Source organism: Lolium perenne, chromosome 2 (assembly GCF_019359855.2).
Source record: "Lolium perenne isolate Kyuss_39 chromosome 2, Kyuss_2.0, whole genome shotgun sequence".
In the NCBI taxonomy this organism is placed as follows: domain Eukaryota; kingdom Viridiplantae; phylum Streptophyta; class Magnoliopsida; order Poales; family Poaceae; genus Lolium; species Lolium perenne.
In genome coordinates, this window is record NC_067245.2 from 73,447,230 (window position 1) to 73,519,318 (window position 72,089).

The 72,089-nt window shown below is 44.1% G+C and overlaps 2 protein-coding genes and 1 long non-coding RNA gene across 6 annotated transcripts; 2 read left to right on the top strand and 1 right to left on the bottom strand.

Moving 5' to 3' along the window:
- Nucleotides 1-7,680: 7,680 nt before the first annotated feature.
- On the top strand, nucleotides 7,681-25,294 carry LOC139835515 (uncharacterized). Its single transcript, XM_071825372.1, has 7 exons — nucleotides 7,681-7,839; nucleotides 7,934-8,080; nucleotides 8,162-8,374; nucleotides 8,453-8,604; nucleotides 24,611-24,951; nucleotides 25,037-25,233; nucleotides 25,289-25,294. Exons 1-7 carry the CDS (start codon nucleotides 7,681-7,683, stop codon nucleotides 25,292-25,294), a joined length of 1,215 nt encoding a protein of 404 aa, XP_071681473.1.
- A 2,304-nt stretch (nucleotides 25,295-27,598) lies between these two features.
- On the bottom strand, nucleotides 27,599-28,170 carry LOC127330071 (uncharacterized). Its single transcript, XM_051356420.1, has one exon. The coding sequence runs from the start codon at nucleotides 28,138-28,140 to the stop codon at nucleotides 27,814-27,816; it is 327 nt and encodes a 108-aa protein (XP_051212380.1). The 5' UTR covers nucleotides 28,141-28,170; the 3' UTR covers nucleotides 27,599-27,813.
- A 2,514-nt stretch (nucleotides 28,171-30,684) lies between these two features.
- Nucleotides 30,685-35,386, top strand: LOC127332947 (uncharacterized). Of its 4 annotated transcripts, none has more exons than XR_007870784.1 (7): nucleotides 30,685-30,789; nucleotides 30,965-31,248; nucleotides 31,325-31,859; nucleotides 32,260-32,367; nucleotides 32,494-32,562; nucleotides 34,496-34,539; nucleotides 34,972-35,386. It is a non-coding gene; the product is annotated as an uncharacterized lncRNA (long non-coding RNA). The 4 variants fall into 4 exon arrangements; XR_011751655.1 differs by having other exon boundaries at nucleotides 35,022-35,386; XR_011751656.1 differs by having other exon boundaries at nucleotides 30,965-31,198.
- The last annotated feature ends 36,703 nt before the right edge of the window (nucleotides 35,387-72,089 follow it).

The following is a 72,089-nucleotide window of genomic DNA, read 5'->3' on the forward strand; positions in this document are numbered from 1 at the left end:
TTTCTGAACTGCCTCAAGATGAACCGGATCCTCATCATCATCCTCATCCTCATCCTCTTGCTCTTCCTCTTCCTCTTCCTCACTTCCACCGTCATCCACGTCCTTACTGACATCCTCATCCTCTTCCGAACTCTCAACCTCAACATCTTCGTCAATTGTACCACTTCCACTTTGTCCTTCATCACCAATAACCGGACGCTTGCGGGGTCGACCTCTTTCTTCACTATCCGAGCTGTCACCACGACGAGTATCTACATTTCAACAAAAGTCTAAATGTAAGGCAGTAAATATGATACATCATATAGTATAGTTCATAGTAAAAGAGTTAAGTTTGTTTGTCCGGCCAAGGCGCCGGACAGGCCGCAAGAGCCGCCCGGACAGGCCGGCCATGGTAGATTTAATCCCCTGGAAAAGGCCGGACATGTCGCCGGACTGGCCGGCAATCGAGCTTGTTTGTCCGGCCAAGGCGCCGGACAAGCCGCAAGAGCCGGCCGGACAGGCTAGCCATGGTAGATTTAAGCCCCTGGAACAGGCCGGACATGTCGCCGGACTGGCCGGCAATTGAGCTTGTTTGTCCGGCCAAGGCGCCGGACAGGCCACAATAATCGCCCGGCTAGGCCGGTCGGATGGTTTTAAGTTATATGCGCTACTCTATGTAACCTAACAAGTGATGAATAATGTCGGCCAAATTAGAAATGTACCCTAACAAGTGATGAATAATTTTTCAAGCTAACAACGAGGCCTTGATGCAAATGACATTGACGGTGGGATAGATGATGATCTTTGGTACCAAGTAAACTAAGCTAGGCCGAGTGTTAATTTTCAAGTTATTGACTATCAATTTTTGAAGTTACTTAGTGGGCATGACATGGCAAGGACGAAAAAAGTACCCAACAAGGTGTTCCATCACAAAAATATGCTGCAATATGTTCCGATAACTAGAAACAGCGGTGGTGAATGGAATGGGTGGGAGGAGGTTGGAGGATGGGAGGAGACCACGTGCAAATGAGTAGTAAGGAGATGAAAAACTCAGGCACCATACCTCTGGGGCCAACATTCTTCGTCCTCGCCATGTCCTACTCCCCGCGCCGCCGGCCTTGACTCGGGCAGGATGCAAAATGATTGGTGGAGGAGTAGATCGGGGGTGGATCTTCGATTTCGGCGGAGAGAAACGGCCGGGGGTGAATGGAATGGGTGGTAGGAGGTCGGGGGATGGGAGGAGACCGGCGGTTGTTAGGGTTCGGCGGAGGCGCCTCTTCGTGGAATATGGAGACGACAGATGGGGAAGATGGAGTTGGCGTTGATGTAGTGGGCCGGCCCGTCATACAGGGACCGGACAGGCCGACACAGTGGGACATCAAGTCCGGCCCCCGCGACGGTGTCTGGACTGGGCCGCAAACCAATAGTTCGAGCGGGCCAGCCCGTTTTACCAGCCCGGACATACCGGCACATACTCAGCCGGACAGTCCGACGCATTATTTTATGTAACAAATTATAAATATTGGTTTCACTCTACTCACCCAATGGTATTTAGTCCTTAAGTATATATGGCTTGGTTTATACTTGTGATCAATGATACACAAGTTAGGAAACAATATTTTATGTGAATTGGATCCTATGTGAAAGGGTTTAGGAATTTGATGATGCTTCACTAATTGAAGTATAAAATAGGCATGAGGCATGGCAGGGTTCTACTTATGATCCAAAGTAATACTTAGATTGGAATTCAAATGTGGCCTAGGTTTTAGTAGTGATCACCAAGGTGATACACCACTAGGTCCTAGGTTAGGACTATATTTAATTGGCTAGGGTTCCTCCTCCTCACTTAGGTAGAATTATTGTATCAAGGCAAAGCTAGGTTTATCTCAAGTTTTTGGATAGGCAAGGTTTGAATACCATAGCAGTACTACTCTACACAAGACATGAGGATTGGTTTGGTTAGCTACTAGTGATTTACTTATTATTTCCTGAGAAGAATGAGATCTATGGATCACATATATAGGATTAACTTATCATCTCAATTTATAAGGCAAGATCATGCATTAGACATGATCCACTTATTCCTCACTAATCTCTCTTCTTTAATACTTCTCTCATCACACTCACTTAGATTCTTAGGGTTTATGATCATCACCCAATTTGTAATGATCAAAGTATTGGCCTTAGAATAATTCATTAGTGAATCATGGTTCTCTCTCCAAGATCAAGTATTAGTCCATACACTTGGGTACACCTCATAACTTGAGCTCTCTTGGATAGATAGAGTTTCTCTAGGGTTTATGATCATTACCAAACATTTGTGTCTCTTTAATCTCTAGTCAAATAGGTACTTACTTACCATCAAGTGTGAGCTAGGTCAAGTAAGTTTTATTTGAAACAGACAACCAACCTAGAAACCCCTGGTTAGAAAGGGTGGGCCACCCCACCATGCACAAGTGTGCCAAATATTTGCCCCATCCATGGTGGTTACATCTACATCAGGGCATGTTGGACCCATGTTGACCCTAAAACCCTTGTTTCGGCGTCTCCCCACCATGGGATCACCATGAAACAGACAACCAACCTAGAAAACCATGGTTAGAAATGGTGGGCCACCCCACCATGCACAAGTGTGCCAAATATTTGCCCCATCCATGGTGGTTATATCTACATCAGGGCATGTTGGACCCATGTTGACCCTAAAACCCTTGTTTCGGCGTCTCCCCACCATGGGATCACCATGAAACAGACAACCAACCTAGAAAACCATGGTTAGAAATGGTGGGCCACCCCACCATGCACAAGTGTGCCAAATATTTGCCCCATCCATGGTGGTTACATCTACCCCGCAAGTTGGACCCATGTTGACCCTAAAACCCTTGTTTCGGCGTCTCCCCACCATGGGATCACCATGAAACAGACAACCAACCTAGAAAACCATGGTTAGAAATGGTGGGCCACCCCACCATGCACAAGTGTGCCAAATATTTGCCCCATCCATGGTGGTTACATCTACATCAGGGCATGTTGGACCCATGTTGACCCTAAAACCCTTGTTTCGGCGTCTCCCCACCATGGGATCACCATGAAACAGACAACCAACCTAGAAACCCCTGGTTAGAAAGGGTGGGCCACCCCACCATGCACAAGTGTGCCAAAATATTTGCCCCATCCATGGTGGTTACATCTACATCAGGGCATGTTGGACCCATGTTGACCCTAAAACCCTTGTTTCGGCGTCTCCCCACCATGGGATCACCATGAAACAGATAACCAATCTAGAAAACCATGGTTAGAAATGGTGGGCCACCCCACCATGCACAAGTGTGCTAAATATTTGCCCCATCCATGGTGGTTACATCAACATCAGGGCATGTTGGACCCATGTTGACCCTAAAACCCTTGTTTCGCGTCTCCCCACCATGGGATCACCATGAAACAGACAACAAACCTAGAAAACCATGGTTAGAAATGGTGGGCCACCCCACCATGCACAAGTGTGCCAAATATTTGCCCCATCTATGGTGGTTACATCTACATCAGGGCATGTTGGACCCATGTTGACCCTAAAACCCTTGTTTCGCGTCTCCCCACCATGGGATCACCATGAAACAGACAACAAACCTAGAAAACCATGGTTAGAAATGGTGGGCCACCCCACCATGCACAAGTGTGCCAAATATTTGCCCCATCCATGGTGGTTACATCTACATCAGGGCATGTTGGACCCATGTTGACCCTAAAACCCTTGTTTAGAGTCTCCCCACCATGGGATCACCATGAAACAGACAACAAACCTAGAAACCCCTGGTTAGAAAGGGTGGGCCACCCCACCATGCACAAGTGTGCCAAATATTTGCCCCATCCATGGTGGTTACATCAACATCAGGGCATGTTGGACCCATGTTGACCCTAAAACCCTTGTTTCGGCGTCTCCCCACCATGGGATCACCATGAAACAGACAACAAACCTAGAAACCCCTGGTTAGAAATGGTGGGCCACCCCACCATGCACAAGTGTGACAAATATTTGCCCCATCCATGGTGGTTACATCTACATCAGGGCATGTTGGACCCATGTTGACCCTAAAACCCTTGTTTCGGCGTCTCCCCACCATGGGATCACCATGAAACAGACAACCAATCTAGAAACCCCTGGTTAGAAAGGGTGGGCCACCCCACCATGCACAAGTGTGCCAAATATTTGCCCCATCCATGGTGGTTACATCTACATCAGGGCATGTTGGACCCATGTTGACCCTAAAACCCTTGTTTCGCGTCTCCCCACCATGGGATCACCATGAAACAGACAACCAACCTAGAAAACCATGGTTAGAAATGGTGGGCCACCCCACCATGCACAAGTGTGCCAAATATTTGCCCCATCCATGGTGGTTACATCTACATCAGGGCATGTTGGACCCATGTTGAACCTAAAACCCTTATTTCGGCGTCTCCCCACCATGGGATCACCATGAAACAGACAACCAACCTAGAAAACCATGGTTAGAAATGGTGGGCCACCCCACCATGCACAAGTGTGCCAAATATTTGCCCCATCCATGGTGGTTACATCTACATCAGGGCATGTTGGACCCATGTTGACCCTAAAACCCTTGTTTCGGCGTCTCCCCACCATGGGATCACCATGAAACAGACAACCAACCTAGAAACCCCTGGTTAGAAAGGGTGGGCCACCCCACCATGCACAAGTGTGCCAAAATATTTGCCCCATCCATGGTGGTTACATCTACATCAGGGCATGTTGGACCCATGTTGACCCTAAAACCCTTGTTTCGGCGTCTCCCCACCATGGGATCACCATGAAACAGACAACCAACCTAGAAAACCATGGTTAGAAATGGTGGGCCACCCCACCATGCACAAGTGTGCCAAATATTTGCCCCATCCATGGTGGTTACATCTACATCAGGGCATGTTGGACCCATGTTGACCCTAAAACCCTTGTTTCGCGTCTCCCCACCATGGGATCACCTTGAAACAGACAACAAACCTAGAAAACCATGGTTAGAAATGGTGGGCCACCCCACCATGCACAAGTGTGCCAAATATTTGCCCCATCCATGGTGGTTACATCTACATCAGGGCATGTTGGACCCATGTTGACCCTAAAACCCTTGTTTCGCGTCTCCCCACCATGGGATCACCATGAAACAGACAACAAACCTAGAAACCCCTGGTTAGAAAGGGTGGGCCACCCCACCATGCACAAGTGTGCCAAATATTTGCCCCATCCATGGTGGTTACATCTACTTCAGGGCATGTTAGACCCATGTTGACCCTAAAACCCTTGTTTCGCGTCTCCCCACCATGGGATCACCATGAAACAGACAACAAACCTAGAAACCCCTGGTTAGAAAGGGTGGGCCACCCCACCATGCACAAGTGTGCCAAATATTTGCCCCATCCATGGTGGTTACATCTACTTCAGGGCATGTTAGACCCATGTTGACCCTAAAACCCTTGTTTCGCGTCTCCCCACCATGGGATCACCATGAAACAGACAACCAACCTAGAAACCCCTGGTTAGAAATGGTGGGCCACCCCACCATGCACAAGTGTGCCAAATATTTGCCCCATCCATGGTGGTTACATCTACTTCAGGGCATGTTAGACCCATGTTGACCCTAAAACCTTTGTTTCGAGCGGAGGCGGCGGCGAACTTGGATTGGAGCCATATATGGTACACTTGCATGGTGGCATGTCGCACACATGTTTCGTAGGGTCTTCCCATTTTTGTGTGCTTTCCAAGGTCACCCCATGGTGCGAAGGAGTCGAAACCAGGGTTTTTGGGGTTAAAACGGTATTGCATGAAAACCCTAGTTTGGACCACATCCTTCACGCGATCAGCACTGAATTTTGTCAACTTTATGGTATATTGACTTGTTTATTATGTTTTGGCTGATTTAAAAAAATTCGAAAAAATCATCTTTTTAGAAATGGTTCTATTAGGCCTACCTATGGGACCGATTTCTGAGAAGTTGATTTTTTTGACTTTCTTCAAATGGTCCAATCTTGTTTCTCCGAGTTAAAATAGATATATTTCACATGATTCAACAAAAAAATTATAAAATATGTTACAAATATGAATGAAAATAATTTGGTAATTTAAACTTATCCGGACAGTCTGGCTGTCTATAAGCCGGACTGTCCGGCCTCTTTTTTTTTTTGCACTCCCGGGCCGGCCCAATCGCGAATTGGTAGGGCCTTCATCGCCGGACAAGGTATGTTATTTGGCCGGACTGTCCGGCGTAAGCATCTGTTGCAACTACCCCTATTTACGTGGGACAAAACCGCTCCATCCGAGACATGCTCGCCCTATATATATACGCCCCACCTCCACGACGCAGCAAATCAACTACTCGTCACCGCGACACCGCCGCCATCGACAAAAAGTCTTCCGGTCGCCGCCTTGCTTCGAAGCGAGGTGCATGACCCGCCGTGGCGAGCCACTCCGACGAGTGCCATCGAAACCTCCCACGTCGCGTCCAAGTTCTGCACCATCTACAACTTGGAAGCATCCTACAAGGTATTACACATCAACCCTAAGGTTCATCAATGTGGCAAGTAGATTAATGGTAGGGTTCTGCAATAGTACAAGTTCTTCAATCCTTTGCGTATGTAGATCATAGTAATCTGTAAACAATGGCGAAAATAGGGTATTAGGGTTCAGACTAGGGTTCATCAATGTCATACGGATCTACCGGACAGTCCGGGTTTGCACGACCAGCCTGACAGTTGCTCACCACGACGGCCAGTCCGTTGAGCTCCCGACAGGGCTGTCCGTTCCCCTACACGCCAGCCAGTCCGTCAATCTCGCCGGCAAGTCCGGCGCGTTTGCCGGACAGTCCGGGATGTTTAAGCCGGCATGTCCGTTGCTGTTTCGGCCTGTCCGGAGCTCTGGCCGGCATGTCCGGCAATGGCGTTGTATTACCAATCCTGCCTTAGTTAATTAGTCTAAGATATTATTCTATTGAGACAGTATTACTTATATTTCCATGTCTTCAGTACTTAAAATTCATGAATCACTTGGGATGCTTATATTTAATTATACACCGCTCCCGCATCAGCTTGTTCTAGTCCCATAATTTTTTTCCTGTTACACCCGTAGTATCACCACCGAAAAGTACAAATTTTTTTGTTAAATCGACACCTTAAACAATTGCCAATTTCTAATTGCTAAATAATCATGTATGTTATCTACAGGATGGAAGAAGTTGACGAAGTTCCTTGCTCGGTTGAAAAATGGTGCAGCTTTGTTGATATGTTGTCAAACGAACAACGAGGTGCACTTTTTGGATCCGGTGTACATTGTATGCTCGAAATGCCAAGGATAAGGATGCGGCAGTGCTGAAGTTTCTAGTGCAAGCTTTTGATCTTAAAACAAGTACATTTGGGTTAAATGAGGGAAAGGACCATATTTCCCTAGGAGGCAAAGAAATCTACGCATTATTTGGTTTAGAAGACAAAGGTTTAAACGTTGTGGCCATAATTGCTCAAGAAGGCAAAGAAGCGCAGGGACGGATACCACCTGAGTGGCTCGATCCGTCAACAGAGAATCTCTTAATTGATGATTTAATATTGGATGTTGAGCTTCGTGGTGCCTCGGATGACGATTTTGTACGCAAGGCCATGATGGTGCTTCTCGCCACAGTAATTGCACCGTACTCTAATACGGTAATGTTGAAGCCGATGTATGCATTGGTAGAAGACCTCGATCGAGCTAGGAAGATAAACTGGAACTCATTCACTCTGGAGTACACCTTGGAGGGCATAAGGCAGTGTAAAGGTGGACGCGTAATGAGGCAGTGGCCAAAAGGAAACATGGCGGCATTACAGGTAAACCGTAATATTTCTTAGTCAGGTAATATTTAACTGCAGTTTTTTGGTCACAACTATTTCTTACTCATTCTTAACATCTTTTCTTCTGCAGTACATGTATTGGGAGAAGGTGCAACCTCCTGGTGCACCAGCCTTTAACCCATTGGTATGTATGTACCCATTGATGAAGAACTGGACCGAAGTAGAAGGGAAGAAGAGAGACGCCTCCGACGCGCAATATGGCCGTGGGAAGGGAAATGTAAACAATTTTTTCTTGTTCATATTTGTTTCAGCAGCTCATATTTAACAACAATAAATAATTTGATGTTGTAACATGCAGATTGACAACGATATTACTGCGGAGCATAGACTCTCAAAAATAAACACAGCAAATAGTGTTGGGAGAAAAACATCTGTTTCAAGGAAGGCCACAAAAACTCCTGCGAAAAACCCCCCTTACATGGAGCAACTTTTGGAAAGGGTTAATCGCATGGCTGGGGAGCTTACTCTTGTCCGTAAGCAGATTGCAACTATAGCAGACTTATGCGCAGAGGTAAAAACGTGGCGAGTTTAATTATGCACGCATCATTCATTTTGGACCTGCCATGACACATTTTTTTTTCGATTGCAGAGAGTTATTGCAAAGTTAAATCAGGAGGGGATCATTTATAGACGCGAGAACAAAGGCACGTCTGAAGGGGACAAGGAAAGCGAGAGCAGCCAGAAGGGAGTTTATCCATCAAAGTACTTCACATCAGTTCAGAAGGACGAGGATGCTGTAATGTCCCAGGTTTAGAGACGATCGAGGGGTAGATTTTAGAAAGGGATGTGCATTGCATAGTAAATTCTGGGGAAATTTCGCGCTTTTAAACAAAAACTGCATCGAAGGGGGACAAGTTTCTCTCTCGACACCTTACAGGGTTAGGGTTTCGAGAGTGCGACAAACTTGTTTCTTACTTCACTAGTTTAGGGTTTTAAGAGGAGAGAGGAGGGTTTACTTGATTGAATTCCAAATGATATGACATGGTTGAATTCAAACCAAGGTTGAATTTGAATTTCAAATTTAAACAGCATATGAATATCTCATAATTCAAAATTGAGGAAATTCATTAAACAAATATTAATAATCAAGAATATAAACATTACATTTATTTAGTAAAGCTCATTAAGGAAACTTTGAGCTTTATTGATCATCACACACATTACAATGTCATTACAATATTCATAAGTGAAATAAAAGAACAATACAACACATTACAAGAATTGAAAATAGAAAATAAAAATTACAAAGATATTGTAAATGGCTAAACTAGATAAGAAAATCTTCATGATTTTCTTGGACATCACTTGATTGAACTTCTTGATCATTTCCTTAAACCTGCATAGTAAGACAACAAAGACAAGAAAATAGGGATTATGCCAAGTGGTAAAACCACTTGGCAGGTTAGCAAATATGATCAAATTGAGAGGATAACTCAAACACTGCCGGGGTGTCAAGCCAAAGGACCAAGTCCCAACCTGTGAAGCACACAGGCAGCTCACAGGGATAGCTGCATGCCTCACAGCACACACAGACCAGGGGAGAGTCACCAAAGTGACCAGGCACAAGCTGTCGACCAGGGAGAGTACAAAGCAAAGACCATATATAACATTTTCAAGGTGCTCAAACCCTAGCCATTTGCTCATCCATCGACAGCAGCAGTGGTAAGAACACCAAGAACAGCCAAGAACACCAAGAACAGATGAACAGCTAGAGCTGTTTCATCTATTCCCAATCACCAGAAAATAAACCAAGCTTCACAAGCTAGCCAGGAGGAGCAGGGCAAGTAACTCAACCAGCAGATCAACACTGAAGCAATCCTCTACTCCAACACACTATTTCTAGGAGCTGGAGTAAGGTACAAATATGAACATGAACAGACCAGATGGTTCTGTTCATAAAATTGCACAAGCATGATTTCCAGCACACCAAAAAGGGTAGATACCCTATGTTTGTGTCATCATCTGGCTGTAAAGCCATTTGGTGCAAGCAGATATGGGTAAAGACCACTAGGCAGTCATCCTATGGGAACAGTAGTTATGCAAATCAGTGCATAATTAAAGGAATCCAGCAAGGGATGATGTCACAGCTAGCTTAGCCCACACACTTAACACCTACAGCTACCTATGCCATCAGACTATAGACAATTCCTTGTCTATATCCTTTGTCAACATCAAAAGGCCACTGGAAGTCCAATACTGGATCAAGCCAGTGAGCAGTAGTTCCATTCCAGCAAGCAAACCCCAACCATAGCAAGTCACAGAGAGGCAGGAGCAACCATTCTAGCAGATCAAGCCTGCTAGGGTCACATCAGCTACCTAGCCACTTAAACAGATCACCAAAGCATCACATCATCACCCAGTAGGGTTCAGGATGAGCTAGGGTACCCAACCAGTGGTTGGCATCCCTTTAGCCTCATTATTCCATCCATGAGATCATTACTGCTAAACAGTTCACATCATTTATCCATCTAATAAAGCCAGGAAACACAGATAAATGAAACAGTCAAGTAATCCAAGCATCAGTTGATGCTTGAGCAAGCATCACCTGGCACCAGCACAAGATATGGTGTCACACAACTCAAAAACAAACACCAGAGAGGCACATACAGTAGATTAGCCAGCAACAATCAAGCAGCTGATGATCATAGGATCATCAGAGCTTGGCATGCTATGCAAGTGATTGTCAGAGACAAGCCTTGCATCCATTCATGAATTATATAAACCAAACAGTCACAGTTAAGCAACAATTGAATTACAGATAATTACATAAATCATTTTATGATTGAATCCAGAAGCATATCAACAAGAAGTTAATGTATATGGATAACAATGAAGCAAGGCAGAGCCTACCATGAGCCATCAATATTTAATCATCACACAAACAACACTGGTTCTTGCTAAACAGCAAGAATCACTCACGCGAGTGAACCAGGGAGCCAGAGCATAAGCATAGCACCAACGTGCACGCCACAGCAGTGGTTAGGGATGCTCAATTGAGCATCTAGATAGATCATACCATGCATAACCACTAGGGTGAGCAGAGTCAGTAGACAAAGGAAGCATACGCCACAGTAGGGTGAGCACACGCGTTTAGACTAGGGCAAGTAGAGTAGCAGCACAGCAGCGCAAACAGCAGCAGCACGCAAGCTTGCACAGCTAGCTAGACGGCGGCAGAGCATGGACACGGCAGGCATCTCCACGGAATGGAGCAGCCGTGGCCAGAGCTAGAGATGGAAGAAGGTCAGGCACAGGAGGGGAGCAGGAACGGAGGCGCACTTACCCGGAGTCGAGGAGAACAGCGCAGCCATGGCGGCCACGGCGGCACACGCCGGAGCGCGGCGGCGCCAGGCCAAGCCAGGCCATGGCAGCACCATAGCACCACGGCCTGGCACAGCAACACCGCAGCATCAGGGGCGCCGGCAGGCGGCGCATCACCATGAATCCATGCGGCCAGGGTTGCAGGCGAGTTGGGGCCGCATGGTAGCGTGGATGAAATCCAGATCGACGCGGACCACCGTGTCCGCCGTCGAAAGGCGGATCAGATCCATCTGATCTCGCCGGTGGCGGCGGCCTGAGTTGGCCGGAGAAATTCCGAGAAGGGGGCGGCGACGAGGAAATCGCCAGAGAGGCGAAGGGGATTAGGGTTAGGTCGAGCGGCGCGAGGAGAGGAAGTGAGCGACCGACCGCTCGGGTCGGTTGGACCCGAGCTGGTCTAACCCAACCCACTGGGCTCCACTGACATGTGGGTCCAGGGGCAAATTTGGTATTTCACAAATTCTATAAATACTGAAACTTTGAAAATTCATACTAAATGTTTAAAAGCTCCACAAAAATAATTAAAAATAAGAACATCACTCAGGATAAAAATCTCTATCATAATAAAATATGAAATAGAATTTTTGGAGTAAACAAGAATAAGTTAAAATTTGATGATTTAAATAATTATTTAAATCACATATATTATTTTCAATAATGAAAATAAGTCCATTAATGCATTTGGACTTCAAAAACACCTTGACAACATTTCAAGGTAGTATTTTACTCTTAAACAAGTATCCTCAAATCATTCTTAGTATTAACCTCTTACATGAAATAATAACGACATCGGAAGGGGGGAACAAACCCTAAAAATGGAATCATGCATAATTGCTTCTTTAACCATTGCCCTTATCGGACAATGATGCTATTTTTCAGAACAAGAGGACAAGGGTCAGTCCATACCTACCAACTGCAGAACTTTGCAGTTGTTCGTGCAAGTTCATCACTTGCTCATGTCATTTGAGTATTTCTATCAAATTACTTGCAAAGTATTATGGTTATCACTATTGCATAAAAATCAAAACCACTACTTTCATAACTATGAATATGACTATGTGGTGGGCAATGGAACCATGGATTGTGTTGATATGGTGGAGGTTCCATTGCAAGGGTTTATATCCATCTAGGATTAAATAACAAATGTCGCCAGTGATTCTTGTGCCGTAATACCCGTGTTAACCATAAGATCCGGAGTGGGACGGAGTAGTCAAAAGTGTTTCCACCTCTCGTTCATCAACGGATGCTCATTACCGGGTGCTCATGATCTTGCGAGACTTGATGCAGGGGTGGGAACCCGTAGAAGTCCCAACGGTAATGAGGTCTATGATGGGTTGCATCTGCCGGCGTAGGAATGTATGGTAGAGCCCTGCATTGACGTCGTGGTCGGAGTCCACCCTGAAATATATGGGAATAATGGGGCCGGCGTGGACCCAGGGTCGGAGTATGCAACAAAGGGTGGGTGTTCGAGGTAGCGGAGGAACATGATTGGCTAGACCTTATACCAGGCCTCACACCGAAGGAAGTGTGGACGGGAAAGCTGCCCGGTTGGCACCAAGGTTAAGATCTCTTATGGGTAAAGCAACACACCTCTGCAGAGTGTAAAGAACTGTGACCTGTCACTCCCTGTTCCGGGATTGAGGAATCGCGAACGCGGCCGGAAAGGAGCTCCATGAAGTTCTAGTAAACCGGTGAAGGTGACGGACATAGCTCTTTGAAATAAAAGCAATCTCTTGAAGAAATGTTTATCAAAACTTGCATTGGTATTAGACTTTCTGGTCTAATATCGTAGCTAGTGCATTAAACACCTCTTATCTATAATGAACTTGTTGAGTACGCTCGTACTCATACCACTCTTAAACCCCATGCTTAGATTGTCTGAACCGTCTGGAGGAGGAGGACTACGACAGCAATGATGGAGCCGAGATCATCGGCTACGAGGAACCAGACCTCTCAGGTGGAGTTGAAGGCGTAGACTATATCATAGTCTACGGATCCGGGGAGGCTTCCGGAGGAGAACAAGCCTAGAGATATCTGCTGAGTAGTAGTAGCCGAGCAGCACAGACTCTTCCTAAGGAGCTGCTTGATTAAATAAATGTTTAGTTTAATGAGACAATGGTATTGTAAGTTAAGTTGGGTTCGCCTCGAACCCAGGAGTTATCCTCTTAGGACCCAAGAGGAGCTCCGAGACGACTTGTGTATGATGATTGTAATAATATGTGAATGAGTTATGGACCTTGCTATGTTCTGTTGTACTACTCTGAGGGATGTAATATTTGCGGAATGGTACTTCGCGAATGTTATATCAACGACTGGCATACTACAACATGCAGTGGTATGCAGGGTCACCACAGTTGGTATCAGAGCAAAAGCTTTGACCTTAGGTTGGAACCTAGTAAATGGGACCAAACGTTAGGAGTCAAATAGGATTAGTAAAGAATTCTCTAAAAATATGGTGTATATTCAATTGAGAATATAACAATCATATCTTTTAGTGCGATAATTCTTTATTATCTCTATTATGATGTATTATTACTAATCTTATAATCTTTCTATTTCTACAGCCAACATGGCTAGTGCACGACCGGGAAGAAACGTGAAAGTTATGGATTCCACACTGAACGATTACCAAGGAGGACTTGCTGATATCCTACGAGCCATGTTGCTGGAATTTGGGTGTGATCCCCAGATTCCAGTAAAGAAGTACATGTTCTATGATGGACCAGTGTTAGCCAAGTGCAGAGTAGGACTGCGACTTCCCGAATCTTTGGGAATGAGCGTAGTCATGCCAGCTGGAGAAGCTAGGACAACCAACACAGCCTATCATATAGCTGTTATGAGAGCCATAACCGACATACGGGAACATAAGACAAAAGAGCTTATGGATTCCGAGTTTTCCCATATTCCCCATAATCAGGAGGAAGAAGATCCCTTGCTCAACCACTACAAATACGCCAAACGCAAACCCATAGCAGCGGCAAAATATATGGATAATAGCCGTAATTTCATATCATTACTCTTTCAGCTGAATCATCATCTGATAGGAGCTATTGATACGATGCTAGAAGAATTTACCGAACCCAAGGAGGAGAGTAGGGGGAAAGAACCTATGGAGAATGTAGTGCACACACCAGTTTATTCAGCTGGTGACTACATCAGCTTTGATCCACTTGCACGTGAACCTACACCTGCTACACCTGGGAACTACCTGAGTAGTTCCTATGGGGGATACGAAGGCGGAGCGGAATCCGGAAACAACCAGCGTTCCGAGACTCCAATCGAGAATTCTAGGGGTTGGCGTTGGGGAAATGATACTGGAACCCATAGTACTACGGAGTATTATGATGGAGAGATGAACGATGATGCAACAACCCAGAACCAGAGCTATCCTAGTAATGAAGGAGTGGATGGAGGATATCCGACACAGGTTGAGTCGGGTATGGGTTTTGGTAACCCTTATGGTGGGGCTACAGGAGAGTACACCCGATGGGTGGACTATGATGCACTCAACGATCAGTTTGTGAACACCGATTTCTCCTTAGGGTCATCATCGGATTCGGACTACAAGCCAACGGGGAGACCTTACGTTCCAGGGTCTATCAGGAGGACGACGCGTTCGACCGGATGGAAGCCTGGAATGTATCGGGAGTGAAGACCGAATAGAAGTCCACCAAGGGAGGCGTGGCTATAATACACAAGTACCACGTGTATTATAGTTTGTAATATTTGTATAAATTTGTACATATACTTTAATAAGTGAGTTTGCATACTCACATCGACTTGAGTATTGTAATAAGACCACTTATGTATGTATATACAGGGTATATGTTTTGTATGATTTGGATTTGCTTCTTGATTTCCATTGCGTGACTAGTTCTGTGCACAAAGTTGAGCTCAGAAAACTTGCGCATGGAGTAATTATGAGTATCATCTTGTGTTACAGAACTAGGGGGATATGTCGGGAACGTTAGGAAACGAGACGGAAGCACAGCGTATGGAGCGCGAAGCAAAAGAGAAGGAAGAGGCTGAGGGTGCAGCCAGAGATCAGTTTCCACCACCACCACCACCCATGACTCAGCAGAACTTTATCCAGTACATGCAACTGGCGGAAGAGAGGCAACGTGTAACACTGGAGCTGCAGAACAAATTCCTTCAGGATCTGATGCAGCAGAATAGGGTGGAGAGACCTGAGAACCAGGGAGTCACATTAGCAGACTTCCAAAACACCAAGCCGATATCTTTCGCATACGCGCCCGAGCCGATGGACGCGGAAGATTGGTTGATGGATACTGAGCGCAAGCTCAACACTGTTGGATGCAATGACCAAGAGAAGGTCCGATATGCTACCCATCTGCTATGTGGACCTGCCGCATCATGGTGGGACAACATTGTAGCCGTGTATCCGGCAGGAAAGGTATTCACCTGGGAGGAGTTTGCAAGGAAGTTCAGGGAATCCAATGTCCCTGAAAGTATTGTGGAACTGAAGCGTCGAGAGTTCGAGAGTCTCGAGCAGAAGGATAAGGCAATCCTGACTTATGTCAGGGAGTTTTCAAAGCTGTCCCGGTATGCGGTTGAGGAAGTCAATACCGAGGACAAGAAGAAGAAGAGATTTCTGAGGGGGTTAAGTCCCCAGTTTAAGGTGCAGCTACGGATGATGAGAGCAACGGAATTCCAAGAGTTGGTGGATGCAGCCATCACTCTTGAAGATGACTTCAAACAACTGCAAGAAGAGAAGAGGAAGAAGGCCAAGTATGAGCCTAAGAGGTTTGTTAGTAACAAGCCTAACACTAGCTTGAGTTTCAAGCCCAGATACAACAACAACAACAACAACAACAGCAACTACTACGGTAGTAGGAAGAACCAGGCATTCCAAACTGCAAATCAAATAGTTTGCAGAAGCTGTGGAGGTACGGGGCATTTCTCCAAGGACTGTAAGAAACCCAGAATCATATGCTTCGGGTGCCGTGAGGAAGGACACATGCTTAGGGATTGCCCTAAGAATAGGAACAAAGGAGGTCAGTCAGGAGGAGGAGGAGGTCGAGGAGGAAACACCGGAGGCAACTGGAAGAATAAGAAGCCCTTCGGCAAGCTGAACTGTACCAGTCTGGAGGAGGTGGTCAACTCTGACCAAGCGGTGATAGGTACGCTCCAGATACTCACTCATCCTGGCAAAGTACTTTTTGATACTGGTGCAACTACATCATTCATTTCTCAACAATTCATCATCAAACATGGGATTAGTTGCACTAAGTTAGATACACCCATAACCATACTTTCTGCGGGGGGAACGATATTAGTAACCCATGCCAAACAAAAACAAGTCATTATGATCAATAAGTGCGCGTTTGACGCGGACCTGTTCATTTTACCGATGAAGGACATTGATGTCATTCTTGGTATGAACTGGTTAGAAGCTAATGGAGCATTGATCGACTGTGTAAACAAGACGGTGTCATTGAAAAGTCCCGATGGAAGTAGAATGATCTACCAAGGCGACAAACACACACAGATTGAAGTTGAGCTACAGCTGAATAGCATGAAGGAAGTGAAGTTAGAAGATATACCTGTAGTAAATGAATTCCAGGATGTGTTTCCTGCGGAATTACCTGGTATGCCACCAGATAGGGAGATAGAATTCACTATCGACCTAATTCCAGGAACAGCTCCGATTGCTAAGGCACCATATAAGATGGGGCCCAAGGAGTTGAAAGAACTGAAGGAGCAATTGGATGACTTGGAACAAAAGGGATTCATTCAGGAGAGTGTTTCACCATGGGGATCACCTGTGATCTTCGTAGATAAAAGGGATGGAGGAAGAAGGATGTGCGGAGACTACAGAAATCTGAACAACGTCACAATCAAGAACAAGTATCCACTTCCAAGGATACAAGATCTATTTGATCAGGTTAGAGGAGCGGGAGTCTTTTCCAAGATTGATCTGAGATCGGGTTATCACCAGATAAAGATCAAGAAGGAGGACGTTCCGAAAACTGCCTTTGTCTCAAGGTATGGACACCATGAATACCTTGTAGTACCTTTTGGACTAACCAATGCCCCAGCAATATTCATGAATCTCATGAATAAGATTTTCATGCCATATCTTGACAAGTTTGTCATCGTATTTATCGATGATATCCTGATATATTCCAAGAACAAAGCTGAACATGCTGAACATTTGAGGTTAGTGTTGCAAACACTAAGGGAACATCAACTCTATGCCAAACTTAGTAAGTGTGAATTTTGGCTAGATCAAGTGGAATTTCTGGGTCATGTCATTAGCAAAGATGGAATTGCTGTCAACCCGAGTAAGGTAGCAGCAGTTCTAGAATGGGAAGCACCCAAGACTGTCAAGGAAATCCGAGGATTCCTAGGAATGGCAGGATACTATCGGAGATTCATTGAAGGATTCTCTAAGATAGCAGGACCTATGACAAAGTTGCTAAGGAAGAATACACCATTCGTGTGGTCAGAGGAGTGTGAGAAGAGTTTTCAAACTCTGAAAGAAAAACTCACCACAGCACCGGTGTTAGCAGTTCCGGAAGTTGGCAAGGATTACACCGTGTACTGTGACGCATCCAAACATGGATTGGGTTGCGTACTCATGCAAGATCGGAAAGTGATATCCTATGGATCGAGGCAACTTAGACCTCATGAAGTGAACTATCCAACACATGACTTGGAATTAGCAGCGGTCGTATTCGCACTTAAATCATGGAGACATTTTCTCTATGGAGCTAAGTGTGAGCTCTACACAGACCATAAAAGCCTCAAATATTTCTTCACTCAGAAAGAACTCAATATGAGGCAGAAAAGATGGCTAGAATTGATCAAGGATTATGATCTGACAATCAATTACACACCAGGGAAGGCTAATGTAGTAGCAGACGCCCTGAGTAGGAAGAGTACCGGAGGAGTGGAACAAGAAATATCACCGGAGTTGAGGAAGGAAATAAGCCAAGCCCAAATACAACTTTGGGAGAAGGAAGCCCATGAAGGATTATCGGCGTTGCAAGTAGCCGAGGAACTTAATGTTAACTTGAAGAATGAGATAATGATGGGTCAGTTGGACGATCCATTCATTGTAGAAGAGATGAGGAGAATAGATGAGGGAAGACCATCAGAATTTCACCGTGGAGAATCTGGATCTTTGTGGTTCCAGAAGAGGATTTGCGTTCCGGATATTGCTGAAATCAAGAAAGTAATACTCCGGGAAGCTCATCAAACACCATATTCAATACATCCGGGAAGTACAAAGATGTACATGGACTTAAAGGAACTATTCTGGTGGAATAACATGAAGAGGGAGATAGCACAATATGTGGCAGAATGCCATACCTGCCAGCGAGTGAAGGCTGAACATCAGAGTCCGGCAGGGAAGTTACAACCTCTACCTATTCCAGAGTGGAAATGGGAGGAAATCGGAATGGATTTCATCACCGGACTACCCATGACTAATAAAAAGAAGGACATGATATGGGTAATCGTGGACCGGTTGACGAAAAGTGCACACTTTTTAGCGGTAAACCAGCAGGATAAAGGAGAGAAACTTATCGATCTTTACATCAAAGAGATCGTAAGTAAGCATGGAGTGCCAAAGAAGATCGTATCGGATCGAGGATCTGTGTTTACATCAGCATTCTGGAAGCAACTTCACGAAGCTCTAGGATCCAAGTTGGATTATAGTACCGCGTATCATCCACAAACCGGTGGACAAACCGAGAGAACCAATCAGATCTTAGAAGATATGCTTAGGGCTTGTGCCCTAGACTTCGGAGGATCATGGGAGGAGCATCTACCTTTAGCAGAGTTTTCATACAACAATAGTTACCAAAGCAGCATCAAGATGGCACCATTTGAAGCTCTGTATGGAAGAAAGTGTAGATCACCAATCTGTTGGTATGAAGCCGGAGCAAGCAAAGAGTTCAACCCTGATTATGTCAAGGAAAAACAACAAATCATTGACATTATCAGAGACAGGCTCAAGATAGCCCAGAGTCGGCAAAAGAGTTACGCCGATCAGAAGAGAAGAACGTGGGAGCCACAAGTTGGAGACATGGTTTATCTTAAGGTAAGCCCGATGAAAGGACTCCAGAGGTTTGGAGTAAAAGGGAAACTCAGTCCTAGATATATAGGACCTTTCAAGATACTGAGTCAGAATCGAGGTTTAGCCTTTGAGTTGGATTTACCGGGAAGGTTAGCTCAAGTTCATAATGTATTCCATGTGTCACAACTTCGGAAATGTTTGAAGACCCCAGATGAACCAATATCACATGAGGAGCTGGAGTTACAACCAGACTTGACATACATCGAGAAGCCAGCCAAGATTCTCGAGGAAAGCTGGAAACAACTCAGAAATAAGGCAATCAAGTATTGCAAGATACAATGGAAGCACCACCCCGAGAGGGAAGCCACCTGGGAAAAGAGGAAGACCTGAGGAAAACATACCCCGAGCTGTTCAGGTATTACAACCACAACTTCGGGACGAAGTTTTCTTTAAGGGGGAAAGGCTGTAATGTCCCAGGTTTAGAGACGATCGAGGGGTAGATTTTAGAAAGGGATGTGCATTGCATAGTAAATTCTGGGGAAATTTCGCGCTTTTAAACAAAAACTGCATCGAAGGGGGACAAGTTTCTCTCTCGACACCTTACAGGGTTAGGGTTTCGAGAGTGCGACAAACTTGTTTCTTACTTCACTAGTTTAGGGTTTTAAGAGGAGAGAGGAGGGTTTACTTGATTGAATTCCAAATGATATGACATGGTTGAATTCAAACCAAGGTTGAATTTGAATTTCAAATTTAAACAGCATATGAATATCTCATAATTCAAAATTGAGGAAATTCATTAAACAAATATTAATAATCAAGAATATAAACATTACATTTATTTAGTAAAGCTCATTAAGGAAACTTTGAGCTTTATTGATCATCACACACATTACAATGTCATTACAATATTCATAAGTGAAATAAAAGAACAATACAACACATTACAAGAATTGAAAATAGAAAATAAAAATTACAAAGATATTGTAAATGGCTAAACTAGATAAGAAAATCTTCATGATTTTCTTGGACATCACTTGATTGAACTTCTTGATCATTTCCTTAAACCTGCATAGTAAGACAACAAAGACAAGAAAATAGGGATTATGCCAAGTGGTAAAACCACTTGGCAGGTTAGCAAATATGATCAAATTGAGAGGATAACTCAAACACTGCCGGGGTGTCAAGCCAAAGGACCAAGTCCCAACCTGTGAAGCACACAGGCAGCTCACAGGGATAGCTGCATGCCTCACAGCACACACAGAGACCAGGGAGAGTCACCAAAGTGACCAGGCACAAGCCGTCGACCGGGGAGAGTACAAGAACACCATATATAACATTTTCAGTGCTCAAACCCTAGCCATTTGCTCATCCATCGACAAAGCAGCAGTGGTAAAAACACCAAGAACAGCCAAGAACACCAAGAATGTATGAACAGCTAGAGCTGTTTCATCTATTCCCAATCACGAGAAAATAAACCAAGCTTCACAAGCTAGCCGGGAGGAGCAGGGCAAGTAACTCAACCAAAGATCAACACTGAAGCAATCCTCTACTCCAACACACTATTTCTAGGAGCTGGAGTAAGGTACAAATATGAACATGAACAGACCAGATGGTTCTGTTCATAAAATTGCACAAGCATGATTTCCAGCACACCAAAAAGGGTAGATACCCTATGTTTGTGTCATCATCTGGCTGTAAAGCCATTTGGTGCAAGCAGATATGGGTAAAGACCACTAGGCAGTCATCCTATGGGAACAGTAGTTATGCAAATCAGTGCATAATTAAAGGAATCCAGCAAGGGATGATGTCACAGCTAGCTTAGCCCACACACTTAACACCTACAGCTACCTATGCCATCAGACTATAGACAATTCCTTGTCTATATCCTTTGTCAACATCAAAAGGCCACTGGAAGTCCAATACTGGATCAAGCCAGTGAGCAGTAGTTCCATTCCAGCAAGCAAACCCCAACCATAGCAAGTCACAGAGAGGCAGGAGCAACCATTCTAGCAGATCAAGCCTGCTAGGGTCACATCAGCTACCTAGCCACTTAAACAGATCACCAAAGCATCACATCATCACCCAGTAGGGTTCAGGATGAGCTAGGGTACCCAACCAGTGGTTGGCATCCCTTTAGCCTCATTATTCCATCCATGAGATCATTACTGCTAAACAGTTCACATCATTTATCCATCTAATAAAGCCAGGAAACACAGATAAATGAAACAGTCAAGTAATCCAAGCATCAGTTGATGCTTGAGCAAGCATCACCTGGCACCAAAGACAAGATATGGTGTCACACAACTCAAAAACAAACACCAGAGAGGCACATACAGTAGATTAGCCAGCAACAATCAAGCAGCTGATGATCATAGGATCATCAGAGCTTGGCATGCTATGCAAGTGATTGTCAGAGACAAGCCTTGCATCCATTCATGAATTATATAAACCAAACAGTCACAGTTAAGCAACAATTGAATTACAGATAATTACATAAATCATTTTATGATTGAATCCAGAAGCATATCAACAAGAAGTTAATGTATATGGATAACAATGAAGCAAGGCAGAGCCTACCATGAGCCATCAATATTTAATCATCACACAAACAACACTGGTTCTTGCTAAACAGCAAGAATCACTCACAGTAGTGAACCAGGGGAGCCAGAGCATAAGCATAGCACCAACAGGCAAGCCACAGCAGTGGTTAGGGATGCTCAATTGAGCATCTAGATAGATCATACCATGCATAACCACTAGGGTGAGCAGAGTCAGGAGACACAGGAAGCATACGCCACCGTACGGTGAGCACACGCGGTTAGACTAGGGCAAGTAGAGTAGCAAAGACAAGAAAGCGCAAACAAGCAGCAGCACGCAAGCTTGCACAGCTAGCTAGACGGCGGCAGAGCATGGACACGGCGAGGCATCTCCACGGAATGGAGCAGCCGTGGCGAGCTAGAGATGGAAGAAGGTCGAGGCACGGGAGGAGCAGGAACGGAGGCGCACTTACCCGGAGTCGAGGAGAACAGCGCAGCCATGGCGGCCACGGCGGCACACGCCGGAGCGCGGCGGCGCCAGGCCAAGCCAGGCCATGGCAGCACCATAGCACCACGGCCTGGCACAGCAACACCGCAGCATCAGGGGCGCCGGCAGGCGGCGCATCACCATGAATCCATGCGGCCAGGGTTGCAGGCGAGTTGGGGCCGCATGGTAGCGTGGATGAAATCCAGATCGACGCGGACCACCGTGTCCGCCGTCGAAAGGCGGATCAGATCCATCTGATCTCGCCGGTGGCGGCGGCCTGAGTTGGCCGGAGAAATTCCGAGAAGGGGGCGGCGACGAGGAAATCGCCAGAGAGGCGAAGGGGATTAGGGTTAGGTCGAGCGGCGCGAGGAGAGGAAGTGAGCGACCGACCGCTCGGGTCGGTTGGACCCGAGCTGGTCTAACCCAACCCACTGGGCTCCACTGACATGTGGGCCCAGGGGCAAATTTGGTATTTCACAAATTCTATAAATACTGAAACTTTGAAAATTCATACTAAATGTTTAAAAGCTCCACAAAAATAATTAAAAATATGAAAATCACTCAGTATAAAAATCTCTATCATAATAAAATATGAAATAGAATTTTTGGAGTAAACAAGAATAAGTTAAAATTTGATGATTTAAATAATTATTTAAATCACATATATTATTTTCAATAATGAAAATAAGTCCATTAATGCATTTGGACTTCAAAAACACCTTGACAACATTTCAAGGTAGTATTTTACTCTTAAACAAGTATCCTCAAATCATTCTTAGTATTAACCTCTTACATGAAATAATAACGACATCGGAAGGGGGGAACAAACCCTAAAAATGGAATCATGCATAATTGCTTCTTTAACCATTGCCCTTATCGGACAATGATGCTATTTTTCAGAACAAGAGGACAAGGGTCAGTCCATACCTACCAACTGCAGAACTTTGCAGTGTTCAGGCAAGTTCATCACTTGCTCATGTCATTTGAGTATTTCTATCAAATTACTTGCAAAGTATTATGGTTATCACTATTGCATAAAAATCAAAACCACTACTTTCATAACTATGAATATGACTATGTGGTGGGCAATGGAACCATGGATTGTGTTGATATGGTGGAGGTTCCATTGCAAGGGTTTATATCCATCTAGGATTAAATAACAAATGTCGCCAGTGATTCTTGTGCCGTAATACCCGTGTTAACCATAAGATCCGGAGTGGGACGGAGTAGTCAAAAGTGTTTCCACCTCTCGTTCATCAACGGATGCTCATTACCGGGTGCTCATGATCTTGCGAGACTTGATGCAGGGGTGGGAACCCGTAGAAGTCCCAACGGTAATGAGGTCTATGATGGGTTGCATCTGCCGGCGTAGGAATGTATGGTAGAGCCCTGCATTGACGTCGTGGTCGGAGTCCACCCTGAAATATATGGGAATAATGGGGCCGGCGTGGACCCAGGGTCGGAGTATGCAACAAAGGGTGGGTGTTCGAGGTAGCGGAGGAACATGATTGGCTAGACCTTATACCAGGCCTCACACCGAAGGAAGTGTGGACGGGAAAGCTGCCCGGTTGGCACCAAGGTTAAGATCTCTTATGGGTAAAGCAACACACCTCTGCAGAGTGTAAAGAACTGTGACCTGTCACTCCCTGTTCCGGGATTGAGGAACTGCGAACGCGGCCGGAAAGGAGCTCCATGAAGTTCTAGTAAACCGGTGAAGGCTGACGGACATAGCTCTTTGAAATAAAAGCAATCTCTTGAAGAAATGTTTATCAAAACTTGCATTGGTATTAGACTTTCTGGTCTAATATCGTAGCTAGTGCATTAAACACCTCTTATCTATAATGAACTTGTTGAGTACGCTCGTACTCATACCACTCTTAAACCCCATGCTTAGATTGTCTGAACCGTCTGGAGGAGGAGGACTACGACAGCAATGATGGAGCCGAGATCATCGGCTACGAGGAACCAGACCTCTCAGGTGGAGTTGAAGGCGTAGACTATATCATAGTCTACGGATCCGGGGAGGCTTCCGGAGGAGAACAAGCCTAGAGATATCTGCTGAGTAGTAGTAGCCGAGCAGCACAGACTCTTCCTAAGGAGCTGCTTGATTAAATAAATGTTTAGTTTAATGAGATAATGGTATTGTAAGTTAAGTTGGGTTCGCCTCGAACCCAGGAGTTATCCTCTTAGGACCCAAGAGGAGCTCCGAGACGACTTGTGTATGATGATTGTAATAATATGTGAATGAGTTATGGACCTTGCTATGTTCTGTTGTACTACTCTGAGGGATGTAATATTTGCGGAATGGTACTTCGCGAATGTTATATCAACGACTGGCATACTACAACATGCAGTGGTATGCAGGGTCACCACAGATGCTGACGACGAGGATGTTGACGAGGACGAGCTAGACAATGCAAATGGCAGCACACATGCACCACCTGTTGCACGCAAATTAATGATCGATGATCCTCAACCATCTGTACTGTTTAATTGCAGCATGGGTGACAAAAAAGATCCTATCGAAATTACAAATGATGTTCCCGCTCGATCGTCATCCTCATTATCGTCTTCAGCATTTGTATCTGCAAAGCCAAATGAACCTCAGAAGCGGAAGCGCATGCCATCCGCAAAGGTCCGGTCCCCTTACTTGTCTGAAAAAATGGCAAACAAGCGTCAATTCCGAGATGACAAAAATTCTGAGGGTAAGTTTGTTCGTCTCACATGCAAATTTCTTAACGACCTTTGCATATCACTAACCGCAGTTCACCCGTTACTTGTTCGTTGCAGGTAACTTCCATTCACTAGATGCACTACTTCAGGTAAATGATTTGACTGAAGATCACGTCGAAGCTGCCGTGTCACTTGTAAAAGAACTATCAAAGTGCTCCCGACGCCGCAACAAAAAAGTTTACAGTTCTGAAGGACTCGTGCTGACTGCCCACCATGTTGCACCTATTATAACCCATGACTGGTTGATGGGCGATGTAAAAACAATTTTTTTATCCCTGTTGTATTACACAATAACTTTCTTGATTGAAGGGCTAATTAGTTGTGTGTACCAATAAATTTTGCAGGTCATCAATGCTTATGTGCGACACTTGTCTCGTCGTGTTCCAGATGATCGTGTCCTGTCCACCACATGGAGGTCGACGCATCTCATAGAAGGGAGGACGAGGGGTAGAGATGTTTTTCCACCCGGCCACCACCAGATCGAAATAGAGAAGAATCGAGCCATTCACAGATGCATGGACGAGTATTTCCATAAACCGAAGGTACGAGCACATGCAATGCAATGGTGTACACAATTCATTCAGTGTATATTGAAACATACTTACATATTTTTATTGCAGTACTATCTCGCTGTAAACGTTAATGGCAATCATTGGGTCACCGTCGTGATGCATGTACCCAAGAAGGAATTTCAAGTATTAGATTCCCTCTATGTTCTTCGCAGTTACATACATATCATTGAAGCATTGGTATGTTTTCATACTACTTTACTCTGTCATAAGTATTTTGTTAAAATATTAATCATTACTTACTTAATCTTAACTACTCGTTTTACTTCAGAGAACCGAACTTGCTTATGACATAGCAAAAGCAGATCATGGTTTTCCTGATCCTTCAAACTGGCCTATAAAACAATACAAAATGCCAAGACAAAAGGATGGGTGAGTACATGGTGCAACTAATTTTCATCTATATTATTAATATACAATGCAATGTTACTTACTGTTTTTTGCTTGTCTTGTATTATGACAGAAACTCATGTGGACTTTGGGTCCTAAAATGTATGGAAGAATGGGATGGAGATGAATTTAGAACCACTATTACACAGGTAGGTAAAACAAAATTCTACTTACATGATGAACTAGCAGCACATGTCATAACATGTTCTCTTAATTTATTTTTGCAGACACTCGTTGACTCTACCAGAGAAGTTATGGTCGGTGAAATAATTTTTTCACCTAGTAACAAGCTGGATAGGGTCAAAGATAAACTACTCAACCCCAATGGCGAGGAAGATGATGCTTAGGTCCAAGGTCTAGTGGATATGGTCGGGTTTTCGTCCCGTAGAAGGTTTCCCGGCGGTGTTCAAGACTTTGTTCATTTTATATTCTATTTGCTGTGTAATGACTTGGAAACTATACTTTACAATACCTATTTGCGTCATATGGAATACCATACTTTGTGGAATATGTATGCAATCATCAAGTGCCGGATAGTCTCACTATTGTCCGTGGACATCACTATAATCTTTATTGCGCAGAATTTGTTGTCAAACTTTTGCAAACAATCCGTTAACACCTTTGCGGATGATAATAACTTGGTATGAAAAGCTTTATCTCCAAATACTTCAGGTGCAGGAATTTACCCAAAACCAATTGTGTATTGACTTTCTGAAAAATAATACCCATAGATTAGGACTTATTAATAGCTTAGGTCAACAAATTACTGAACTGGTACAAAAGGGATAACACTAGCCTCATAAAGTGAGTTCACAAAAAGCGTTTCAACATTTGGCGCAATGGATAAAAGTTTGGTACTTGTCATCTGCATTTTTCTTGGTGGTGTTAATTCATTGCCGGACAGACCGGCTAAGGATCACGGTCAGGCCGACAGAGGCTGCTGCCGTAAGTCTTCTCCCCGGACATGCTGGTGGCTGTGGCCGGCCAGACCGGAATGCAGTGCCAAAAGCCTTCGTATATTCGTTAATTATTTTCCGGCCTGGCCGGTTCTCTACGCCGGCCTGGCCGACAAAAGCTGCGTACAAAAATTCCTTGGCCGGACAGGCTGGCCCGTCTGGCCAGACAGGCCGATAGAATTGGCAAATGCCTCTGGAAATTTGATGTTCCTCCGGAACAACATTACCGGTCTGTCTGGTGTATATGCCGGACAGTCTGACCGGTCGATCACGTAAACCGCGCCCCGGACAGTCCGTCCCCTATGAACTGGATGTCCGCCGTATCCGGACTGTCTGGCTTGGTCAGGACCGGACTGTCCGGCTAGGTCCTGACCGGACTGTCCGGTGTCTCCGATCTGCCATGGCCGGCCGGCGCCCACCACGATGGTGCACAGCCCACGATGATCCGCCAAACTCGCCGTGGGCCCACAACTGTGCCGTACTTGTATCTCGTATAATTGACTGATTGAATTGGGCTATACAAATTTTGTACGGTGCCACGTATCGGTATTTTATACTAATAACGAAGGGGTATCGAGCGATCTTAGCCGTTCTTGTGTTTGAGCCCGCTTAAGCCCAAACTGAGTTTGAGGGAGTTTGGGGGGGGGGGGGGGGGGGGTTTTACCGGAGCACACGCCCGAAACTCGAAAGTAGTTCCACATGTATGACGAAATAGATAGGACAGATAACAGATTAGCGAATCGAACTTCAAGGTTTTGAGCTGCTCACACCGGAACCTGGCCTCCTAACAACAACTAGCGCTGCATATCTAAATGCTGCTTCCACGAAGTAGATGATAGTTCTACCCATCGGACATCAACATCTAATCCCCGCATAAAAGTACTAGATAGCTAATTGCCCTAGGGGGACATGACATACATCAAGCAACGAGCGCTCCACCATCCTGGTGTTCGAAGAAATCGACCATATCCCCGTCCTCCATCTCCATCATCTCGGGGGTGCTGTCGGCGCGAAATGGGCACCCGTCGTAGAGGAAGACGCCGGTGCCGTATGTCACTTCGGGAACCTTGTGGTACCACACATCCTTGAGGACCTGGAGCTTGTCGGTGACCTTCATGGTGTGCTTGATCACGCGCTCCTGGCTCACCACCTTGAGCGTCACCAGCTGGACCACCGCGGCCTTCGAGTCCTCCTCCTCCTTCTCCACTTCCTCCTCCTCCTCCCTGGACGACGACGACATTGGCATCAGCTGCGTGCCTGCCTCGCTGCGTATGTGTTTGTGTGGACTGTGGAGTAGTACTAGTTCTTCCGGTAACGATGAGGAGGCAGCTTTTATATAAAGGGCCTGACTGGCTCATTTTGATGGCACTGCCTCTTGGATTCTACAATCGGCAATTCAATCCACGGGAGCTGAATCAATTTTCGTACCTAGCCCGATACGCGTCTGCACTGCCTCTTGGATTTCTACAATCGGCAATTCAATGCACAGGAATTGAATCAATTTCTACGTAGCCCGATACGTGTATGCACTGGCTCATGTTTGCGTGCGTGACGCGTGGCATGGAAGAGAGCAAATAAAGCCGTCTAGGTGGCGTTCCTTTATTTGTGCATTGGAAATTGGCATGAGGTTTTGGGTTTTCCCAGCCTGCTGGTTTGACCATGGTAGACTGGTAGTAGTACGATTTAAAATAATTGCCGGTTTGATCTTCTATGGACACCAATTCATTTTACAGTAGTACACTATGATACCAAAAAAATTGGTATAATTTGTAAACTATACATTCTGCTTCTATGTTTCTTCTCCGTCCACGAATAAGTATAATTCAACCTCCTATTCTAACTCAACTTTATTTTTTCAAATTTGATCGATATTATCTAATCTAAACTACTTATAAAAGCAAGAAGTTGGCAGGAACATTTAATCTCAGCCATCTATCTACTGAGATCCTGTGGCCTAGCATGCTCCAATGACATTGCGCATCCTTGCGAACGAATTGTCCGACTAATTTGGAAACCTTCCATTAAATTAGTAGTTATTTTTGAAACAAATCTCCACGCTGCCGAACGAATCGTCCGACTAATTTGGAAACCTTCCATTAAATTAGCAGTTATCTTGGAAACAAATCACCACGCTGACGAACGAATCGTCCGACTAATTTGGAAACCTTTCGTTAAATTAGCAGTTATTTTCGAAACAAATCTCCACGCTGCCGCAAGGTCCAGAATACAAAGGCTGCATCCCGCTCCACCTAATCTATCACGCATCAGTGATGAAAAATCATTAAGCTTATTATGATATATATATATATATATATGTTGCATTACAATTTACATCAACAAATCGAGACGTGCGTTGCACGTACATACTAACTAGTAGAAAAAAGTAGCAATTTATATGATGTCACAATAATATACTGAAGCTCCATTTCAAGATGAATCTAGTGATGCTAATTTATACTGAAACTCCATTTCATGCTGCTACTTTTTCACGTAAGGTTAAGTCAAATTTTCATAAGGTTGACTTATTACAAGAGCTAAAAGTACACTATTCGCACTCTGAGAGAGTATACAAGGGCAGTTCATATTTTTGCAACCCAAAATTATTTAAGTTTCATCGGATTTATAGAAAGAATACCAGTATTACAATATCAAGTTGAATACCTTACGATAGTACATTAAACCAAAAGTATACATCTTTTTGATAACTTGTACGGAGTAGCTACAAAATTTTCAATTCATGTTCTTGTCTGTCTGATCAGCTCCATCTAATGCGATCAGCTCCATCTCAAACTCACCGTGTAAAAATAAACCATATCCAGCAGATTTTTGAACGGCACAAGCTATACTCGCATGCAAAAGTTTTTAGTAAAGCCGGTACACAGATTTCCTTGTGGTTGGTGGCTGGCAAGTCCGACATCATCTAAAGGTATAAACGATGCCCCCCATCGGGGGCTTCACAGCGATCCTCGCACGTGAGCCGTTAGATCTTCCTCGCGACGAATCTCAGCCGTTGATTCCTGGCTCAGAATCTACTAGCTAACCCCATGCAACAGCCGATTGTTACCCGCGTCTGGCTGCATGTGGGCCCCACCTTTGCCGGCCCCACACGTCAACCACTGCGAGTAGGGTCTATGTCGGTGCACATTGTCATCGGGCAGTGGATCTCCACCCCGCAGGGGTATTTTCGGAATTTCATCCTGGCATGGTATAAAAGTGAGCCCCCAGGGAAAAAAACCCTAGCCTCCTTGCGCCCCTGCCCCGCGCCCGCCCTCGTCGCCCGCCGCCGCCTCCAGCCGCTGCCTCGCGGCCCGCCCTCGCCCTGCCCCGTTGTCGTCGCCGGCCGCCGCCTCGAGGCGCCTCCAGCCCTGCTCCCTCGAGCCGCCGGACAGCATCAGCGCAGGGGAGGACGCCGCCAGGCCGTCGACAAGCGCCCTAGCGCTCGCAGCACCCCCGCGACAAGCAGGAACGCATCGACGCGCGCGGGGAGGCGCCGCCAGGCCGTCGACGGGCGGCAGAAGGATGGAGGGCTCCGCCAGCCCGTCTCCATCGCTGCTGCGCTGCTCCCTCCTCCACGCCGTTGTTTCCCCTGTTGTGCTCCGCCCCGCCCTCTTCCTCTCAGCGAGTTCGCGCGGCCATGGGGGCGTGGAGGAGGCTGCCGATGGCGCTACTGCTGCTGCACGATTCGTCGGTAAATTACCCTGGCTATGGGGTCGCTGCTGCGCTGCCCCCTCCTCTTGGCCTCCTTGTCTCCTCCCCCACTCCTTGTGGCTAAATTTGTCCATGTTACTGCAGAACGTGAGTCCTCCAGCAAGCGTTGGGTGCCATTTACAGTGTTCCTCCTAGCGTGAGGAGGCAAAGGGATCAGCATAGGCCGGGTTTTCCACATCATTTGTATGTAAGCTCCAACTGAATCCCATTCTAATTCTGATTTTAGTTTGTCCATCTTATTCAGATGCAAGTTGACTCATGTTTATTTCTACTTTATTTAATCAAAAGTAGCAGTATTTTGCTCTTTACTTTTGTTTATTTGATTAAGTTGAAATAATTGATTGGAATACATGCATATGTAGTAAAATGAACAGATTTACTTTCTACTTGAAAAGATAAGCAAAGAAACTCTCACGCTCAACGATTCCCCGAGGCCTCCGATTCAGCGAGGACAGATGGTTGCAGAGCATCGGCAGTGTGGCTACATGGTGGACGAGGCATCGCTGGTTTGGTTAAAAGGAGCCGACAAGGAATTGGAGAAGAAGGCACTTAACCGAGCATAATACACATCTTATATATAGCATAATTTTATCCAGGTATGTTCCATCTTTTTTGCCACCATCATTCAGGAGAGACACAGAAAGAGGTTGGGACGCATATGCGAATTGATTGCCTCAGTTTTCAGTATGGTTCTTTGGTTAATCATTTACCTTGACATGCAGAAGGAAGATGAGCGGCCAAAGGAAAAGGAAAAAAGGGAAGCCAATGCAATAGATAATGTCATGGAGGAACTGAGGTTGGAGAAAGAGCTTCGAGAAAAGAACGTGGAAGCCGGCACGGTGACGCCTCCATGATGGGTATTCGTATATGCGACTTTCGGTTCATTCCACTAGACATCATATGAAATAAATCAGATGGCAATTTTGATTATATCGTTAGATTCAGTGTGCTATAATATTCTCTTGGTTGACTAGAATGTTAGGAAATCTATCATGGCTGGCAAACTTCTAGAAATTGTTTTAAATAGGTTTCTAGCTGACGGGATAAATTTGTGATTGCTTCCCATATTTCTTTCTCAGAATTCTTGTAGTTTGTCCTTGTATATGGTATACTGATGCTTGGAACTTTTACCTGCATCACTCTAGCCAGTTTGATGAATTAACAGATGAATCTGATTCCAGTGAGAGGTTACCAGGTTCATTTGGAGACATCGATCCTCAAACCACAAACTTATATGTTGGCACTCTCTCTCCTAAGGTTTATTTTCTGTGCTGTTCTTGTTCCGGCTAGACATAATTTTAAGTGTATATGCATCACAGTTAGCTTAACCGTGCAATATGTACCATATGGTGTTAGGTGGATTAGAATTTTCATTTGAGTACATTTGGTCGGTTTGAACCTATTGCAAGTGTCAAGATAATGTGACCTAGCTTGAACGTATGTAGAAAGCAAAAGACAGCATTGTGGGTTTATTGAATTCATGAATAGAGCAGGAGGACAGGCAGCACAGGATTAAATGAAAGTTTACTGTGCATTTCCATTCCATGTAGTGGCAATCATGATGTAGCCATAGGATAGCTTGAAATAGTATCATGTTCGTACTTTTGAAATACTACTTCTACTTTTGCTTGTAATTTACTGAAATTATTTATCTTAGGTGTTGTACGACTATGAGTTGAAGATTGGGTGGGTCAAATATGTTGCTCTTCCATCACAAGTACTGCCTGGTCCTCCTCCAGGACATATGGCAATCAGAAGCAAGGAGGTTGTGTTTTCCATTCCAAAGTTTCTATATGCATCTAACTCTTATAATTTGTCTAGAAGGTCTAAGTAAATGACATGTTTTTGGTGTTTCGAGTTGTTCTTGATTACCATTTTTTATGTTTTCCAGGAGATGAAAGAGAAAAAAAAATCAAGAAGTAAATTCCTCCATGAACTAAATAGTAGTCAGTAACCGCAGGTACCTATCTGTACACCTTGTGCCGAAATAAGAATGGTCTGAAAATGTTGTATATATATTGTTAGTTCATTCAGTAATCAGAGTGTGATATTATAAATGTTATTTTCAAAAGTTCTTGATTGGGTTCTTATTTATCTTATTTAGTCTGCTTAGTTCCGACTTGTTTTTTTTGTTGGACCAATTCTTTAGTTAACACTAATGTATATTCCTTTAATATTCGTTCAAAGAAGTGGCGTGACATATGTTGCAGATTGTAGAGGATCTTCAATTGAAATATTAGTTTTCAATCTTGATAGGTACATGGATTTTTGTAAATCATGCTGCTCGATTCATGGCCCCCTCCTAGCAAGAATTTAGAGATAGGAGCAACATTACACTGCCTCGAACCGGTTCTCCTCCTCGCGTCGCCCCCTCCTGGCGACCGGGGAGGCGAAACCCTAAAGCGCGCCGCCGCCGCCCCCCTCCCCTCCTCTCTCCCGTCTCCGCCGCTCCCAGAGGCGCTGCCGGGCTAAGCCCGCAACGCCGGTGAAGGGGGCGGTGGGGATCTGAGCTCTCGGCTCCCCCCGCGGTGGCTAGGTGGAGGATCTCCGCGGCGGGCTCGCCATGACCTTGGAGGCGGCGCGACGGGCTCTCCTCTCCAACGGCCGGCCTCTGGCTCGGCGGATGGCGCGGCAGAGCTGGTCCAGCGGCTCCCTCGGTGGGGGCTCGGGACTGCAAGGCGGCGGCCTTGCTCGGTGAGGCGCCACCGGCTTCGACGGCGAGCGGTGGGCGCGGATGCGGTCCGGTATCTCGGCCGCGTGGGCGGCGAGGTTCTGGCGGACGGCGGTCGTGGCGCGGGGCTGCTCCGGTGGCTGGGCGCCAGATCTGAAGTATCCTCTCAACTGTTCTTAGGCGCTTCCCACCACGCTGGATCTGGAACTCGTGGGCCTTGTGCCGCCGGTTTCATGGCTGGAGGTGGTGCTGGTGGCTGGAAGTAGAGTCCGGGAGAAATCCCTGTGCCGGTCTCGGCTGCGACGGCGGCGACGCCCGAGTGGCGCCGCTTTCCTCCTTGGTGGCGTCGTCGAGGTACTCCCTTCCCTTCACCCCACCCCTGTTGCGCTCCCGGGGTGAAAACCCTAACTTTGTTGGGCGGCGGCGGCGCCATGAGCGTCGTGTCCTCCTTGGAGGCGCTGCTTTGGGACCTTTGGGGTGTGCGGTTGCTGCCTTCGTGCAGTTGGGTGGTGGCGGTGCTGCTCCGCGACACTGCTCTTCTACATCAATGACCAAGTCCGCGGCTTCGGCTCTGCGTGGGTGAACCCTTGGCGGGCGGCATGGCTTCGCTAGGTGAGCTCGGGCTGCGAGTATTGGGGCTCTGTTCTTGCCCTAGGTTTAGGCTTGGTTCCTGCTTTGTGCTCTGCTCAAGGGGAGTGTCTCCATTGCCGGCGGTTCGGCGTCCTTTCGAGCCAGGACGAGGGGGTAGGGACCCTCTCCGGCAATGGAGGAGTACTGACAGACGACAGATAGATCAGGGGGCAAGCGGGTCTCCGCTGCTTCGCTTTCGATGCTTCTACCTCGCTTCACCTCCGTCACTCACGGGTGCTTCGTTCTCGCTTGAGGACATCGAGGACTTCAGCTGGGTTTCTTGTGTTTGTGTTTGCTGTAGTTTTGGATGTTGTAAGCTGTTCTCAGCATTCTTGTATCATCAGCCGTTTAGGCTTTATTAATTTAAAGCTGGGCACTTTGTGCCTTATGTTTAAAAAAGAATTTAGAGATAGGGTCAAAGTGACAATCAGGTCAGATGATGCACTTTTTATCTGCTAGGATCACACACTGATTCAATTTGTTGATGAATATTGGTTTGAAATTGACCTTTACAGTCACATGTTTTCGTTTCTCAATCAGGACACAAGAGTTTAGCAATATGAATACTAATCATTGTTTTATATACTTTTAGATTCTTTCCGTGATGCTAGAAAGAGACAAGAAAATAACAAAAAGGTACAGTTCTGAACCTGTGTTCCATTTCCTTACTATATTACCATATGGTATGTCCTTTTTACTAAACATGCTGATCATGATATTGTTATCCTAACTTTTTACACTCAAGCAGAATGTACTTCTGTTTTGTGACATGCGGTATTTTAAAACAATTCATGCATGCCATGAGTAATTAATATGTTGAATCCATATTCATCTCATCTCATCTAAGTTTCCATACAAGCAGGCATTTGCTGTCCATCTCTTTAGACTGCATATTACTTCTGCCATAGAATATGTGTACATTGGTACATGCTACTACAAGTTTATATTCAGTTTGTTTCTTTGGTGATGAGCATGTTTAATCTACATAGATGGATGGTGGAGCATTCTTTTGATATGTGCAACGATGTTTTTGAAATCTCAATGTTTCTTCTTCTTGGTTCTTTTTAGGTGCTCATGCCTAGGTTTGTCATGCTGACCTACTGCCCTGTTGCTATCAGCCGCTTGGTTTGACCCTCTCACCAGTCCAGGCAATGGTGGCAAGGTGGATGGAGGACGTGGTGCGAGTGCGACGTTCTTTGAGGCAGAAGTGGCAGGAGCCTAAGTAGTTCCCGAAGAGGGTAATGATTCTTCTCCTTTGCTTTTGGCGTCATCCTTTCCCAATACTTGTCTCTTTTGCGTCAGCACAGGGCGAAGAACCCATGGAGGCTTATTTTATATTCATTTCAATCTTGGTCTGCTAGAAGTCTGTAACTGCTTAATAAGTTCTTCCCTTTTTGCATTCTTTTTTCATGTTTGTATTACTGTTTGGTCTCTGCTAATTTACCATGTTAGTTGTTTATGGCCTGGTTTGGTTTTGCTTGAATGTTCTTGGGACTTGCAGTTATTTTCCGAAGCATGAAATTGAGTAGAAAATTGCATGTTTGACACTCTATGCAACATTGTGAGGTGCCTCTCTCACTCTTTCACAAATGATGGTTAGCTTGCACTACCTGGCCCTTGCTCCTTCTTTTGATTCAGACATTCAGTTATCTCTTGAACCTTCTCTGTCAGTAGTAAGGCAATGGGAGTAAAGTGTCATAGGAGTGCTTGCCACTTCTTTGCATTGGTTGGTCACATTGTTTCCACAGCTTTGGACTAACATACGTCAACCCAAATTGAACCATCAGATCCGAGTAATATGCATAGTCCTACGCAAAAAAAATTAGCTGAAAATAACTAAGGTTAATATGGTGATAGACTACTAGAACTAGAATGTTCAGGCATAGAAACAACTGAACTTTGCTGTATAGGGCTTTCTATCATTGTTATGGAAATTTAATACGTCTACAAATTCAATAGCTTGATATAATTTGGAATGGGTAAAAAAGGTGGAAGAGGAGGTGTCATCTGTACATTAGTTAAAGAAAATTAAGTGCTGCAATCGATACCTTTTTTCTGTACCTAACCTTTATTCATTTCCATCATTCTTCTCTCTTATTGTGTAGGTTATGCTTCCGGAAAGCGAAACTTTAGTATACATAACAGATGATGGTTATGTATGCTTGAGAGTTTCTGTTGACACAGCCTTAGTGCATATATCTATTGGTTTGGATATTCTCACATCCTTGTGTTTTTTCTTATCTTGCCTTGACACACTTAAGAGCCAAATAACTTCCCGAATGACATTTGTAGTATGAAGAAAATTCATTTTGTGCTCTTGTTCATCCAACACATATGTTGTCAGTCTAGGTTCTGTTCCCTGAATTAATTTTCCCCCGAACAAATAAAGTGATGTTATTTGCTATATGTCAGCATATTTGTTTGCCTTTGAATAGTATATATATTTTTACAATGCTACTCATTTGTTTGCGTAGCACCTGCTGCTGAATTATTAAATCACTCGATTGTTTTTTTATGTTCTCTTTTCAGGGTTATACCTAGAATTAAAGAAGAATGCATTAGACCTGGGAAGTTATGGTTGCTTATTTAGATAACAGAAGCTGTATTTGTTAACCACTTAGTTTAGGACAAACAGACTATCTAGAAGGCACACTATGTTTTATGTATCTATGTGTAATAGTGTAGGATTTTAAAGAATTTCAGAAACAATCATGACAGCCTGCGTACTATAAGCTCGGGCGGCGAGCCACGGTTTTTGTAGTTTGGTTGTATATATGAAGTAGGTTCAAGCTGCAACAGTCACCGTGTGTTGTTTCTTTACTTCCTTCTGAAACGACGCAAGTCGTGTGTGTTATTCACTTACTGCTTTCTCAAAACAAAATTTCATGCATGGTTAATATGGCATTTGTTAAATTGTTTAAGAATGCAAAAGTTGCAGAAGGCCCGTCAACATGCTCCGTGTGAGTATTCATGTTCACCAGGGAGAGCAAGCAGTTTGGGAGGAAAAAGAACATGTTCACCAGGGAGAGCAAGCAGTTGGGGAGGAAAAAGGAGACACGGCTATCCATTAGCGGTGGTAGGCGGTGCAGGGTCGAGTTGGAGGGCGAAGATCAAGAATTATACACTACAGGAATGGGAGGCTATGCCGAGGGCCAGGCTATACGCCGACGGCCAAAAGTCGGGGCCGTCGGCGTATGGCCCGGCCAGACCAGCCTGCCCTTTCAACACTCGGCGAAACATGGCCGTCGGCGTAGCGACCTCTACGCCGAGGGCAGCCCTCGGCATATCTTTGGCCCTAGGCGTAGACAGGGCTACGCCGACGGCCACCCTCGGCGTAGGCTATTTTTCAAATTTGTCTAATTTTGTAAAAATCATAACTAATTCATATGATGTCAGAAAAATGCGTATGAGGTATCAAAATGTTCAGAAAAACATCCTCTATCCGTTTATATCAAAATCATGCATATTTGAATCATGTAGAATAACATGTTAACATAGAAACAATTCAATCACTTTCTTATATGTTCTCAGGTTCCCGTTTTAGCCAGATGGCAATTTAAACGAAGTCAGAAAATCTCGCGGAGCCGCATGACATCATTTTATGTATCCTAGTAACCACTTCAAAAGATGGAATTGGGATACGACAATTATTTTGGAAAACCCTTCACGAACAGGGCTATCAAGTCCGGATTTCTATGGCTTTTAGGGCAATGAGTAGGAAACGGCCCGTGACACCGCATAGTTTGTCGGAACGAGGCCATATTTGGCATGTGTGTGGTCCCTGGGATGGGAAGCAAGGCCCCGGGAGCGGATTTCCAATCCGACCGATGGGCGATGGTTTTTTCATTTTCGGGGTGCCAAAACGGGTTTATTTTGTGAAGCAGCTACATGGGGCGCATTTTAGTATTGCGCGAGACCTCCGCGTAGTGGTAGGACACCGCCTTCGCACCACATATCACATGTCATATGTGCGCGCTAGCTATCTGGGAATCGATGCGGCTTCCTGCGGTGTCCCTTGAATCCATTTGAAGCCCGACCGGATTTGAACTAGGGGTACACTTTCCGTCGCTCAATAAATTCCGCAAAAAATGTTTTTATGTCTATAACACATCACTTTATGTGCTAATTTTTGTCCGTTTAGCGTGTTGGCGAACGGTGCACCAGCCCGCCCGATACGGCCATTTCGCATCTCGCGAGGGGGCTGTTTTGGCCACATGGCAAATTGGGCGTCATATTTGGATTCCTCTAATTTTTAGGTTCAAATGATGATATGTATGTTATATTTAGATTCCTCTCATTTTTCTGATCGATTTAGACATATTATTTGTGGAATTTTGATTTTCCGATTTAAAGATATTAATTATTCAATATTAAATAGAAAAAAGACCAAAAAATAAAATCATTTTATTTTTATTTGAATTCAATATTATTATTACTTATATATATTCATTGTTGTCTACTTAAGTAATTGTTTGGGATTCAAAAATAAAGAAGTGTGCATCACGGTTCAAGGGTTAATAGGGTTGATATGCTATTATTATCAGCAAGAGGTGTCAATTCTATAATGGAAGCTCATCCGAATGGAACCAAGAAGTTAAACGTGCTGAGGCTGGAGTAGTGTGATGATGGGTGACCGACTGGGAAGTTTAACCATGATTGTAATTTGACATAAGATTAAGTGTAGTTAGAGTTAAAAATGTATTGGGTGAAAGATAAACAAGTAAAAAAAAGAAAAAAAGGAAAAAAAGGAAAAAATTGTGTAAAAGAAATTAAAATTTTAAAAATTTTAAAAGTCTATGCCTAGGGTTTTGCCATCGGCATATAGAAAAAAATATTTTTTTTCGAATTTTGTTTTTTGAATTTTTTTGGAAACGGGAAATTTGAATTTTTTAAAAGTCTATGCCGAGGGTTTTGCCGTCGGCGTAGCGTGCTACGCCGAGGGCCGGGCTACGCCGACGGCGATAGTGCCTTTGCCGAGGGACTTACACGCCGAGGAGCTATGCCGAGGGCGGCCCTCGGCATAGCCTACGCCGAGGGCCAAAGCATGCTACGCCGAGGGTTCCCGGCCCTCGGCATATAGCCCCATTCCTGTAGTGATATAAGGTAACAGTCGCTGGAGCATACCATAGAACGGACCATTACAACAAGAGCTTGAGACCTTGAAGCAAACTAGGTAAATACTCTCTCAATAAAAGTATTAATCTGCTTATTTCTGTATTGTCTCTAAGCAAACTAGATAAATGTTCTCTAAGAGTAGTAATATGCCTGTTTCTGTATCTGATGTGTGGGTGAGAGAAAAGAGCAGATTTTTAATGGGAACGGAAAATTATTTGCCCATGTTCTATTTTCCTTGGGTATCAAAGGATCTCTTCGTTATTTCTCAGTTTTCATATATGTATGCCCGGATCTCTTCGTTATTTCTCAGTTTTCATATATGTATGCCCAGACAACGCACGGTACTCGGTCCAGTCTTGTCGCAAACATGAGAGGTTCTATTGATGTTATTTGGTGTCATGGATGTCTTCATCTCATATTTATACTTACAAGAAAACCACGAGTTTGTCAGATTTTGTGCCACCATGTAGATATCTTGGAATGGAGTTCTTAAAGAAAATAATATTTTTCCACATGATTTTTATGTTCTTACAAACCGTAAATTTGTGCAAATTTCACGGGGTCATGCGCCAAGGCGCACATCTAAATCTCGTTCAATGTAATGGTAGGCTTAGTGTTGGAGAGGGACGACCGGGTCAGGTCCGACCGGCTTGGCTTCCATGCCAATATCTCATTACATAAGTAGAAATTCAGTTGTATTTCATGTATATCTCTTGTAATTGCAACTTGTATATCAAGTCTGCACCCATGTAATATGTATATATAAGCAATGAGTTTGGAACGGAGAAGGTCATCCAGCCTATCCAAACTTATATGGTATCAGAGCGAGTTCACTCCTTGCCTAAAAACCCTAACCCTAGATCATCTACCTCTCCTCCCTCTCCACCGAATCCCTCCCTCCACCATGTCTCCGACAAGCTCAAGGAACTCGAGGAGAAGCTCCAAGCCCACGTTGTCGAACTCGACATCGACGAGGCCCATCTCAACGGCAAGGCCACTGCTCTCTCTGACACGGCTGCCATCACCCCCACACCACCAGCCCCGATCGCATCCTCCACCTACGTCGGCAACATAAAAACCCTAGTTCCCATCACCTTCGACCTTTAGGACTCCAACTATGCGAAGTTGCGTGAGCTCTTTATTGCTGCCCTCGGCTGCTACGGTCTCACCTCCCATGTTCTCGCCACCGATGGCTCCGGTCCCTCTGACACCTCGCCTACTTCGGACTAGGCCCGCGACAACTACACCATCTTTACCTGGATCTACGGCTCTATCTTCCTGGAGCTCTTCGGCATCATCATGGATCGAGGCTCCACTGCTCATCAAGTCCGGGACGCCATCGACGGCCTCTTCCGCGACAACAAAAAGTCTCGCGCCATCGCCCTCGACGCCGAGTTCCACAACACGCCTCAGGGCGACATGACGGTCTCTGACTACTGTGCCTAGCTGAAGAACCTCGCCGATGCTCTCGCCGACGTCGATCAACGGGTTTCCGATGAAACCCTCGTCCTCACCATGCTTTGCGGATTAAATGAGAAAATGCTCCCCTTCGCTCTTTCCTTCCGTTTCAGGTGTCGTTCCCGACCTTCCTCCAGGCTCGGTTGGCTCTCGTGCTCGAAGAAGCCCAGAAGAAGACGGAAGCCAAGAATTCCGCTGCCACCGCCTTGTGGGCCAGCGACAACCGCGTTCTTCCCACGGCTGGTGGCAATCCCGATCCATCCGCGCACGGTCGCGGCATCTCCATCGACTCCCGCCTCTTGCTTCCGCGACGGCGACGGAGGCCGTGAGCGCGGAGCCGGATGAGGACGTGGTCGCGACAACTCCCCGTGGATGTACAACCCATGGACAGGGCTCCCCACGCGCGTCAACAACCAGCAATAGTAGTGGGCGGCCGAGCCTCAATGGCAGTCTCGCCCAGCGTGGCGTGGCCCTGCTCCCGAACTTGTGGGCACCCTCGCCCAGGTCTGTCGCCTCTTCAGGCCTACCACGTCAACGGCCCCGCGCCCCACCTAGGCTCGCTCCCATCTCCACATCAACAGAAGCAGCTCGACCCGGACCTGATCGCCACTCTCAACCACATGCATCTCCCCGCCAAATCGGAGTGGTACATGGATTGTGGTGCATCCTCTCACACGGCATCCGTCCTTGGTAACGTCAAAAACCTTAAACCATCCTCGTCTTATAATGTCAATGTCGGCAACGGGCGCATCTCTTTATGTTTCTCACATTGGCTCTCAAACTATTACTTGTCCTACAAAATCTCTTTCTCTTCGTGATATTCTTATTGTTTCTCACATCATCAAAAACCTTTTTCCGTCTGCCAATTGACCATTAACAATTATTGTTCTATCAAGTTTGACCCATTTGGTTTCTCTGTGAAGGATCTTCATACCAGGATCGTGATTCTTCGATGCAATAGTTCGGGTCTGCTCTACCCCATCTGTCATTCTCCACCAGCTGAAGCCCTCACCACCACCGCCACCTGCACGCTACGGCATTGCCGCCTCGGACATCCTGGTCATCACACCATGACACATCTCCACAGGTCCAAGACCATCTCCTACAATAAAGAGGGCTCGCATCTGTGTCATGCATGTCAATTAGTAAAACACGTTCGTTTACCACTTTTTAGATCCCAAACATCTAGTTCTCGCCCGTTTGTGTTATTACATTGTGATCTGTGGACATCGCCTATTCCTAGTTCATCTGGCTTTCTATACTTATCTCATTATTGTGGTTGAATATTCTCATTTTTTCCGGAGTTTCCCCCTACGCCGCAAATCTGATATATATCCCACTTTTACTGCCTTTCATGCATATGCCCGGACCCAATTCGACCTCCTCATCATGTCGTTTCAATGTGACAACGGTCACGAATTTGACAACACCAAAGTAGACGCCTTTTGTTCCCTACACGGTATCCTTCTCCGATTTTCTTGCCCCTGCCACTTCTTCCCAAAACGGCGTTATCGAGCGTGCTATTCGCACCACCAACGATGTCATTCGAACCCTCCTCTTCCAAGCCTCCATGCCACCCTCCCTTTGGGCTGAAGCCCTTCACATCGCCACCCACCTCATCAACATTAGACCTACCTCTAACCGCAACTTCAAAACACCCTTCGAAACCCTATACGGCACTGCACCCTCCTATGAAAATCTCCACGTGTTTGGTTACCTCTGCTATCCTAATACCACTACCACCACCAAAAATAAACTATCCCCTCGCTCTACTCGTTGCGTTTTTGCCCACACGGGTGACTCGAGGGTTTATATCGAACTCCCAGCGAACTGAGCAAAGAGTGTTCTCTCCCTCTCTTCTTCTAACAATCCTGCAAAGTAAAATAAAATCCTTGTGTCCCCAACTCCACCGTGTTGTTGTCAAGCACAGGGTTTCGCGTAAGTAAATAAAACACAAGTAATAATAAAGCAAGTAAAACTAGATAGAATAAAGTAACTAAGTAAAAAACAGTAAAAGGGTTGATTGTTTTTGGTGTTTTAGATGCAAATAATAAAAGTAAATATTTTTGTATTTTCGGATTAAAATAGTGCAGCAAATTGAAAACAAGATAAAAGCAATATAAAGGAGTTTCTTATGATAAAAAGTGGACCGGGGTTCATGGGTTCACTTGACTATTCTCTCTTAGTGGACAACAGAAATTCATGAATGAGATATGAAGATGTAAAATTGTAACATGTGAAGGATACACATTCATATGGGCATCTGATACGTCCATTTTGCATCACTATTTTATATCATAATTTAATGTTATTCATTGATATATTTCATATTTAGATGTGATACTTATGTTATTTCATCTATTTTGCATGTTTCATGATTATTGGAGGATCATTCACCGGAGTCAGGATTCTGCTGGAAAAAGCGCCGTCGGAATGCAATATTTTTGAAGATCAACAATTGACGGAAATTACACCGAGGATCTTATTTTTCCCGAAGATGAAGCCAGCCAAAAGGAGGAGCCGAGGAGGGCCACTGTGGGCCCCCCATAGGCCGGTGCGGGCCCTGGCCTGGCCGCGCCGCCTTGTGGGGAGGGGGCCCACAGCCCCCTTCGGCCGCCTCTCCTTCGCGGACTTCTTCGCCCCGAAAACCTAAGCTCCAGAGGATAGTCGCGAAGAGTTACAGCCGCCTCTGTGGGGCGGAAAACACTAGAGAGAAAAGAGCTCTCCGGCAGGCTGAAATCTGCCGGGGAAATTCCCTCCCGGAGGGGGAAATCGACGCTATCGTCACCATCATCGAGCTGGACATCATTGGGATCATCATCACCATCATCTCCATCATCATCACCGCCATCTACACCGCTGCACCTCATCACCGCTGTAACATCTAGGGTTGAATCTTGATTGTTTGATAGGGGAAACTCTCTCGGTATTGATTACTCTTTGTTATTGATGCTATTGAGTGAAACCATTGAACCAAGGTTTATGTTCAGATTGTTATTCATCATCATATCACCTCTGATCATGTTCCATATGATGTCTCGTGAGTAGTTCGTTTAGTTCTTGAGGACATGGGTGAAGTCTAAATGTTAGTAGTGAATTATGTTGGGTAATATTCAATGTTATGATATTTAAGTTGTCGTGTTATTCTTCTAGTGGTGTCATGTGAACGTCGACTACATGATACTTCACCTTTATGGGCCTAGGGGAATACATCTTGTATTCGTTTGCTAATTGTGGGGTTGCCGGAGTGACAGAAACCTGAACCCCCGTTGGTATATCGATGCAGGAGGGATAGCAGGATCTCAGAGTTTAAGGCTGTGGTTAGATTTATCTTAATTACTTTCTTGTATTTGCGGATGCTTGCAAGGGGTATAATCACAAGTATGTATTAGTCCTAGTAAGGGCGGTGCATTAGCATAGGTTCACCCACACAACACTTATCAAAACAATGAAGATTAATCAACTATGTGAAGCGAAAGCACTAGACTAAATTCCTGTGTGTCCTCAAGAACGTTTGGTCATTATAAGTAAACAAACCGGCTTGTCCTTTGTGCTAAAAAGGATTGGGCCACTTGCTGCAATTATTACTCTCGCATTTTACTTACTTGTACTTTATTTATCTGATATATCAAAACCCCCTGAATACTTTTCTATGAGCATTTACAGTGAATCCTTCATCGAAACTACTTGTCAACACCTTCTGCTCCTCGTTGGGTTCGACACTCTTATTTATCGTAAGTACTACGATGCACCCCCTATACTTGTGGGTCATCAGCATCACGTCCTAAAATAGAGATGATGCAACACATCTCTCTTATACTCCACAAGAAAGGGAAAGCTCCATGCAATCTTGTATTAAGAATTAATAGAGCATAGTCATAAGTACTTTGACATGATCTTTAAATATCGAATATGCTACCTTAAGCAAACAAGATCATCACTTTTGTCATGTGACGAACATAGCACATTCATTCACTTTATCCCTAGTGTGGTAGCAAAAAAAGGCAAAAACATAATAGATCATGAATTTGTTGTCACTATCCAATCACTAAAACCATGCTACTCCATCTAATACACACATCACCCCACACATGCTCTTGCATATAAGTTGGATCAGAACATATACTTAAGAATAGGGTACATAATATGCATCTATCAATACATCTTGCACATAATATGATCAGATCTTATAGCACAATATCATAGAATAATGATCCACCACATAGGTATTACAAATATGGCCATAATCATGTAGAGCAGCTCATATGGCACTAAGAACTATGAAGAACATGAGAGAAATAGATTAAGCTACTGCCACAAAGACGTTGGAGAAGGTGGAGATACCTCCGACAGTGATCCCGACGGAGTTTCACCCTCCAATCTTGGCTGTTGCAGCTTATGTTTCCGTGTTTCTCTCTTCTATGGCGCTTTCCTCCTGAGAACTCCTCGGGGCCATATATATAGTGATTTCTCAAAATACGTCGGTGGGAGAAAGAATTAAGTCAATTGGACTATCGACGGCCGAAGGAGGGTGGGTGACACGCCCTACATGTTTGTTTGGGCGTGCCACCTGACCTCTCTTGGGCCTCAGGCTCATCCAGGTGTGCTTCTAGGTTCCGGGGTGCTTTTCCCGATGAAAAAGTGACGCTCGAAAAATCTCAGGTCAATTTGACTCTGTATATGTCTCTCAAAGTGAAAAATACGCAAAACATGGAATTCCTGTTCGGCAGAGTTTGGAACCAAATAAAGGGGATCATTGGTAAATGCCCATAAATCAATGTAAAACATGGTATTATCATCATATATGTTGCAAATATGTGGGAATTTAATATGATAAAGGAAAAAGTTCATGTATGCATTTTACATGCATCAAATGCGGGAGGAATACGACGCTCCAGCAGCCCACAACACTTGGACCCTTGTTCCTACCCCTCTCGGTGCTAACATCATCTCTGGCAAATGGATCTTCCGCCAAAAGTTCCACTCCGATGGCTCCTTAGCTCGCCATAAGGCTAGATGGGTCGTTCGCGGTTTATCTCAACAACCAGGGGTCGACTTCGATTAAAAATTCGGGATTGTCATCAAACCAGGCACTATCTTATAGCACAATATCATAGAATAAGGATCCACAACATATGTATTACAAATATGGCCATAATCATGTAGGGCAGCGCATATGGCACTAAGAACTATGAAGAACATGAGGGAAATAGATTAAGCTACTGCCATAAACCCTTAGTCCAGAGGTGGACTACTCCCCCCTTGATCATGATGATGACGATGAAGACGTTGGAGAAGTAGGAGATCACTCTGGCGGTGATCCCGGCGGAGTGCCCCCCTGATAGGGCAAAGGTAGCCGATCTTTCGATGAGACGTGGATAGATCGATTTGTTGGTGGATTTCGTGCTTGACGATCCGACTACACGTGCAAAGCTCGTGTGCCAATGCAATCGCTAGGACAATCTCCGGGAGTTACTGATCTTGCGGATGCGCGATCAGCCTGACCAGCGAGGGTCTTAATTCCTACCTGAAATCGAGAACAAGTAAGAACTAATATTGCAATCAGAATATTGCGGATGAAAGATGAAAGCTTTATTGAAAAGGTGGGATTCCGAATAGTCGGTCTTGTTCTGGGTGTTGGCCTCAAAAGAAGTACACGAGAGTTGCAGCAATGGCTAACTTTTAATCTAATCAAAATCCGAGTCTAAACATGACGGCTATGGGGGTATTTAAAGGAGGAAAAGGTGAGATTTCGGCCAGCCATACATATGGTGGCCGAACCAAACCCTAAAAGGCCTTTCCTCCTTCAATACGGACTCTAAAAAGTGGCTGACTTAATTCCTGCGAAAATGAAATGGGCCTGGCCCAAAACTAAAGGTGACGTAGCACCATATTATGATATGGACGAAATTATGAAGCGGAAAACTCTATATTTCGTCCATGTCTTCATCTCTTCTTATGGTGGCTTCAAAGTTATGAAATCTCCACTTGCGGCGTTGATACGTCTCCAACGTATCGATAATTTCTTATGTTCCATGCCACATTATTGATGATATCTACATGTTTTATGCATACTTTATGTCATATTTATGCATTTTCTAGAACTAACCTATTAACAAGATGCCGAAGAGCCAGTTGCTGTTTTCTACTGTTTTTGGTTTCAGAAATCCTAGTAAGGAAATATTCTCGGAATTGGACGAAATCAACGCCCAGGGGCCTATTTTCACACGAAGCTTCCAGAAGACCGAAGAGTCAACGAAGTGGGGCCACGAGGTGGCCAGGAGGTAGGGCGGCGCGGCCCAGGCCTTGGCCGCGCCACCCTGTCTCCTGGGCCCCTCGTGTGGCCCCCTGACCTGCCCTTCCGCCTACAAATAGCCTTCGTCACGAAACCCCCAGTACCGAGAGCCACGATACGGAAAAACCTTCCAGAGACACCGCCGCCGCCAATCCCATCTCGGGGGATTCAGGAGATCGCCTCCGGCACCCTGCCGGAGAGGGGATTCATCTCCCGGAGGACTCTACACCGCCATGGTCGCCTCCGGAATGATGAGTGAGTAGTTCACCCCTGGACTATGGGTCCATAGCAGTAGCTAGATGGTTGTCTTCTCCTCATTATGCTTCATTGTCGGATCTTGTGAGCTACCGAACATGATCAAGATCATCTATCTGTAATGCTATATGTTGTGTTTGTTGGGATCCGATGAATAGAGAATACTATGTTATGTTGATTATCAATTTATATCTATGTGTTGTTTATGATCTTGCATGCTCTCCGTTATTAGTAGAGGCTCTGGCCAAGTTTTTACTCTTAACTCCAAGAGGGGGTATTAATGCTCGATAGTGGGTTCATGTCTCCGTGAATCTGGGGGAGTGACAGAAACCTCTAAGGTTATGGATGTGCTGTTGCCACTAGGGATAAAACATTGATGCTATGTCCGAGGATGTAGTTATTGATTACATTACGCGCAATACTTAATGCAATTGTCTGTTGTTAGCAACTTAATACTGGAGGGGGTTCGGATGATAACCTGAAGGTGGACTTTTTAGGCATAGATGCATGCTGGATAGCGGTCTATGTACTTTGTCGTAATGCCCAATTAAATCTCACTATACTCATCATAATATGTATGTGCATGGTTATGCCCTCTCTATTTGTCAATTGCCCAACTGTAATTTGTTCACCCAACATGTTATTTATCTTATGGGAGAGACACCTCTAGTGAACTGTGGACCCCGGTCCATTCTTTACATCTGAAATACAATCTACTGCAATTGTTCTACTGTTTTCTGCAAACAATCATCATCCACACTATACATCTAATCCTTTGTTACAGCAAGCCGGTGAGATTGACAACCTCACTGTTTCGTTGGGGCAAAGTACTTGGTTTGTGTTGTGCAGGTTCCACACTGCCGCCGGAATCCCTGGTGTTGCGCCGCACTACATCTCGCCGCCATCAACCTTCAACGTGCTTCTTGGCTCCTACTGGTTCGATAAACCTTGGTTTCATACTGAGGGAAAACTTGCCGCTGTACGCATCACACCTTCCTCTTGGGGTTCCTAACGGACGCGTGCTGTACGCGTATCAAGCTCTTTTTCTGGCGCCGTTGCCGGGGAGATCAAGATACGCTGCAAGGGGAGTCTCCACATCCCAATCTCTTTACTTTGTTTTTGTCTTGCTTTACTTTGTTTACTACTTTGTTTGCTGCACTAAATCAAAACACAAAAAAATTAGTTGCTAGTTTTACTTTACTTGCTATCTTGTTTGCACTCTATATCAAAAACACAAAAAAATTAGTTACTTGCATTTTATTTAGTTACTTGCATTTACTTTACTTATTTCATTATGTTTCCTTTTAATTTTACCGTAAAAGACATGCCGGTAGGACGTGGGTCTATAATTGGGAGAAATAATATAGAAGAATTTTTCAATCATGTTAGTACCGTTGAAGATTTTGAAGATAGACACTTGGTAGAACTTGCTCCTACTTATGAAATTGCTGCTGCTGCTTTAGTTCGCATGTTGGAAACTTACACTCGGTGATATGGAAGAAGGGGAAAAGAAAGATTTTGTTTTAGAAACCCTTCTTAGAGAATTTGGTGGTATAGCAAGAGAGGCTAGAAAGGTCTTTATTAAATATAAGATGCTTGGTTCTTATACCAATTTTGTTAGTCTCCTTGAAAAGATGGACATGGAGAGAGTAAGGTACACTAATAATATTAATGATGGTGGGGAGATCAAAGCACCAATACCATGTAAGCTCCTAGCGATGAATGACGCACTAGAAAATAACTATGCTTGGCTTGTTCCTGAAAATTTGTTTGATGAGAGTAGCAAGCCCAAGACTAATGAAAAGGGAGCCGCTAAAACTTATTTATCCAATATACTATGCATGGTTGAGAAAACTCCACACCCCGCTGTAGATGCACCATCTTTTGATAACACTTGATACGCACTTTCTGCGCCTAGCTGAAAGGCGTTAAAGAAAAGCGCTTATGGGAGACAACCCATGTTTTTACTACAGTACTTTGTTTTTATTTTGTGTCTTGGAAGTTGTTTACTACTGTAGCAACCTCTCCTTATCTTAGTTTTGTGCATTGTTGTGCCAAGTAAAGTCGTTGATAGTAAGGTTCATACTAGATTTGGATTACTGCACAGAAACAGATTTTTTTGCTGTCATGAATCTGGGCAAAATTCTCTGTAGGTAACTCAGAAAATTATGCCAATTTACGTGAGTGATCCTCAGATATGTACGCAACTTTCATTCAATTTGAGCATTTTTATTTGAGCAAGTCTGGGGCCTCAATAAAATTCGTCTTTACGAACTGTTCTGTTTTGACAGATTCTGCCTTTTATTTCGCATTGCCTGTTTTGATATGCTCGATGAATTTTTCGATTCCGTTGACTTTCAGTAGCTTTGTGCAATGTCCAGAAGTGTTAAGAATGATTATTTCACCTCTGAACATGTATATTTTGATTGTGCACTAACCCTCTAATGAGTTGTTTTGAGTTTGGTGTGGAGGAAGTTTTCAAGGATCAAGAGAGGGAGATGATACAACATGATCAAGGAGTGTGAAAGCTCTAAGCTTGGGGATGCCCCGGTGGTTCACCCCTGCATATATCAAGAAGACTCAAGCGTCTAAGCTTGGGGATGCCCAAGGCATCCCCTTCTTCATCGACAACATTATCAGGTTCCTCCCCTGAAACTATATTTTTATTCCATCACATCTTATGTGCTTTGCTTGGAGCGTCGGTTTGTTTTTGTTTTTGTTTTGTTTGAATAAAATGGATCCTAGCATTCTTTGTGTGGGAGAGAGACACGCTCCGCTGTTGCATATGGACAAGTATGTCCTTAGGCTTTACTCATAATATTCATGGCGAAGTTTCTTCTTCGTTAAATTGTTATATGGTTGGAATTGGAAAATGATACATGTAGTAATTTGCTAAAATGTCTTGGATAATGTGATACTTGGCAATTGTTGTGCTCATGTTTAAGCTCTTGTATCATGTACTTTGCACCTATTAATGAAGAAATACATAGAGCATGCTAAAATTTGGTTTGCATATTTGGTCTCTCTAAAGTCTAGATAATTTCTAGTATTGAGTTTGAACAACAAGGAAGACGGTGTAGAGTCTTATAATGTTTACAATATGTCTTTTATGTGAGTTTTGCTGCACCGCTTCATCCTTGTGTTTGTTTCAAATAGCCTTGCTAGCCTAAGCCTTGTATCGAGAGGGAATACTTCTCATGCATCCAAAATACATGAGCCAACCACTATGCCATTTGTGTCCACCATACCTACCTACTACATGGTATTTCTCCGCCATTCCAAAGTAAATTGCTTGAGTGCTACCTTTAAACAATTCAAAATTTATTACCTCTGATTTGTGTCAATGTTTTATAGCTCATGAGGAAGTATGTGGTGTTTATCTTTCAATCTTGTTGGGCAACTTTCACCAATGGACTAGTGGCTTCATCCGCTTATCCAATAATTTTGCAAAAAGAGCTGGCAATGGGATTCCCAGTCCCAAATTAATTAATAAAAATAGACACTCCTCCATGGTAAGTGATTGTTGGACGGCACCCGAAGGATTCGGTTAGCCATGGCTTGAGAAAGCAAAGGTGGGGAGGAGTGTCATCATAATAAAACTAAAATAAAAAAGGCACTCCTTCATGGTATGAGATTGTTGGCAGGCACCCGAAGGATTCGGTTAGCCATGGTTTGTGAAAGAAAGGTTGGAAGGAGTGCCACACAAAAATAAAATAAAATGGGAGCCGCTCTTTGAAGGTTTGTCTGGCAAGGGGGTTAGAGTGCCCACTACCATTCGTTGACAACAACAAACACCTCTCAAAATTTTACTTTTATGCTCTCTTGATGTTTTCAAAATCAAAGCTCTAGCACAAATATAGCAATCGATGCTTTCCTCTTTGAAGGACCTTTCTTCTACTTTTATTGTTGAGTCAGTTCACCTATTTCTCTCCACCTAAAGAAGCAAACACTTGTGACTGTGCATTGATTCCTACATACTTGCATATTGCACTTGTTATATTACTCTGTGTTGACAAATATCCATGAGATATACATGTTATAAGTTGAAAGCAACCGCTGAAACTTCATCTTCCTTTGTGTTGCTTCAATACCTTTACTATGAATTATTGTTTTATGAGTTAACTCTTATGCAAGACTTATTGATGCTTGTCTTGAAGTACTATTCATGAAAAGTCTTTGCTATATGATTCAGTTGTTTACTCATGTCATTTACATTGTTTTGATCACTGCATTCATTACATATGCTTACAATAGTATGATCAAGGTTATGATGGCATGTCACTCCAGAAATTATCTTTGTTATCGTTTACCTGCTCGGGACGAGCAGAAACTAAGCTTGGGGATGCTGATACGTCTCCGACGTATCGATAATTTCTTATGTTCCATGCCACATTATTGATGATATCTACATGTTTTATGCATACTTTATGTCATATTTATGCATTTTCTGGAACTAACCTATTAACAAGATGCCGAAGAGCCAGTTGTTGTTTTCTACAGTTTTTGGTTTCAGAAATCCTAGTAAGGAAATATTCTCGGAATTGGACGAAATCAACGCCCAGGGGCCTATTTTCACACGAAGCTTCCAGAAGACCGAAGAATCAACGAAGTGGGGCCACGAGGTGGCCAGGAGGTAGGGCGGCGCGGCCCAGGCCTTGGCCGCGCCACCCTGTCTCCTGGGCCCCTCGTGTGGCCCCCTGACCTGCCCTTCCGCCTACAAATAGCCTTCGTCGCGAAACCCCCAGTACCGAGAGCCACGATACGGAAAACCTTCCAGAGACGCCGCCGCCGCCAATCCCATCTCGGGGGATTCAGGAGATCGCCTCCGGCACCCTACCGGAGAGGGGATTCATCTCCCGGAGGACTCTACACCGCCATGGTCGCCTCCGGAATGATGAGTGAGTAGTTCACCCCTGGACTATGGGTCCATAGCAGTAGCTAGATGGTTGTCTTCTCCTCATTATGCTTCATTGTCGGATCTTGTGAGCTGCCGAACATGATCAAGATCATCTATCTGTAATGCTATATGTTGTGTTTGTTGGGATCCGATGAATAGAGAATACTATGTTATGTTGATTAGCAATTTATATCTATGTGTTGTTTATGATCTTGCATGCTCTCCGTTATTAGTAGAGGCTCTGGCCAAGTTTTTACTCTTAACTCCAAGAGGGGGTATTGTTATCACCAGAATTTGACCGAGTCAGAGGTGGGCCGCGATCAAGATGGATTTGAAGAATATACATGGAAGAAATATATGAATCGGCCTTTACATGCAAAGTGTGGGCTAGTTGGCCCGTGTATCTGTAACATATTAGGATACGTGTCGGTTAGTTAGAGTTTGTCTCGTGCACGGTTGGGATTATTCCCACGTTAGAAAGTCCCATGGACTATAAATATGTACCTAGGGTTTATGAAATAAACAACAACCAACGTTCAACCAACAAATCAATCTCGGCGCATCGCCAACTCCTTCGTCTCGAGGGTTTCTACCGGTAAGCATCATGCTGCCTAGATCGCATCTTGCGATCTAGGCAGCACAAGCTTCATGTTGTTCATGCGTTGCTCGTACTGAAGCCTTTTTGATGGCGAGCAACGTAGTTATCATAGATGTGTTAGGGTTAGCATAGTTCTTCGTATAACATGTTATCGTAGTGCAACCCTTGCATATCTAGCCACCCTTACACCTATCTTAGGTGTAGGGGCGGCACCCCGCTTGATCATTATTTAGTAGATCCGATCCGTTACGGTTGCTCCTTGTTCTTCAAGGATTAGTTTAATATCTGCAATAGTTAGGCCTTACAAAGGGTTGGAGGATCCAGCGGCACGTAGGGTGTCGTTTGCTAGTCCTAGACAGGATGTTCCGGGGATCAACCTCGTGTTGGTTTTTAGGCCTTGTCTAGGAGCGGCTTACGATCACCGTGCGTGGCCGCGAGGCCCAATCGTGAGTAGGATGATCCGATTATGCGGTGAAAACCCTAAATCGTCGTAGATCGCATTAGCTTTATCTTGATCAAGCAGGACCACCATATATTCGTGCACCTCGTACGAATCATGGGTGGATCGGCTCCTTGAGCCGATTCACAGGATAACCTGAGAGCCGATCAAGGCTCGTATTTAATGTTTACGTGTATGCCATGCAGGAAACTAAGCGAGGCATCTCCATCACCTTCCTGACCAGGTATAGGTCAGGTGGCACGTCCTTGCATCAGCATCGGGCGTGTGTACCAGAGGCTTTGCGGGCCGTCGCTCGGAGGGACCAGGGCCAGCCGCAGCCCTAAGTTGTTCCCGGCTCTACTGTGTTGCCCGTCGCTGCCCGCCGGTGGGTTTTGACCGCAACACATTCTGGCACGCCCGGTGGGACAAGCTTCGTCATCAACCACATCGCCATCTACATCTGAGATGGCGGACGGCACTCCAGTCACGTACGAGGATCTGACCGACGAGCTCAAGAAGAAGTATGACGAGGTCAAAGCCATCCTCGAAGCCGACCTCATCGGCTCTTTTCACAGAACCCGTTCACATGGCATCAGGTGGAAGGGGTTCTCGCCTGATGGTGCACTCGATGGGATAGACCTCTCTGCCCCGTCAGAAGAACGCACCAGGTCCCTGCGGCAGGAGATCAACTACTTGGTGGCTCACTCGCTACACCGCCACTCGGAGAACCTGGTGAACACTTTGGAGCGTGTCGCTCTTCGGGTCATCCAGGAGATCATGAGGCACCAGTACGCGCCGTCAGGACCAGCTCTCGGGACGCATCAAGGAGAGTTGCCACTCCAGTCCCATCCACCGCTGCCATTTGCGTTGGCAGCACCAGAAGTGCCGACTTCACCGGCATTCGTCGTCTACAAGATCGGTGGTGACCCTAGTGACTGCCAGTTCTTGCATGAGGCGCCTAAGGAGATCCCTCACGGGTACATGTGCACGTATGTGCCAGATTGCGGTAACTGGGCGCTCACAAACCAGGCCACAACATCAGGGACTTCTGGGAAAACAGGAGGAACGTCAGCGACAGATCTTGAGAAGCAGACGTGGCTAACTAAGTACGCCACCCCGACGAACCTCCAGAGCTCAGCTCCTGCAGTTGGCTCAGAGCTGGAAAAGCAAGCATGGTTGGCTAAGTACGCCACCCCGGCGAATCTTCAGAGTTCAACTCCTGCAGCCAGCACAGCGGATCAGATCAGTACCATACTGAGAGACCAGTTCGGCATGGTGCCGAAAAGGAGGGCAATCGGCTATTCCAAGCCGTACCCCGACGAGTACGAGATGATCCCGTTACCACCCAAATATCGGCTCCCTGATTTCTCCAAATTCAGCGGATCAGATGGTTCCAGCTCCATCGAGCATGTGAGCCGATATTTGGCACAGCTAGGAACGGCCTCAGTGTCGGATCCACTACGCGTGAGGTTCTTCTCACAGTCCCTCACGGGATCGGCTTTCGGGTGGTACACCTCGTTGCCGCCAGACTCGATCCGGACTTGGAAGCAGTTGGAAGAACAGTTCCATACGCAGTACCACTCAGAGGCTTCCGAGTCTGGCCTTGCCGATCTAGCACAAATACGTCAGAAGCGTGGAGAAACTGTGACAGAATACATCCAGCGCTTCAGGAATCTTAGGAACCGATGTTATTCGGTTCGTGTGACTGAAAAGGAAGCAGTCGAGTTGGCAGTGGCGGGCCTTGCAGCGCCGCTCAAGGACATGGCCTCCCAAGCAGACTACCCCTCACTGGCGCACATGGTTCAGAAACTGTCGGCATATGAACAGCGCCACCCGGACCTGTACCAGGACAAATTCAAGCGTGCAGTAGTCCTGGTCGAGGCAGAGGAAGACGAAGTTTCTGCGGGAGATCAAGAGGTAGCAGTGGCTGAATGGACTCGGGGGGCAACCCCCGTATCCTGCAAATGGGTAAAGCCACCAGGCCCGCCCAGGGGGTTTGATTTTGATGTGACCAAAACTGAGCAAATTTTCGACCTCCTACTCAAGGAGAAGCAGTTGAAGATACCTGAAGGTCTCAAATTCCCCACGGTGCAGGAGCTGAACGGGAAGCCATTCTGCAAATGGCATAACTCGCTCTCCCATGCCACCAACGACTGCAGGGTATGGCGTCAGCAGATCCAAATGGCGATAGAACAAGGACGTCTAATTTTCAACCAGTACGCCATGAAAATCGACACCCAACCCTTCCCCGCCGTTAACATGGTGGAATGCACTTACCCTGAAGGTTGCCAGCCAGGATCCTCGTTCAGCATCAACATGGTAGGACCTGGGCACCACTCTGGCAAAGATGGAGACGAGGGCAGCTGCTCTCGTAGCAAGGACACAGAGGAGGCCGCTCCACGCGATCGGCTCCGTCATGATGGCAAGCGCTACGTCACAGAGGGAGAAGTGAAGAACATAAGATATCAGCGACCCCTCTCTGATCACCTCCTCAACAAGTATGTGAGTCAGTATGACCAACGCCGACGATCCAGCGATGATGATGAAAGAGATCGTCTGGCTAGAGAAGCCAGAAGATATCGTCGGCATGATCGCGATGAGGAGGAGCACGAGCGCCGTGCCAAAGGAAAATCAAGGGAGCAAGACGACAACGATAGGCACTGGGACTGCCCCTTCTTCAGACACTGCTGGGATTCAGGAATGAGCCGATTGCCCACAATCGGCAATTGCCCAGAATGCAACCAGAAGAAGAAGGAGGCAGCCAACGTGTCTGTGTTCAAGCGCCTAGGGCCTCTCCCACCACAAAGCAAACGCGCTGAGTCCCCTCGGCTGGAAGATCTCGAGGATTCAGAAGACGAGGGACAAGAAGAAGAAGAAGATAGGTACCACCGGCCAAGGTGGTGCCCTGATGGGCTCAGCCGTTCCCAAAAGCGTAGGGTTCAGCGATTGCGCGGCCTGGAGGAAGCTGAAATGTTATACTTGCATACGCTAAGGAAGGCACGACCTGATCTGGCTGCGAAAGTTCAGCGAACCCTGGATAAAGAGGGTCGTCCACGGAGAATGGAGTGGTGTCCCAAGCAAAGGAAAGCCGATGATGAAACATCGGCTGGCACAAACATGGTGTTCATCCTTCCTTCGGAGTTCAGTGCTCCAGGATTAGACGAGGCACCTGTGGCACAACTTGACTGCGGCCCACGGCCGGTTATCTTTGAGAAGCCACGAGAAAGAAGCTACAGACATCTGAAGGCCCTGTACTTGCGAGGTTATATAGATGGGAGGCCTGTCAATAAGATGCTGGTGGACACCGGAGCGGCAGTCAACATTATGCCATACTCTATGCTACGTCGGTTGGGACGCTCTAGCTCAGATCTAATCAAGACCAACGTGACATTGAGTGATTTCAACGGCCAAGCATCTGACGCACAAGGTGTTCTGAACGTGGATCTGACCGTAGGAAGGAAAACTATCCCTACAACGTTCTTCATCGTCGATAGCAAGAGCACCTATGCTGTTCTGCTAGGAAGAGATTGGATCCACGCCAACTGCTACATTCCCTCCACGATGCACCAATGCATAATACAGTGGGATGGAGATGAGGTAGAGGTCGTCCAGGCCGATGACTCAGCCGAAATTTCAATGGCTGGCATGAACGCATGGGAAGCAGCAGGCCAAGAACCCCTCTCAGGTATCAATTTGGACGACTGCGAGCGCATCGACGTGACGAAGGGAAGGGTTAAGCTGGTTTTATCCACTGGCCTGACCATGTAGCTGAAGCAAAGCAATGAGCAAATGTGGCAAGGCTGATCCTTGTGATCGGCCCCAACAATCTATGAAGGGGCATTACAGAACCTTCACTAAGCGCTTCAATCAATATGGAAGCCGATTCCAGCAATCGGCCAAAATTATCTTCACCACATGTTCTGATTGCATGCAACGTCGATCTACTGGGCAACGGTTTACGTCGGCTGATTGAGTCGAGGAAAATCAACATTGGTCCTACCAAAGCCGACGTACAAATACAATGCCTTGGCTAAACTACATAGCCGATATCTGCAGTTACCTGACAGATTCGGCTCGGAGGGCACCTAATCAGATGAACATGTGCAGACAAACATGTATACAGTGAAACATTGGGGGCCGATAGGAAAAATCGGCCAGTAAAAAAAAAATTTACAGCCGATGCAAGGGCATCGACTTTAGAGCTAAGAAACGAAGCCGATGCGCAGCCATCGACTCTAGTGCAAGGTCTACCGATGTTCACCAAGTTTCTCCGCCAAGTCCATTTCAGCTGTGGGACCTTTTGCTTCTTCAGCTGCCTTGAGCCGATTCGGGTTCCTGAACTTTCTTGTCGAGGATTTTCATATTGGCTTTCGAGGATTTTCATATCGGCTTTCGAAGGAAGAAAGGTGATCGGCTTTGGTGCATCCTCACTGACATTCTCGCCTCGAGTAAGGCTCGGGGGGCAGCAGGCCTGGTGGATGCTCTGTTCGGTAGCCGATTGGGGGACCATCGGCTGATTTTTCGTCGCAACATTCTTCACAAAATGATGAGTGTTTTAAGAAGACCATTAGGTTTGGTTGGAAGAATTCAAAGGCTTTCCTGAAGACTCTACATGGTCTACCAGATCTCAAAAATCATCAGTTGAAGAATTGAAGGGTGAATTTTGAAGGACCGATGCATGGTTATCGGCTCATTACGCATTGGCTAAGGGGACAAATCGGCAGGATCAGTATGAGAGGAAATCGGCTAAATTAAGCTCAAAGGAAATCAGCAAAATCGAATTGGGAGAAGTTCTTCATTGACAAACAAGATTTCTTACATAAAGAGCTGATTGCTCTCAAAAGGAAGTACTAGGGGATACATTGCCCCATCTACTACTACTGGTCCTATACTAAAGGTCCTATCTACGGGCCGTCACTGCCCTCGTCGTCGCCGTCGTCGCCGCTGTCGGCGCTACTCCCGGCGGGCTCGTCGTCGCTGCTCCAATGGCCGCCGACCGGGCCCTCATTGTCCTCGTCCTCCTCGTCAGCGTCGTCGTCGTCGCTGTCGAAGTCGCTGAGGTTCCCCGGCCAGGGGCAGAACCGCTTGGCCGGCGGCTCGTCGGAGGAGGTGTTGTCTTCCTCCTCCTCCTCCTCTTCCTCCTCCTCCTCCTCGGGAGAGGTGAAGTCGCAGGAGAAGCGATCGTCATCGCTCTCCTCCTCCGTTTCCCCGTCGGCGAGGAAGCGGAGGTCGCTTTCCCTGTCGGTCAGGGACTTGTCGTCCTCCGACCAGATGGAGAAGTCATGGCTAGGCTCCTCCCCGGCCTCAATGGCGCGGCGGGTATTGGCTGCGTGGACCTCCGCCGGGTTCGGCTCCGGCGTCGGCTCGCGAGAGGAAGAGGACTGGGTGGAAAGATCCGATGAAGCAGAGGAGGAAGAAGACATGGTGGCGCAGGAGGGCTTTTGGAGTGCTAATGCGAAGAAGATGCGGAAATAAACTGTGCGGAGCGGTTAAATAAAAGGGGATATAGTGGAAATTCCATGCCACAGCAGTTTCCGAGGAAGTAGTGCCTAAAAGAAAAAAAAACTGCCAGGTCACGCGGAGAAGTTGAGAAGGCAAGGCATCATGATGAGGGATACTGCAACGGTTCTGCCACGACATGACCCAACGAAGGAAAAGCAGAGTGATTTTGGAATTACCAATTCAAAAACCAGGGGGGCATGTGTTATCACCAGAATTTGACCGAGTCAGAGGTGGGCCGCGATCAAGATGGATTTGAAGAATATACATGGAAGAAATATATGAATCGGCCTTTACATGCAAAGTGTGGGCTAGTTGGCCCGTGTATCTGTAACATATTAGGATACGTGTCGGTTAGTTAGAGTTTGTCTCGTGCACGGTTGGGATTATTCCCACGTTAGAAAGTCCCATGGACTATAAATATGTACCTAGGGTTTATGAAATAAACAACAACCAACGTTCAACCAACAAATCAATCTCAGCGCATCGCCAACTCCTTCGTCTCGAGGGTTTCTACCGGTAAGCATCATGCTGCCTAGATCGCATCTTGCGATCTAGGCAGTACAAGCTTCATGTTGTTCATGCGTTGCTCGTACTGAAGCCTTTTTGATGGTGAGCAACGTAGTTATCATAGATGTGTTAGGGTTAGCATAGTTCTTCGTATAACATGTTATCGTAGTGCAACCCTTGCATATCTGGCCGCCCTTACACCTATCTTAGGTGTAGGGGCGGCACCCCGCTTGATCATTATTTAGTAGATCCGATCCGTTACGGTTGCTCCTTGTTCTTCAAGGATTAGTTTAATATCTGCAATAGTTAGGCCTTACAAAGGGTTGGAGGATCCAGCGGCACGTAGGGTGTCGTTTGCTAGTCCTAGACAGGATGTTCCGGGGATCAACCTCGTGTTGGTTTTTAGGCCTTGTCTAGGAGCGGCTTACGATCACCGTGCGTGGCCGCGAGGCCCAATCGTGAGTAGGATGATCCGATTATGCGGTGAAAACCCTAAATCGTCGTAGATCGCACTAGCTTTATCTTGATCAAGCAGGACCACCATATATTCGTGCACCTCGTACGAATCATGGGTGGATCGGCTCCTTGAGCCGATTCACAGGATAACCTGAGAGCCGATCGAGGCTCGTATTTAATGTTTACGTGTATGCCATGCAGGAAACTAAGCGAGGCATCTCCATCACCTTCCTGACCAGGTATAGGTCAGGTGGCACGCCCTTGCATCAGCATCGGGCGTGTGTACCAGAGGCTTTGCGGGCCGTCGCTCGGAGGGACCAGGGCCAGCCGCAGCCCTAAGTTGTTCCCGGCTCTACTGTGTTGCCCGTCGCTGCCCGCCGGTGGGTTTTGACCGCAACAGGTATTTATGCTCGATAGTGGGTTCATGTCTCCGTGAATCTGGGGGAGTGACAGAAACCTCTAAGGTTATGGATGTGCTGTTGCCACTAGGGATAAAACATTGATGTTATGTCCGAGGATGTATTTATTGATTACATTACGCGCAATACTTAATGCAATTGTCTATTGTTAGCAACTTAATACTGGAGGGGGTTCGGATGATAACCTGAAGGTGGACTTTTTAGGCATAGATGCATGCTGGATAGCGGTCTATGTACTTTGTCGTAATGCCCAATTAAATCTCACTATACTCATCATAATATGTATGTGCATGGTCATGCCCTCTCTATTTGTCAATTGCCCAACTGTAATTTGTTCACCCAACATGCTATTTATCTTATGGGAGAGACACCTCTAGTGAACTGTGGACCCCGGTCCATTCTTTACATCTGAAATACAATCTACTGCAATTGTTCTACTGTTTTCTGCAAACAATCATCATCCACACTATACATCTAATCCTTTGTTACAGCAAGCCGGTGAGATTGACAACCTCACTGTTTCGTTGGGGCAAAGTACTTGGTTTGTGTTGTGCAGGTTCCACGTTGGCGTCGGAATCCCTGGTGTTGCGCCGCACTACATCTCGCCGCCATCAACCTTCAACGTGCCTTCCTCTTGGGGTTCCCAACGGACGCGTGCTGTACGAGTATCAGGCGTCATCTTCAATCCTCAAATGCTTGCTGCCATCTCCTCCATGCGTGATCATGCTCCAATGCTTGTCCTCCTCATCCATGCTTGGTCCACATTCCTAAGAGTAACAAATATATCTGATTTAGGCTGCATCATATTCTCATGTATGTGAGAAATAGTTCCAAGAAACGAAAGTACCTGATAGTTAAGTTGTTTGGCACAAGCTCGAGTGATTGGTCCTTGTATTTGTGTAGCTGTAGGTACAACAGTTGTATCAATAGATGGGATGTCCTCATCACCCCCCTCCAATCTTCTCTGTCGCAGCCTCTGTTTTCGTGTTTATGTCTTCTGCGGCGCTCTCCTTCCGAGAACTCTTCGGGGACATATATATAGTGATTTTTAGGTCAAAATCTATCGGTGGGCGAAAGAACAAGTCAATTGGACGATCGAGGGTCGAAAGAAGGTAGGTGGCGCGCCCTACATGTTTGGGTGCGCCACCTGACCTCTTTTGGGCCTCAGGCCCATCCATGTGTGCTTCTAGGTTCCAGGGTGCTTCTCCCGATGAAAAAGCGACGTTCCAAAAATCCCAAGTCAATTTGACTCAGTATAGATCTCTTAAAGTGAAAATATGCAAAACAGAGAATTCCCATTATAAACCAAATAAAGGGGATAATTGGTAAATCCCCATAAATCAATGTAAAACATGGTATTATCATCATATATGTTGCCAATATGTGGGAATTCAATATGATAAAGGGAAAAGTTCATGTATGCATTTTACATGCATCAACATCCCCAAGCTTAACATATGCTCATCCCGAGCATAAAGGTGGTAAAACTAACTTGAACTTTGGAGTTTATTATATATAGACTCTAAATAATCATGCAAAGTATCACAAGGTTCAGTCAATAAAGAATGACAGTAAATAATATGAACTCATAAAGTTATAACTCTTACATTCTGCAAAGCGTGCATAATAGTAAATAGCATTGTAAGAAACATGAATGATAAATAGTACTCCCTCCGTTCCTAAATATAGGGTGTATAGTTTTTGGCACGGAAATTAAGAAACACACATTGAGGGAAAGTTACACCAGTTTTGGGCAAGGTTACCCCTGAATTATTGCTTTGAAAAAATAGAGGAGTTTGCATGAGCTAAGAAAATGCAATCAAATCCATAAAAAATGTCCAAGTGAGTGGTTCTACGCAATACACCTTATATTTTGGAGCTTTTTCGGAAAAACTATACACCTTGAGGAATTCGAAATTAGTTCATTGAGTTTAGGAAAGGATGCCAGTTTGGAACAGTTGGTGGAGCATGGTGAAACGCGCTCATTTGGAGTGGCTGAAACAGAAACGTACTCGAGAGCTACTCGTCTTCCTAAAAGCTCTCGCAATGCAAGACCAGTCCTAATGTTTGTTGAGAGATCAAGTGTCAACTGGTTCACCAACACTTTTATTCCCGGGAATATTGATCCAGTGAGGTTATTCTGGCTTGCATCAAGGTGCTAGAGCCGAGACTGGTTACCAAAAGTTGCTGGTATCGACCTGTTGAATGAAAAAATGTGGAGGGAGTATGAATCATAAAGCATGCTTAGGAGAATCCTATAGAATTTTTGTAAGACTCTTTGTCCTCTCTTTTCTTGGATATTTTTGACTCTTGGACACAAGAAAGTAAGTAGGGAGTATATGTGTTAAACTTCCAACAAAATAAAACTTAGAGAGAATAAAACAAGGTTTTGAGATATGCAATTCATGCCAATAATAATATTAAGAATGGGGTACCATGCATCTCTTGTATGAATATATCTATGAGTCATGTGTTTGACCTCTTATGAGTAAATGTTGCGTCATTTTCCATGTTGCTAAGCACTACACCTCTTGTTACTCAGCTCCGGGTTACCAAGACTTTTCACAACACATGTTTCAACCAAGTATCGCAATGGGGTACCTTAATGCCGCATGTACAGAGGATGGTGGGTATCTCCACTATAGGTCATCCATACCGGGACAACATGAACAACAGACATTGAACATCCTCTCTAAATCTCTCTTACTTTTTTTCTCTAACTCTTTTTCTTTCTTTTTATTTTATTTTCTTTTTCCGCCCTCTCTCTCTATTTTCCAGTAACTCTTTTTATTTTACTTTTTTCACTCTTCCTATTGAGGATGCTCTTTGCTGAAACTTTTACCATGATTAAGCATGGCTTCAGTTAGCGGCCCGATGCTCTTCTCTAACATGCATGCATACTTACTCTTTATAACCTCTACTTATTCCGCAAGCGATAACCATAAACAGCACAAAAGAAATGATGATCAATGCAGGGTGCAATACCCCGATGGTGCAATGTTGAAAGACGTCTCCAGTAAGCGTGGTTATAGTCTACTCCCTCCGTCCACAAATAGGTGTACATGCGGGGTTTTCAAGATAAATTATAAAGTGGAGTGAAAAACAAATTGGGAAGTGATACGTCTCAAACATGTCTATAATTTTTGATGCTACATGCTTATTTTACACCAATTCATATATGTTTTGTTTACACTGTGTTGCACTTTGATGATTTTCGGCACTAACCTATTAACAATATGCCACAGTGCTAGTTCCCTATTTTCTGCTGTTTTTGTATTTCAGAAAAGTTGTATAGGAAATATTGTCAAAATTGGACGAAACAAAAGCCGAAGTCAATATTTTACTGAAATGAAGACAGAGTCCAGAGGGGGTCGAGGAAGTGCCAAAGGGCGGCCATACCTACCCTTGGCGCGGCCTGGCCTTGCCGGCACCCTACGAGAGGGGGAAATCATCGTTGGAGGCATCTACATCGCCATGCCCGCCTACAAAGTGATGCGTGAGTAGTTCATCCCTGGACTATGGGTCCATAGCAGTAGCTAGATGCTTGTCTTCTCCACTTTGTGCTTCATGTATAGATCTTGTGAGCTTCCCTACATGATCAAGATCATCTTTATGTAATCCTACATGTTGTGTTTGCCGGGATCCGAGTGACAATAACTTCTAATATTGTAGATGTGTTGTTGCTACTAGGGAGAAAACAACAATGTTTTATCCGAGGGTAATTCTATTGTTTACTTTACATACATTGCTTAATGCGATAATCTGTTGCTTGCAACTTAATACTGAAAGGGGATCGGACGATAACCGAAAGTTGGATTATTTGTCATAGACGCAGTTGGATTACGGTCTATATATTATGTTGTAATTCCCAATCAAATTTCATAATTATCATCTTGTCATGTATGGTCGATATTCTGTCAATTTGTCAGCTGTAATTTTCTCACCCAACATGCTATTGATATTTATGGAGAGACACCTCTAGTGAACTGTGGATCCCGGTCCCGTTTCCTTTACTGATAAATTATACTACAATTTATGTTCTGTTTACTTTCTGCAAACATCTTTTTCCACTCGATACGTCTAATCCTTTGTGTTCAGCAAACCGGTGAGATTGACAACCTCAGTGTAAGTTGGGGCAAAGTACTTTGGTTGTGTTGTGTGCAGGTTCCACGTTGTTATTGATGTCGGTAGTGCACCCTGCCACTAGTCAGCTAGCAACATCGTCAAAAGTCACACCTTTCTCCTACTGGTCGATTAAACCTTGGTTTCTTACTGAGGGAAAACTTGCTACTGTGATCATCATACCTTCCTCTTGGGGTTCCCCAACATTGTGAAGTCTGTGTTACGATAAGCACCATCAAGCTCTTTTTCTGGCGCCATTGCCGGGGAGAAATAGGATTTCTGCAAGGGGAGTCTCTCATCTCCAATCTCTTTACTTTGTTATAGTTTGCTTAGTTTACTTTATTTCGTTTATTTTACTTTATTATATCAAAAACACAAAAAATAGTTTTGTTTATAGTTGTCTTTATATAAAAAACACACACAAAAACTAGTTTCTACTATAGCTGTTATTTCTCTTGCTTAGTTTTAATTTTGCTAAAAATGAGTATTCCTGAAGTTGAGGTTCGTTCTTTTAAGCAACAAGGGGGAGAAAGTTTGAAATATGATTGGTATAGAATAAGTAATTCTCATCATAGATGTACTAAAAAAATTCTACCATGATACTTCTTAGAAATTTTTATGTTGGTTTATCTAGCTGGAATATATATGTTTTGGATACTCTCACGGGGTAGGAATTTTCTGGGTGCTCTCGCTTTGGAAGCCTGCAATTTAATTGAAAGCTTGGTAGGAATTCCACCTACTAATGTTGTTAAAACTGAGAACACGTTGGAAGATGTGATAGAAAGATTAAGCTCTCTAGAGAAAAGTTTGCCAAATTTCCTTCAAAATGCTAGCCAAATTAATGAATTCATGAAAAGTCCAATAAAAGAATCACTGTTTTAGAGGCTAGCAATATCCATGTCAGTATAAACCTTAGGATTGGTAAAATAGAGGAGGCTATGGAAACTTTAAGTTCAACCTTTTCCTCTCTAGGGTTTAAGAAGGAGAAATCTTTTGTTGGAAAAGAGCAAAAAATTATGTATGTTCCCAAGGCACCTAAACCAAAACCCCATAATATGCTTAAAATTGATAAAACTTTTAGTACAACTAAGAGTGGCTTACATGTTGAATCATCTCCAGGGGTATCTAAAGTTCCTATTTTGACAAGTTGTATTTTAGAGGAAGTGATTGATCTTGATACTTCTTCACTTGGTAATACTTGATGCCCGCTCTTTTTTCTGCGCCTAGCTGAAAGGCGTTAAAGAAAAGCGTTTATGGGAGACACCCCATGTTTTAGTTACAGTAGTGTTTCTTTTTGTTGAGTCTTGGAAGTTATTACCTCTGTAATAACATCTTCTTGTCATTTTTATTTCATTTTTGTGCCAAGAATAGCCTCTAATAGGAAGAAAGTAAGATTTGGGGAAGTTGCTGTACTGGAAACAGATTCTGTGTTGTTACCATGAAAATTCGTAAAAATAGTCAGAGAGGAATTTTGAGCTGTAACATTTTATGCATATGCCCAAGGTTATTATCTAAGTTTCGTTATTTGATGACTTTTCGAGATAAACAACAGAGGATTTTCAAAAAAGTCGGTCTTTACCTGCTGTTTTGTTTTGACAGATCTCTGCACTATTTGCATTTGCCTCTTCAATCTCTTTCTTTTATAGTTCTTTTGATAAAAGAGATTTTTGAAAGGTTGCTACAGTAGCTTATGCTTTAATAGATGTTTGATATATATTAGTACTAAACCCAAGTGGATTTATTTATTTTGATTGTACTAATGCTGCTAATGAAGAATTGTGTGAAGTTTTGTATGACGGAAGTTTTCAAGTGTAGGGAAAGAAGAATGATGTGATGAGATGAAGAATTGACAAAATCTCAAGCTTGTGGATTCCCCTGCACCCCAAGAAATATTCAACAGGTACAAGCATCAAAACTTGGGGATGCCCAAGGCAGCCCCTCTTCATCAATAAAGCAACAGATCATCTCTCTATGTGCTACATTTTTATTGCTTAATACGCTATGTGTTATTCTTGGAGCATATTTATTTTTGTTTTGTTTTTATTTTACTTTAGTTTTTTTCTGTAGCATATGTTGTATCCTGGCACATTTTTTTGGAGAAAGACCTGCTCCTTTTTAATTTCATAGAATGCTCTAGTTTTCGTTGTTAATGTTCTGCGAGTGTTCTAGTTTTCTGGTACTGCGTTTAGCTCTTGTTCTTTCACTTGAATTTTGTTCCGAGCATGTTATTATTCTTTATTTGTGTACAATTAGATCTCTGGTTCATAATGTATTTCATCTCAGAGAGTTATTTTAAATAAGTTGATTGGTGTTGGATACGAGTAAAATATTTCATGACTATAGTGATGCAAAAGGAAGCTTGTCTAGACTATGGCATAGACTTTGGCATGTCATATTGGATGTTATTCTTGTCATATGCTTAGTATTTTTGTTGTAGCATGACTTTTTTCAAATGGTTGAGAGTTCATAATGTGCCACTGGAAGAATCATGTGTTGTTTCTATCATAAAAACATAATATTGTGGTATTCTCCTTTGATGTTTTATTGGGTTGACTTGACGCATGCTTACACCAAGTTATGACTATAACCAGTCAACTAAAGCCTCTATGATCATTTAGTTTTTGACTTGTAATATCACTTTATGCGTTGATTGATAATGTTATGTCGCTATGTATGATTATGGCCATTATTGCTCTCTTAGTTGGTCGCTCCCAGTTTTTTGCTAGCCTCTGTCTATGCTGAGTATGATCTCTACTCATGCATCCAACTACCATAAACTAAAGTTTACCAATTGTGTCCACCATATCTACCTAGTAGCATTATTTCTATTCCAAGTAATCCATCATGTTTTTATTTATCTTCCAAATTAAAATTTGGCATGAGAAAATTAGTCAGTAAAGCTCTCACGAACTTGATGGCACATTTACTTTCTTGTACTTAATAAATTTGATCATTGTGCCTATCTTATGAAGTTTCTATGTTTGCAAATTGCGAGTTGGGAGTTAGTAGAACCATGCTTTCATGGGGAAAACTTTCGACATTGCACTTATATTTAGTTGATGTCATGTTCTTTTGTCTATGGATGCCTAGCGATGCGAAATAAAATGGAAAATTATAAGTCCATGTAGTTTGTATATGAGTTAGGGAAATGTCTGGGCCGCTAATCAAAGCCATGCATCATTCATGGTGGAAATTTACAGTTAAACCATAGTGAGCATTCTATGAAGCATTTGCAATAAAAGATATACCCATAGTAAATAAAATATTCTTAAGATGCTCACCGTCTGTTTGTCTTGTCATTTTGGCATGGGATTGCTCTTACAAGAGTACCTCCATATCATCGGGCAAGAGGCACCCCGTTGGCGGTTCTCAACGATACATGTATACTTACAATGACAAGAATAAATTCGGACCGAAGTTGAGTAGCATGAGGTTTAGGTACTCGCATTCAAGGGGCATGAGATTTTCAACTTGTGCTTTGCAAGCATATAGCTCATTTTTTATTCACATTAAGTTTAACCATTCAAGATGCTTATGATAGGGGCAATGAGAGTTCAAAGCTAATAAGTACCATACTTTTTTGGAAGATTTATAAAACTTGTTTATCTTGCTTACTCTGCAAAGACTCTCTATTTTACTATTATGTTGAGTGTTCACCTTCTACTTTATACACCGATTAAGAGAGCATAGTTGTCATTCTTAGTGCAATGTGCATAGTCCAAAAATTATTATTGATTGATTCATGATTATGACTATTGCTTGTTCTTAAATTACGTGTATCTAGTCACTCTTTGAACTTTGAAGTGTCCTTGCATTTATGTTTTGCTATTCCATGAGGACATGTTGAGTACCACTTTGTTATATTTACTCTATCCTCATAAACAAACAGTTGCTTTCAATGCACTATTAATCATGATCCTTTGTTTGAGTTACTCTTCATGTTATAACATAGTTGCCAAGTTCTAGTAAATTATATATATCATGCATATATGTTTAGAGTACTTAGATCCCAACTCACAATGCTTTACATGCTTGATCAAGATTGTGTTAGCTTCATGTCACCTGAAAAATTATTTTGTTGTCACTTACCTACTCGAGGACGAGCAGGATTTAAGCTTGGAGATGCTTGATACGTCTCAAACGTATCTATAATTTTTTATGTTCCATGCTTATTTTACACCAATTCATATATGTTTTATTTAAACTTTGTTGCAATTTTACATGATTTCCGGCACTAACCTATTAACAAGATGCCACAGTGCCAGTTCCTTATTTTCTGCTGTTTTTGTATTTTAGAAAACGTGTACATGGAATATTCTCGGAATTGGACGAAACAAAAGCCGAAGTCAATATTTTACCGAAACGAAGAAAAAATCAAGAGGGGGATCGAGGAAGTGCCACAGGGCGGCCAGACCTACCCTTGGTGCGGCCTGGCCTTGGCCCGCGCCATGGGGTGGTGTGGGCCCCCCATGCACCCCATCGACCTAAATCCTTTGCCTATTTATACATCTTCTCGAGAAAACCCTGGATACCCGAGCCTCCATCCACGAAAAGTTCCATCGCGGCCGCCATGCCCGCCTCCAAAGTGATGCATGAGTAGTTCAGACCTGGACTATGGGTCCATAGCAGTAGCGATATGGTTATCTTCTCCACTTTGTGCTTCATGTATAGATCTTGTGAGCTGCCCTAAATGATCAAGATCATGTTTATGTAATCCTACATGTTGTGTTTGCTGGGATCCGATGAATATTGTATACTATGTTGAGATTGATTATACATTCATGTCATATGTTATTTGTGATCTTGCATGCCCTCCATTGCTAGTAAAAACTCTGGCCAAGTGGACACTTGTGACTCCAAGTGGGGGTATTTATGCTCCATAGTAGGTTCATGCCTCTAGTTTTCTGGGAGAGTGAAAATAACTTGTAAGATTGTAGATATGATGTTGCTACTAGGGAGAAAATAACAATGTTTTATCCGAGGGTAATTCTATTGTTTACTTTACACACATTTCTTAATGCGATAATCCGTTGCTTGCAACTTAATACTGAATGGGGTTTGTACGATAACCAGAAGGTGGATTATTAGTCATAAACGAAGTTGGATTACGGTCTATGTATTATGTTGTAATGCCCAATCAAATCTCATAGTAATCATCTTGTCATGTATGGTCAATATTCTGTCAATTGCCCAGCTGTAATTTGTTCACCCAACATGCTATTTATCTTTATGGAGAGACACCTCTAGTGAACCGTGGACCCCAGTCCTGTTTCCTTTACTGATAAATTCTACTGCAATTCCAATTATTTTTACTTTCTGCAAATATCTCTTTCCACTCGATACGTCTAATCCTTTGTGTTCAGAAAACCAGTGAGATTGACAAACCTCACTGTAAGTTGGGGCAAAGTACTTTGGTTGTTTTGTGTGCAGGTTCCACGTTTTTGCTGACGCCGGTAGTGTGTCCTGTCACTAGTCAGTTAGTAACACCTTCAGAAGTCACGGATTTCTCCTACTGGTCGATCAAACCTTGGTTTCTTACTGAGGAAAAACCTCCTACTGTGCTCATCATACCTTCCTCTTGGGGTTCCCTAACTGTGTGAAGTCAGCGTTAAGATAAGCACCATCAGGAAGATGCAAACCAACATCTCACTCCTCTTTAATTATTTCATCTCCAATGAGCTAAGTGCATGTAGAAAACAAGGAGAATATGTGATAAATGTTATTGGGTTTGACTTCCATGCGATGAGAGAGGAGCAATTTTTGCTACTTTACTAGTCATTGGGAAGATAGAAGTACACTCTTTTGTGGAACAATTTTTTAGCTAAACGTCCACTTATTTGAGGACAGAGGGAGTAGCTCATTACTCATAATAAGTCAAACCCACAACATGCATAGCAGTATTTTCCTTTCAAACCTTACTTTCTTATGAGCTTTAAATTACACAAAAGTAATATTTTGAAAAGTTTGGAGGCATAACACACACATTATAATTGGACTATAAAGTTCTATATAGGTAGGTATGATAGACATTGAATTTGAGTTGAGCTTGAAAACAGGCATATGCTTGTGTAAGAATTCAATTCTTTTGGCTAGCAAGAGGTCTAAAAGCATGCAATAGTATACATAGAGCTATTCATTAATCATCAAACAATGATACTTAAAATTAAACATCTATGTATAATAGTAAGAAGTAGCACCGAGTAAGGCACATAGCAAATCATCACTCAATATAGCATGTGAAACTAGAAATACCATACACAAAATAAATTTCAGCTTTAGGCATTCCTCCTTTTCTTTTATAATACTGCAACTTAATTTTCTTTAACCATTCAGAGATAAGAGAGTTAGGTCCAGTAGCTCATTCATATGTATTATTAAATCTCAATATGTTGGTCCTTTCATTTTAAAAACAAAACTAGACACATAAAACAAGGACGCTTCAAGCTCTTTCGAAAATTCTATATTTCTCAAAAAACAGAGATTGGAGGTGCTCAAACCAGAAGTTTTAGAATGATTCTAGTGGGGTGACATGGGCATCACCAAGATTATGGTATTCACCATACTTTAATTGATCTTAGTGTGATATTCCTCCATTCCCTATGAAAAAACTTCAACACAAACTTTTCTTCCCATTCTTTTCTATATGGTGACATTAGAAGTACAAAGAAATCATGTTTGCTGCTATTTTAATCATAAATAAATATATACCTTCATGAAACATAGAGCATACATTGTTCTAGTCATTCTGGAATATCAAAATTCCCAAGAAAAAAAATCATTTTGATTCCCGCAAGAATGGATCTAATATTGAATGGCAGAATCTATCGAGAATTTTTGCGGTGGCAAAACTGAATTTTTAGCACGACTTATACAACTCAGGAATTTTATCCAATTTATGTGCATATAGAGGATGAAATTTAAAGCTAATGTGAATTTAGAAATATTTTAGGATTTACAAAAAAAAATGAAAATCATGCACTAAAAATTGCAGCGCAGAAAACATCAACTCCATATTATGTTTGTAACTTTAGACATCCAAATGGGTAAAAACTTGGTACTTAATTTATAAACCAGAGAGTAAACTAAAATAAAACTAACATGATCCATAAAGCATGTAAAATAAAAAACAAAATATAAAAACATCTCAGGTTGCCTCCTGTAAAACGCTTTCCTTATAGCCATATAGCTAGCCTTACTTACTTGTTCAAGTGTAATGGAAATTGTGTGGTAGCTTGAATGATACCTCCTTCTTCCTCGGAAAGTGCTCCATACACTTTTTGTGTGCGAATTGGAACTTTAAATTCCCTTCTTTAGAATCAATGATAGCTCATGTTGTTCTCACAAAAGGTCTACCAAGAATTATAGGACTAGAGGTATTGCTACCCATGTCCATAACAATAAAATCAACAAGCACATATGTCATATGAAATTCAACAATTATATAATTTACTCTTCCTAAATCCTTTTTGGTTGAATCATCAGAAAGTAATAAATCAATAGAGCATTTTCCATATTTTTTAGATTAAATAATTCATATAGCTCTTTAGATATGACAAAAATACTAGATCCTAAATCTAGAATTGCATGGTGTGTTTCTTTATCTATAGAAATCAAAATCTTGGGGATCCAAGCATCCCAAGCTTAGGTGCTATCATAGCCTCATTATTTTATATTTAAATATTTTCTTTAATGACATAGTTAGCAATATAGGAACCAAAACCAGCTTGATTGACATTGATAGTGAGATCTTTAGCAAATTTCTGAAGTATAGCAATCAATTCATGGAAGCTACATGTATCTAGATCCAAGAGTGGTTCCCTTCCTTCGCTAAGCATTTTAACTTCTTCAATTTGTTTATCATTACCAAGCATAAGTGTTTCTTTTGCATCCATAGCATTTAAAGCTACCCAAGATTTATCTATAACTTCTTGGACATATTTAATTGTTTCTTCATGGCTCTTTTGTTGTAAGAGATTTTTGAAAGACACAATTTATTGTGTTAATAGATCAACTTTATCAATCAAAGCATCTTTCCTTTCAAACTTTGATATGAATTATTTATTTAACTCTGTTTGTGTAGCAATAAAAGAACTAATGGTGTTTTCTAATTCATTAGAGTTACT

Coding starts and splice junctions, on each gene's coding strand:
- LOC139835515 (XM_071825372.1), top strand. CDS start 7,681: ATGTTGAAGCCGATGTATGCATTGGTAGAAGACCTCGATCGAGCTAGG. Junction 7,840..7,933: donor GAAACATGGCGGCATTACAG/GTAAACCGTAAT, acceptor TTTCTTCTGCAG/TACATGTATTGGGAGAAGGT. Junction 24,952..25,036: donor AGATGACAAAAATTCTGAGG/GTAAGTTTGTTC, acceptor TGTTCGTTGCAG/GTAACTTCCATTCACTAGAT.
- LOC127330071 (XM_051356420.1), bottom strand. CDS start 28,140: ATGCCAATGTCGTCGTCGTCCAGGGAGGAGGAGGAGGAAGTGGAGAAG.